This window comes from the organism of the source record quoted next, unplaced genomic scaffold (genome assembly GCF_019419815.1).
Source record: "Pyrus x bretschneideri cultivar Hongxiangsu unplaced genomic scaffold, Pyrus_bretschneideri_v1 Contig55, whole genome shotgun sequence".
NCBI classification, from domain to species: Eukaryota; Viridiplantae; Streptophyta; class Magnoliopsida; order Rosales; family Rosaceae; genus Pyrus; species Pyrus x bretschneideri.
Genome location: NW_025999793.1, coordinates 2,112,167 through 2,183,137, shown reverse-complemented (window position 1 = coordinate 2,183,137; position 70,971 = coordinate 2,112,167). Strand labels below are relative to the sequence as shown.

Below are 70,971 nucleotides of genomic sequence, written 5' to 3'. Positions count from 1 at the left end.
AATCATGACATTTTCGCATGGTCACCCTCTGACATGCCCAACATTGATCCAATGATAATTTGCCACAAGCTGCATGTCGACCCTGTTGCTAAACCTGTAATCCAGAAAAAGTGACACTTCGTACCCTAACGAGTAGCAATTATTGAGGTGGAGATCAACAAGCTACTAAAGGCCTGATTCATTGAGGAAGTGGCACAATTAGCATAGCTGGCTAACGTCGTCCTAGTGATAAAAAAGAAAAAGAAAAGGGCAAATGGAAAGTATGCATGGATTACACATACCTCAACAAGGTATGCCTTAAAGACAACTATCCAATTTCACGAATTGACCTGTTCGTTGACTTAACATCCGAGAACCAACTGCTTGACTTCTTAAACGCATACTCAAGCTAATCAGATTGTTATGCATGAGTCTAACAAGGACAAAATAACATTCGTGATCGAGTGAGGCACATACTGTTACGAGGTTATGCCCTTTGTCCTCAAGAATGCAGAAGCTACCTACCAACGACTCGTCATTATGATGTTTAAGAAGCACATCAGAGTAACCATGGAGGTTTACATCAACGATATCATGGTGAAGAGCAAGCAATGGTCTACCACATTGGAAACTTGGCAGAGAATTTTGGCATCATCCGAGAATACAAAATGAAGCTCAACCCAGCCAAAGACACATTCAGAATCTCCTCATATTAGTTCTTAGGGTACCTTGTAACCCAGCGAGGAATCAAAGCTCATCCAAGGTAAATCAGAGCAATCCTATACATGAAGTTTCCCAAGAAACTACACTTAATCGTTTCCTTTCTCAATCTACCGACTGATGCTAACCTTTCTTCAAGGCAATCAAGAGGGTGCAGAAAGATAAATGGAACGACGAGTGCGAGAAAGCATTTCAGGACCTAAAGTAGTACCTGACATCACCTTCATTACTATCCAAGCCGGAAGCAGCAAAGAACCTATACATATATCTGGCGGTATCGGAGGTAGCAATGAGATTTACCCTCATATAAGAAGAGCTAGAGGCCCAACTGTCTATATTCTACACATCCAAAGCTTTCATCGATGCGAAAACTAGATACCCGATGATTAAAAAGATAATTTTGGAGCTAGTTGTTAAAACTTGGAAGCTCAAACCTTACTTTCAGGGATATCTGGTCATCGTCATGGCACAATACCCACTACGGTCAGTTTTGAATAGTCCATACGCTTCTCAATGAGTGATGAAGTAGGCGTTGGAACTTGGCTAACACGGCTTAGCATATTAACCTTGCACGGCAATAAAGGCCCATGCATTAGCGGACTTCATAGCAGAATTCACCCCAAGCCTAAATGACGCTGCAACTTAACACAAAAATGCCCAGAGGCAATCAAGCACACCGTAGCCGCACCAATCTTATCTGCAGGAGATTTCTAGCGCTTACACATCGACATATCATCTAACTACAAAGGATAAGGAGCAAGCCTAGTTCTCACTACTCTAGACGGTTCGATGCTCGAGCAAGCAATCACTCTAAGCTTCAAAGTGTCAAATAACGAAGCAGAGAATGAAGCCCTAATAGCAGGTCTCCGATTAGCGAAAGACCTGACAATGAAGAAGCTTGCGATATATTTTGATTCCTAGCCGATCACTAACCAAACCTCAAGGGAGTATGCTGCGAAACATTTAAGGATAGCTCGATACCTCGAGAAGGTATGAGAGCAGCTAGTGACTTTTTAAGCGTACATACTCACTCAGGTTTCATGAGCAAAAAATGCCCACATAGACGCACTAGCAAGCTTAAGCTCTGCCCTAAACCATCAGCTCAAAAACTTCATCCCAATCGAGTACTTAGAGAAGCCGAGCGTAGATGCAGAACCAGCAGTGGAGGTGGGGCAGATCAACACAACTCCGAGTTGGCAAGATCTCATCATCGACTACATGGTCAATGAAACACTCCTCGCAGGTAGACTGGGTTTAGGAAGCTCCAAATGAAGGCAACACGTTATTACATGTAGAATGACATACTCGTTCATAGATTCTTTTCAAGACCACATCTCCATTGTTTATCACCTGCCGACGATATGAAGATTCTTAGCTCAATCCACGAAGGCGTTTATGGAAATCACTGTGGGGCTGCTTCCTAGCGCAAAAAGCTCTTAACGTATACTACTGCTGACCAACCATAGATCCAAATGCCAAGTAGTATGTACAAAGGTGCAATAGTTGCCAGCGCTTTAAGCTCGTGCTTGCACTACCTGCAAGTGAACTCCACTCGTATACGAGCCTATTCATGCAGTAGGCGATTGACTTGGTGGGATCTATGATGCCTACCACTCGGGGTAGAGGCATAATGATTGTAGCGACCGACTACTTCATAAAATGGGTGGAAGCTGAACCCAAGACCACAACTACCCAGATCAACATAAAGTGTTTCATATGGAAAAACATCATCCGCCACTTCGGCATCACTCATTCCATTGTCACAAACAATGGCTCACAGTTCGTGGGCAAAACCTTGGTGAAGTTCTTCAAGAAATATGGCATTAAGCACCACATGTCCACGCCCTGATATTCGCAGGGCAATGGGCAGGCCGAAGCATCTAACAAGACCATTCTCGACTGCCTCAAGAAGTCCTTTACAGATAAGAATGGCAAGTGGCCAAACGTGCTCCCCAAAGTTCTGTGGGTGTATCATACCACCAAAAGATGACCAACTGAACTTTATTCTCCTTGGTGTTTTTTTATGAGAATATCAGTTATCCCAACATCATGATGCCCAACATCATCACTATACTGCTAATTTTGATCAAAATGAAAAGGAGATGGCCATCAACTTAGACTTGGCAGAGGAAGAGTGCAAAAAGGTTATCACCCGCATTGCAGCCTATCAGCAGTAGCTCATCTTCAGCTACAACAAGAGGGCAAAGATTCAGCAGTTCCAACCATAAGACATAGTCCTCAGAAAAGTATTCATAACATCCTGCTAGAAAGGCTCCAAAAAGATGGCTCCTATCTGGAAAGGTTCATACAAAATCAGCCAAGTATGTGGGAATGGCAGCTACACACTCACCACTATAAGCGACAAAGAGATCGAAAAGCAGTGGAATGTCTACAACCTAAGAAAGTACTATGTGTGACCTACCACCATTCCTTAGACCTTGTTAAAGACAAATAAAGTTCGAAGATTCAAGTAGCTCGACAAACAAGACCTCGCATGCTGAGGATTATCAGTTGTTATGTTATTTCTACCTACAAGCAAAGTTAATACATTTCTCTATTTTAAATGAAGATAGAAGGAATTATTCGCAAGCTTGGGCCGAATGCATAAACATCCCAACTAACCACCCCTGCCAAAGCAGAAAATGCCCCTACCCTAACAGACATGGTGTGTGCTCTCCCATCATGAGAGGGTAAGCTGATCTAGGATATCCAGACGTGGATGAGTTGTTAGACTGCTTAGTTTTCCTGAATGATTCGACTACTTAGGCCGAGAAGCTTCCAAAATTGGCCATAATAAATATTGTTTTTTCTAAAAAGACTTAGCCGACTGAAGGATTCAATTTTGCAAGGGTCCGGGTCTTTAACAGGAAGAGACAATAAGTGTAGGATCCCTGCCCATGAAAAATTCTCTTAACTAGATGGTCCACCCACAACGGGCAATATTCATGAATGCAACTCAGCGCTAAAATGTTGCAATACTAGTCGAGTGACCTATAGAATCAATTACAATTGCTGCCCAAGATATTCGTATCGAGCTGCGTGTAGCTTAGAAGATCAAGGGACCAGTAGCTCGGAAGGATATGGCCATTTAGGCACGATTTTGCATACAACTTAAGCCTAAAATGCCTCTGTAAGCCAGGGCTAACACCTAAAGTGGTCACGTGGGTTGTTTACTTCTATAAGTAAGACGCCCGACTGACGACCCAATGATGAGCAGACCTAGGCAATCTATAAGCCGAGACTTACACCTATTACAACTATGCAGACCCGTCTGCTTGTTCAAAAGCAGCGCTTTCGACCAATGGTCTATGGTTTAAGTTTTGCAAGAGCTTAAGCCGAAATGTACAACTATAATGGCTACGCAGACTTCTCTGCTTTCTACGAGAAACACGTGTCTGGCCGCCAGCTCTATGAGTTAAAATTTTCGCAACATACCTGGAGAGGGCAAGGGCTCATGCAGCCGTTAAAGCCAAAGTTTACAACTATAGCAGCTACATATATTCCTCGGTTTTCTACAAGAAGCATATATCCAGTCGCTGGCTCTATAAGTTAGAAATCTCGTAACATGCTTGGGAGGGCCAAGGCTCATGAAGCCATTAAAGTCGAGATTCATGATTGTAATAGCTACATGAACTCGCTTGCTTCCTACGGAAGCCATGAGTTTGGCACTGGCTTTATAAGTTAGAAATTTTACATTTTTCCTCATGTAGGTAAAGATCCTTCAGCAACAAAGCTTTGCAAGTCGCCCATCCTATGGCAAAGTTTAAAGTGATGACATGGGATCGACTGCTTCATTGAAGTAACCAACCCAGCCACCCATCCTATGGCAAAGTTTTGCAAGTCGCCTCGAGCAGGCAAGGTTCTCGAAGCCAAAACTAAAACCTATGTGATGACTTGGGATTGACTACTTCATCGAAGCAACTCACCCAAATGCTCGTTCTATAGTAAAGTTTTGCAAAAGACATGGCAAAATAGCAAGGATGAAGCAAAGCATGGAAAGTTGTTTGTTAAATTTCTAGCAAATTGATAAACCGGCTCGAAGGCCAACAAAGTTCAAATAAAGTAGAATGAAAAGGAAAATAAGAAAATTCCTAAGTTTAAGAAAAAATACTATTCATCGGTAGCCTGCACAACCACTGGTTCCTTGACTACCACGCCTTCAACAGCCACACCACTATTAGCAGCCAAAGCTTCCATTAGCTCATCCTTAGCCGCCCCTACCTTGACAGACTGACCCTCAGCTGCTTCACCAAAGGCAGCCTCAAACGAGAAGTCAAGCAGATCAATTAGAGAAATAGAGTAAGTCTCATAGTTCTTGGGGATGAGCCAAAATTCAAGCAGGCCAGGAATGAGCCTGTTCATTTACCATTGATAAACATAATTAAAACACGCAACTCAGGAAATGAGTCAAACTCTCCACTCTCCACTCTCCACTTACCTCCAAGGTATCTCTTGCCCACTCATGATCACCTTTGTAGGAGGTATCAAACAACCTATGATGAGACCTCAGCTGCCCTACACCTTGCTTGTGGCCAATTTCAAAGAAGTACCGAAACTCATTGATGGTCAAGCTAAGATTAAAGAACCTACTCAAGTTCAAAAGCCCCACCATCGCATGAACTACATTCGAGAAGCACTAAGCAGACGCATATTTCATGGAGCAAATCACCTTCTGGAAAAGACACGACACAGAAAAAGTAAATCCCAACATGAAGGAAAAGTAAATCCCAACACGAAGTAATACTAATAGAATTTGATAGCTCTCTTCTTAGTAATGACACCTATGCCGCACGGTTCATGGCTGTTATCATCCTTCACCCGCTTGACGCGAACCTTTGACAGAATCGCACGCTTGTAAGTCTCGAGAAAATCCCGAAACAACTAATTGGAAATAATCTTGACATGTGCATCCTTGAAGTAGCCTACCTTGCCAGAAGAACCACCTTAATGGTACAAAGGTGGAGGATACTTGTCACTTTTGCAATCGGAGGAAAACATCTCAAAATTCCTACAAAAAGCACAAAGAAATATATTTAGAAGGCAACTTGAGAGAAGAAAAATATATATATATATGCTAGGCCCCACGGCCGAGCTCACTTACAAGGTCGGGCCACAAGAGGACCATTTCCTTACACTCTATCTCCTCTAAAATAGGCCTAAGCCATATGAGCCTAGCAGCCATGCCAAACCCTACAACCTGGACCCTCATTTCTCTCTTGTGCAGTATGGCCTAAAGGCCCACGGTCCCTCCAGCATGCGGCCCACGCCGGTCTCACCCTCTCTTATCTAGCCTACAAGGGCTCGTGCGTAGTAGCCTTGTTGCGGCACGGAGAAGAAGAACAACAACGAGAGACGAGTCTTTGCAAAGGCAAGAGAAGTAGAAAGTTAGGGGAAGGGGAACAAATTTCCTCTGGCTTTTCTCTTCCTTGTTGGAATGATGATTGTTCTCAGATTTATTTAATTCTCTACTTAAGGTAGAATTAAATAGGCATTGGGAGCAATTGGTTTCCTTTTCCTAAAAGAAGTCTATCTCCAAATCAAGGGAAGATATTTGGTTCAAATTGTGAAACAACTCTACATGCCTGTGCCGCTTGGGATTTCTACACCTACTGCCCTTTTCATATGTCCAGCACAGTAGGTGTGGGGGCATTTGTGGAGCCAAAAATAATCACAAAAATTCTAGAGGCAACATGTGGACTTTTGCTCAAGAAAAACAAGATTGCCCTCATTAAATGGGCAGACTCCTCAGATACTCAAACGCGGAGCTCATACCCCTGAAGGTCCCTGCAGCTAAATACGACTGCCCACAGTTCACTTGCCCTTGACAAGGAAAAGTCAAAGCATTAAAGATTAGGATTAATTACCCAAATCCTATCTTTAATACATTCCCAATTGAATATTACCTCCATTCAAGTAAGTAATTCCTATTTAAATCAATTAGGGATAATTACTCCATTATCTCAACATATTATTTCCTATTTAATATCTTGAGAGTATTTCTCCATAAACCTTGGCCATTAGGACGCCGCCATGTGTAGGGCAAAACTCTATCACACTATCGCCGGCCTCTCCCCTATATATCCCCAATTCTACCAAATTTTGGTAAGCTTTGGCTACCCCTAAAAGCCCTAAATACTTACTCTTTTTCAGAGAAACTAACTTAGGCATCGGAGATCCATTGGCTTAACCACCCCCCCCCCAACCTCGCGGGCGCGTGAGACAATGAAAATTTGCAGGTGCATTTTCGTCAAAGCCAAAGACGATGAAAATTTGCATCCACACCAGTGTTCTAAAAGTTCCATCTAGGTTCTAGGCATCTGGTCGCCGGCATGATTAATCTCTAGACATTTAAAAAATAAGAAAGAGCACCTAAGACGGGTCGAAACTCTCACTTAGATAGAAAATAGATAATTTCTATTTTGCATTTTATATTTTCAATATATTGTAAGAGATGAACACTCGTTATATGCTTGTTCCCCATATTTTCAATATGTTCTAGTATTTTATAATTTATATGTCTAACTATTTTGCAATTTATGTATTCCAATACAGTTATATATTTTTTTAAGTATTAGTAGACAATTATTTATATGTTATATAATAAATTTAATTAAAGTTAGAGAAAACCAATTATGGCCCCCGCCTAGACTCCTAAGCTCTGAGCCCCTGCTCGCGGCCCGGCTATCGCCTAGCTCATTTTAAACCTTGATTTGTACTGACAAAATGGTCCATAGAGAGAGAAGGAAAACAAATGAATAGGACAAAGGAGGGGTAAGATACAATGATTTGAGTAAAAAAAGAAATAAAAAATAAAAATTGATAATTAGTTGTCCTAGATATGTAGCATAGTTTTATTGATTGGTGAGCCTACACATCTTGGCATATATACAGCTTTAAAGACACATAAGCAAATTTAACAAATGTGTAACTAATTTAATAGAAACAAGCAATGTGGTGCGAATATTGAGTTTTAATAATAATGTGGTAGCTTTTGATTTTCAGGAGATAAAGTGAGATAAATATGAAATTTCAAAGAGTGGAACTGAAAAAAACTTTTTAAACCTTAACTTTTGAAGGGTAGTTACACGTGATCACAAGGCCGATGGCTTGGGCTAACTGGCTGTCGATGACCACTAGTTGGATCCGATAACAGTTCAATTTTGTGACATGGTTTGATGGCCACACATACGCACGGTCCTTGTAAAACTTTGATTATATGTCTTACGATATACTGATCAGGACAACTGAAAGGGTCACCTTGTCTGATGGTCACGAGGTTCCAACTAATGTTCTATGTCAATCTGACCACGTCTCTACAGACTAGTTATTTCATAGCTCAAGATTTTGTTCGATACTTTTCAACAATAAAACAGGGGCGACCGCCCGGCAAACTTCGATGACCAAATCAAAAGTTGCATTGTTTTGAATGTTTTTAAACTAAATCATAAAGGGACACTTGAACCACTATATTTAGTGAGCAAACTCTTGAAGTAAAGAGGACTAACTACCCCTTCAAAATCCTATAAAGGTACCCGAAGAAACATCGTTCTACAGTATCAACATTTTCATTGAAAAACCAAAGCATTAAGAACAAGTTTCCGCATATTTTGTTTTCTGTCTAAACTAGAGTATTACTTGTTATCTCGTGTGTTTGGAGTTTTTTTTAGTAGCGTACAAAACTTTAACAGACAATAGGCGTAAGCCCATGCTTCATTGTAACCACATATGACTTATTTGCATGTCTCTTTTGCACACTAAGGTCATCTCCAACCGAAGGCTGGCCAGATGGTTCGTTTTAGCCCTCTGACCCTCCAAGATATAAATATTTTAATGAACAGTACAGGGTCATATTTTGCCTCCATCTCTAACCGAAGGCTAAAGGGCCATAAGACTCGTTTTAGTCCTGTCACAAAAAACTGTCTCCAACCGATGGCCAAAGGGCCAAACATAATTTAATTTAATGTTGTATAATGGCTTAGGAAGTTATAGGAAAAAAATAGAATTTAAAAAAAATATAAAACAAATTTTGTAAAATAGAAGTCATATGAAACAAAATAGAATTTAAAAAAAAATGAAACAAATTTTGTAAAATAAAAGTTATAAGAAGTTATAGAAAAAAATAGAATTTAAAAATAGAAGTTATAGAAATAAAATAAAACTGTAAAAAAAATAAAAATAAAAATAAAGGCTAGCTGACGTCAGCTTGCCATTGCATTTGAAAATTTGGCCTAGCATTCCTATCAGATATAACCGACAGAAATATAATATATTGTTGTCGGTTATATCCGACATGAATACTCAAATTTCTGGCCCAGCCCAGGGCTGGCTAGCATGCTGGATTGGGCCAACCGGTTGGCCCTTTGGCCCTTTCAGATTCCGTGGAGTCCATGAGCCCTCTGGCCTAACCCTCGGTTGGAGACAGTTTTCAAGTTATTTTCGACCTTCTGGACCCTTTGGTTAGAGATGATCTAATTGTATGGGCTAATAAAATTTGAAAGATATCATATTTATACTTGGCTTGAAGCAAGTTTTCATCATCTACATATTCGTACCCACGTGCTTTAGAAATTTTCCCCTAACAAATTTCTCAATATATTTTTTGTACGAAAGTTGGAAACAAAGAAAAACTTTTGGCAAATCGCACTAGCAGCGAGAATACATGATGATCACCATGTTGCCACAATCACTTCTGACGATCCTTTTGAACGTTAATTTTGCAGCAACGTCCAATGAAATCACTTCTTATCTATATCGCATCTACTTTGTAACACGCATAAATTAATAATATTTTATGGTTTACTTTAGCTCACAAAGTCTCTTTCTCTCTCTCTAATGTCCAATGAAACCACTTCTGATCTAAGTCTCATCTATAACACACATAAATTAATAAATTTTTTTGGTTATACTTAGGCTCACAAAATCTCTCTCTCTCTCATGATCGCAAAGGTTTCACCTATTATTCTACTAGTAACTTCAACACATGCTTAGAATGAAGTATTAGTTTGTCTTAAGAAATATTACGGTTAGATCAATGACTCGAAGATTAGTATAATTAAGCAAATAATGGTTTATCTAAGTCACCTCGTGTTATTGAAGTTTTATGGAAACCACCTTCTCTACATTGGGTCAAAGTGAATACCGATGGTGCAGCTTGTGAATCACTAGGATTGGCTGGTACTGGCGGTATCTTTCGTGATCATTTTGGTTCATGCTGTAATTCATGCGGTAAACCTAGCTTGGGAGAAGGGTTGGCGTTCCCTTTGGATTGAGTGTGATTCATCCTTGGCTGTTCTTTTCACTTCTGCTTCTCATAATCGTGTTCCTTGGCATTTGAGGGTTCGTTGGTTGAATTGTAGAGCATTGCTCTCTTCTATGTGCATATGAGTTACACATATTTTCGCGAAGGGAATCAGGTGGCTAATTGTTTAGCAAATTTTGGAGTGGACCATCCTGGTGTTTATTGGTGGGACTCTTGTCCTCCTTGTGCTATTGCTGTATATCATCATAGTCTTTCTCTTCACCCCAATTATTGATTTTGTTCAGATGGGTTTTACCATGTTTTTTTTTATTTTTTATTTTTTATTTTTTTATTTTTTTTTGTAATTAGGTTTTCGTGTCTCAAGCAGTTTTCTACTTCTTGTTAGGATTTGGCTTCAAAAGTTGTTTTTAGCGGGTATTGACCTAGTTCCCCCGCTTGTATTACTTTTCCTTTTTTCTTCTTAATAAAATCTAGTAGAGAAGGGACGGGCGGGGGGGTTTCTAGGTGCAACGGTCCTTTCTCCTTTGGGAGAGGGTTGGTGCTTCGCACACGACTATTAACGAATAGCTAATCTCGCCTGATCCGTCTCTACAAATTATTAAAAAAAAATGATGTGGAAGCTAAAAGTTAATCAGTTTAGCATGAGAGAGAAACGGGTCGAGGGGATCCGGCTTTGTTGCTGGGTTCCTCTTTTCTCTTCTTATAATTGGTAGGGGTGGGCACTTAGAACCGAAAACCGAAACCGAAACACGAACCAAATCGAACCGCACCGAACGGTTTGGTTTTGCGGTTTTGAAACGGTTTCGGTTTTGAAACCGAACCGCAACATAGAAAACGATTTGGTTTTGGTTTTGGCTTTTGAAAACCGCACTGCAAATATTAATAAATATTTAATTAAATGTTCATATTAGATTTCTTGTTTTAATTGGTTGTTTGTTAGAATCTATACACTTAGTGTGGACTTAACCACACTAGAATATCATCATTCATCACTTTCTTTCCTTCTTTAACTTGAAGGACCTTTGTTATTTTATACCATCACATACACATATATGTACAAGGGTGGACTAATCTTGCTATCAAGGGTCGAACAATGATCTAATGAAATCCACTCATTCGAAGCATGATATCACATATTCTAGTATGAAAGTTTCGCTCGCGTTTAATGAATTCAAATTTATTCAACTTGTTTTATGATAAACATTGTAAAGGACACCCTTTTATTGCACAAACATGTTTTAACATCACAACTACATGCAACATGCTAATTGTTTACATAACAAATGTCTTTTTCCTATTGCTATTGGGAAATGCTTATTAATATGTTAAATTGCAAATTGTACATTTTTTCTTAAAAACCAAACCGAAACCGTTTGAAACCGCACCAAACCGAACCAAACGATTTGGTTTCATTTTGGTTTTGGCTTCAAAACTGCACCAAACCGAACCGCAAAAAATTTCGGTTTCACTCAAAACCATGCCCACTCCTACTAATTGGGCAGCTGCTCACTTTCTCCACTCCTAATTGGTCCCCTCCCCTACTTTAATGGAAACTTTTATATATATTAAAACCATATTTTACTATTTAAACAAACTTCTAACATTCGTAACTTCTTCATTGTCACTATGATTCGTGAACGGTTTTCACCTATGTGCTCGGGGAATCAAAATCTATTCAGAAACATTAATTGTGATCTTGAAAGGTGTACGGTTTTTAAGTGATTATTTTTTACTCGAACTTTGTAACTAAATACACAAATTATAAAATTTAACCAAATTAAATTAAATTAAATCAAATTCATGAAAATAATATAAAATCTCACAAATACGAAATACGTAAATTAAAATTGTGAAATACAGGAACGAGATTTCACACTCTTCCCTCTATAAAAATTTCACCCTCGAAATTTTCAGTAATCAATTACATATTGGCATATACACAGCTTTAAAGACAAATAAGTAAATTTAACGGAACTCTCTTCACTACAGTACTACTCTTTGCTTGCCCTTAACTTTTAGAGCACTTCCACCGCGTGCTCCTGCCCGAGGGACAGGCGCAGGAACATGGCCAAAGAGCCCGAGTAATGAAGTCCAGCATGTGCTGGCGAGCGAGCCCGAGCAAGCCCGAGCGAGAGGCCAGGCAGGAATCGACAGCCCAAGAGCCTGAGGGCTGTGTGACGTGTGGCTGATGTGCAGCATCGGTGCATGCACCGACCTTGACATCTCCCCGTCCTCCTTCCCCTCATTTGACCTGGATCTACACACCCAAACCGTCCATTTGAACGAAAAACATCAACTATGCATAATCAATTTCAAAAAATTAAATTAAACTAAATTTTCCAATAAAACTGCGGTTCTAAAACCATCGCATATAGGATCAAATTCGATCGGCAGCAAATAAATCAAACAAGAAATTTAAAAAAAAAAAAAAAAAAAAAAGAATCATCGGATTGAACTCACTATTCGGGATTCATGGTTGGGACTTAGAACGAGCCGCGAAAAATTAGGGAGAAATTCTAGTCCTGACAAGCAATTGCCGCTATGTGTAGAGAGAAGGGAAGTGAAAGAGAAAGGGAAGGGAATGAAAGCAGAGAAGAGGAGAGGAAGATGAAGATTGGGGAAGAAGGAGAAACCGAGGAGGGAAGGAATCAAAGCAGAGAAGATGAGAGATGATGATAGTGGAATGAGAGAAAAAGGTAAAAAGGAGGAAAAAGGGAAAGAGAGATAAAAAGAAGAGAGAGAGAGAGAGAGAAGGAGGGAAAGAGAGGAAGAAAAACTGGTTAAAAAAAAAAAGGGAAAGGGTGATGGGGATGAGGATGTTTGATGGACTGAGTGAGAAAAAAAAAAAAAAATTTATTGCTCATTGTCAGAGCTATTTAAGTGCAACAGTGGAAATACAAAAGGTAATTACTATTTATTAACAGCAGTTACTGTTTACTGGATGTATTAAATAGAGTGTTGCCTGGGAAGGTTCACGCCTTATAGACCTCGCTAAAGCCTTCCCCATCTCTCTCCCAAAACCAAACCATAGTTCTGCAATCTTAGCCACCAGCCTCTTGCTTCGGCTTGAGGTCGGCGGTGACCACTCCTCACCGTCCTCCTAGTCTCTCTTTCCTTTCTTTAGCCTCTGCCAACCTTTCGGCATTTGTTCTTTTCCCGTTCCGCTCCCTCCCTCTCCCTCTGCCGCCCCCTACCCCACGCCTCTTTCCACCATCCATTAGCTTTGTTAGAATATAATATTGTAAACCTTAGTTAGTTAGTTAGTTAGAGACATTGCTCTCTCTATATATACATCATTGTAATAACTTCTTGAGTAAGAAATCAATACAACAGATTCTGCAATTCATCTCTCTAAAACCCCTTCTCTCTCTCCCCCTCTCTAGTTCTTGAAACCTTAATCATTTCTCAATCTCTCTACATTAACATGGTATCAGAGCCATTAAAGCTTGATCAGCTTCTTTGATCCTTTCTTTTGCTTCCGCTACATGAAATTCTTTCTTCTTCTGTCTTGTGGGTGTATCAAGATTACCCAGTTCTTCATTCTTCGCTCTAAAAGGTTGTGCACACCAAGTGTTTGAGTCTTTTCCTCAGACAGATTTCTCTACAATTTTTCCGAAATGGTAACTGCGAATCAACTTCAAATCTTGCAATCACCAATCACTGGATTGATTTCATCTGTTTCCATGTCTGTTACTATGAAACTGGATGAGACCAACTATCTACAATGGCATTTTCAGATGCAGTTGATGCTTGAAGTCCATGGAATTATCGGGTTCGTTGACGGATCAAATCTCTGTCCTGCTCAGTTTTCTTCTAGTTCTTCAAGAGATTCAGAGGTAACATCTGGTACTTCATCTTCAAGAACTGAAATTGATGAGTACAAAGTCTAGAAAATGCATGATCATTCCTTGATGTTGTTACTTACTGCAACACTTTCTTCATCCGCTATTTCCAGTGTGATTGGTAGCAAGAGTTCTCAAAAGATGTGGGTTCATCTTCAAAACCAGTTTTTCTTACCAAGTACAAAAACTAGTATAATCAAATTACAAACTGATCTTTACACCATTAAGAAGGGATCAAATTCAATTTCCCAGTATCTTCAAAGAATTAAAGAAGCAAGGGATGGACTTTCTATTCTTGGTGTCATTTTTGTTGATGAAGACTTTGTGATCATTGCATTGAATGGACTCCCTCCAAAATACAACACATTTAAATGTGTACTCAGAGGGCGTGAGAGTATCATTTCACTAAAGGATTTTCGTGCACAATTGCTCGTTGAGGAAGCCATTGTGGATTGTGCTCTTGTTGAATGTGAGACAAAAGGAGCTTCTAGCAGTGCTCCAAAGCACAACGATTGTGATAAAACAATTATAATGAAAACCGAGGAGCAGCCAGCTAGTTCTGTTGGTGCAGAAAGTTCACAAACTAGCGGATCAGCTAAATTACCAACATCTTGTGAATCAACCCAGTTACTAGAAGTGCAAGGACTATCTATACTGCATTTTTCGACTAGGCTCCATCTGTTACATCAGTTTGCTCAGGTTCTTGCAGACCTGTCACAGGGAAAGTACAATGCAAAACTATTTTTAGACTCGTTTTTGGTTCAACTTGTTGTTTTGGCCATATGGGAGAAATCTATTCAAATTACTGCACATGAGTTCAGAGGATCTTATGTATTTCGCTTATGCAATGTTGGAGGTATATTTGATATTCAAGTAGGATACCATATGGGCATTTGTGATAAGGGTGGTGGCACCAGGTCTATGTTGATTTGGCTATTATGGTACACATGATATAGCATCAACCTCACTCTCCAATTGTAAGGAATACTGCACTAATGTTCTTTGACAATCTGACTGCTTCAACCTCATGATTGGGTGCCCCAATCTTGAGTTTGAGGGGGGATGTTAGAATATAATATTGTAAAACTTAGTTAGTTAGTTAGTTAGAGACATTGCTCTCTCTATATATACATCATTGTAATAACTTCTTGAGTAAGAAATCAATACAACAGATTCTGCAATTCATCTCTCTAAAACCTCTTCTCTCTCTCCCCCTCTCTAGTTCTTGAAACCTTAATCATTTCTCAATCTCTCTCTACATTAACAAGCTTCCCCCACCCCTTTTTCTTCTTCCCCACCTTTTTATGCACGGCTGTTTCCATGATCTCAGGTCTCCTTTCCAGATCCGGGTCATACCATCTCAAGGTCTTCTCTTTGTTTGGGTTCGATTTGGGGTTTAGGTTTGGATTGGGGCTGCTTGGTGGGTCGGAGCCACTTCCGGTGTCTTTTCCCGGTGTTGTGAAACCCCCATCTCTGTGGATGCGCTGCCTTTGCGCCGTCTAGGCTGCCTTCTATCATGCTCGATGTAGTTGCACTGCCTTGGATGGTTAATCTGGCGTTGCCCTGTCTGGGCCGCCTGTTTTGGTTGTCCCGCCGCTTGCGGCTTTCCAGATCTGTAATCTCCATCGCTGTGGCTCAACGTGCAGCTCTGCTACCTTGCTTTTGACTTGCTGATAGGACTGTCCATGTGCAGTGGTTTTCTCTAAATTGTCCAATCCTTCCATCGGAATGTGCTAATTTGTGGTTCCTTTCTCGGAGTTATTTTGCTTAGTTTGGTTTAGTTTATTTTTAAGTTAGTTTAGATTAATTTAGTCATATTGTTCTCACCTAGCGAGTGTTGTGGTCAGGCTGGTTACACATATTCGCAAAGCCGGTGGCCTGGGCAACTGGTTGTTGATGACCATTAATTGGGTCCGATAACAGTTCAATTTTGTGACATGTTTTGATGGCTACACAAACGCGTGGTCCTTGTAAAACTTTGATTATGCCGTACGTTATGCTGATCAGGTAACACACAATTGGACTTTTAGAGGACAAAGGACAACTGAACTTATTGAGGGTCATCTTATCTGATTATCACGTGGTTCCAACTAGTGTTCTATGTCAATCTGACCACGTCTCTGCAGACTAGTCATTCAACAATAAAACAGGTGCGACCGGCCGGAAAACTCCGATGACCTGTCAGATAGAGCAACATTAGTCGGTGAGTTTCAAGAACTGAGTAACATTTGGTCCAGGAAGAGGAGAAGAAGAAGCAATTGTTGACACATGGTGTATTATCCTGTATTTTGATCACATTGAAAAATCTCTTCTTTATAACCTAACAGAACAAATTGAACGTTTTGGTAGACTCATGTCACCCGCCATTCCCTAAGTTAGTACTGGCTTTTAAAATAACCGAAAGCGCTTTTGGTGAAAATGTTTTTAGAACTAATCCTTAGTAAAAATGCAATTAAATTCTAGAAAAGCACTTAAGTGCTTCCTAGAAGAAGCACATAGCTGGTGCTTCTTGTATAAAACACTTTAAGTGCTTTTGGAACCTAAAAATTTTTTCTTTAAAAATGCTTTCAAGTATTTTAAAAATACATCCAAACTAGCTCTGAATTAGAAAGAGGCTCTCTCTCTCTCTCATGATCACGAAGGTTCCACCTAATCTTGTATGTAAGTCCATCTAAATGTGTTAAACACTACAGAGAAAGTAGATTGCATCGTGTATATATGATTAAACTAGCGGCAAGTAAAGCGTCGTCACCATGTTGCCACAAGCACTTCTTCTGGTGGTTCTTTTGAACACCAATGTTGCTTCAACGTCAAATATCATCACCGCCCTACCCGGCTTTCCCGGTAACCTCCCCTTCAAACTTGAAACTGGGTAGGTACTTCTTGTATCTTTTCAAAACTAGTTTAATACGGAAGATGACTATGAAATTACATGAATTTGAATTTATTATACAAAAGGTACGTGGGAGTAGGCGACATGGATGATGTGCAGCTATTTTATTACTTCATTGAGTCTGAAGGGAGTCCAGAATATGACCCTCTTGTGCTTTGGCTCACCGGAGGTCCTGGTTGTTCTGCGTTTTCTGCACTCGTATATGAAATAGGTACTTATGTAGTCCACTCTGTGCTTCTTTACGGAGGATTTTGGTACTTGCTTATTTATTCACTGTCTGCATCATTTCTGAGGATATAATTCACTATTAGAGGAAATGAGAGAAATGGTTCCTGAACTATGATCGAATTGTAGTTTTGGTCTCTAAACTAAAAATTCATTATTTGGTCCTTGAACTTGATAAAATATGGAGGGTTAGTCCATCGTTACCAATTCCGTTAAATTTTAGTTAAACGTGGTTACATGTTAGTGAAAAGTGTTAAACAAAAATTGCAGGCCTACCTCATCCAACCAACTCTCGCGCAGCCCACCCTTCAACTTTAATCTTTGATACACTCCCCGCTAACTTCCCACTTCCAACCCCCAATCGCTAATCCCCACTCCGTCTATAAGTACGATTTTATAATTCAAAAGTTTTTACGAGGTGTATAGTGAACATATATTACTCCCAAATTTCCAATTGGAACAATTTTGAACAATTTATGAACATTAGTAGTCTGCGGCAAGTAATTTAATTCAAAACTTAATTATTGTAACCATCTTTATTATATAACCCTTACTTTGTTGTAGGTCCACTATCCTTTGACTATGCAGATTCCATTGGCAACAAGCCAAAGTTAAAGTTGAATCCATACTCATGGACAAAGGTGCGTGACACTAATTCAATTGCCTTCGAAGTGTTTGTGTTTTCGTATGTGAGATCAATTGCTGCAGCTTTGAGTTATTCTGGATTTCATACAAATATTGTCAATAACCCAAGAATTTCAGGTTGCCAACATAATATTTGTAGATGCGCCTGTCGGCACCGGATTTTCATACGCAAAAACTTGGAGAGGATACGCTAATATGAGTGACACTTTATCAGCAGCACAAACATATGAATTTCTAAGAAAGGTGAGGATATATTTAGCTACCAACATGGTAAATGTATTCATTAATCTGTCTGAGCACATACAAGGTTTTTAGCTACATTCGGTGTATTGGTGCAGTGGCTTATGGACCACCCTAAGTTCTTCAACAATCCACTCTATATTGGTGGCGATTCTTACTCAGGGATAGTTATTCCTCTTATCGTTCAAGAAATATCCGATGGTAAGCTATTTTCATCACCCCATTGGGCATAGTTCTTCCTCTTACATTCAACCTTTATTTAATTCAGTGTCGCGTGTATATATTAACATTTCATTCATAAAGTCTTCGTGCTCAATATGTGGCAGATGAACACATTGGGTATTGATCCGCAGTTGTTTTGTTTGTTTCTTATATGTAGGTAATCATGATGACAATATGCCGCCAATGAATATCAAAGTACGTCTTCTTCAATTAGAATATGAATGATTGCTGTTATGTTTTAGTTAATTAATCCCTGACCATATGTTGGATGCAGGGATATGTGCTTGGCAATCCACTGACAGATCCGAAAAAAGATGAAAATTCCAGAATTTTATTTGCTTACCTAAAAGCACTTATATCAGATGAACTGTACCAGGTGAAATAGCCTCCTGTTGTTTTCAAGTTGAGATTGGACTGTGGCTACTCAGATTAATCTGAACTATATTTTAATCAAAACTGTTGGATCTTAGCTCTTAAGTTATATGTATAGTTCTCAATAAAACAACAACGTCTCTCAAGTTACAAATTTTCACATTTTTGCTAGTCACTTCAAACAAATTGCAACGGAGATTATATCAATGTGGATCCGTACAACGCATTATGTGTGGTTGATCTTGAAATTTACAACGAGGTGAGTGGAAACACAATAAGGTCCTTGGTTTCTGCAAGTACTTCTCATTTTCATGTAATCTGGAATCATTATACTGACTTTACATTTGAATTCACAGTGCACGGAAGACATATACCTTGGACAGATACTGGAACCTACGTGTACTACAGTAACTTTGCTAAAATCAAGAGGATCAATATGGAATCCGAACCATCTCAGTGATAAGGACTCTCTAAATATCCTCTTAACTTCTTCTAAACTTCTGAGGCCATGGTGTCGGGTATATATCTCTCCGTACGCACACACAAACAAGCACAAGTGAACTCTAATCGTATTTTCCTTGTTTTAATGTAGGACTACAATTATATCTTCTCTGAAATTTGGGCAAATGACAGAACTGTTCAAGATGCTCTTCATGTTCAGGAGGTAATCAAAGGTTAAATTTTAAAAAATCCATTTCAGGTTCTCATGACATTTCAGGGGACTTTAATTTTCCGATTTTAAATGACAATTAGGGAAGCATTGAAGAATGGGTGAGATGCAATAAAAGCTTAGAAGATTCAAATATAAATGATGTTTCCTCTAGTCTTGTATATCATGAGAACCTTATAAAACGAGGCTATAGAGTTCTTGTTTACAGGTAATATATCTGTCCAATTTTCTTTCGTTAGGGAAGTTTTCTAACAGAATCTGACACAATGTGTTTCCGTATATATCGCATGATCGTTGCTTCCGCACTCAAAATTTCTGTTAACAGTGGTGATCATGATATGGTAGTTCCATATGTGGGTACTCTTGCTTGGATAGAGTCGCTTAACTTGACTGTTGACAGTCGTTGGAGGCCATGGTTCGTCAGTGGGCAGATTGCAGGGTTGGTGCTACATTTTCGCTTAAGACATAATCTTTGTTCCCCCGTTCATACTGAGTTTAATTATAAATTTAGATTACAATTATCACATGCTTACCACATATAATGTTTTCACTTTTAGATACAGTGTGCAGTACTCACACATAACTAATTACAAGTTGACATTTACGACTATAAAGGCAAGAAGCCAAGAACCTTTATGAACTTAATTTTTCATAGATACTAGAGTTTGCTAGAGCAAAAGCCGACTAAAATTTTCTCTTCATGCAGGGAGCCGGTCACACAGCTCCAGAGTACAAACCTGAAGAGTGTCTTGCTATGATTAGTAGGTGGTTTGCATATTACCCTTTGTAGTCAGTAATTCTGATGAAGTACCCGTCGATTTATAGATCCTCATTTATTTGGAGTAGATTTATAACAATGTGTGGAATAAACAATATGTTGTAAGCTTAGTCATGAAGTGTTTAATTTGCTTTTGCACATTACCAAAGACATCTTTGCTTCACCGTTTCACATTGAATTTAAATCTTTCAGCGTACGCTCTAAACATATCATTTGGGTGTCTAGAGATATTACATTGCCAATTGTCTATAACAAATTGATTGAATTCAGAGTGATTAAGCCACATTACCTCAAACTTTAAAGAGTTCTTCCTTTTATGGCCAATATTATTACATTGAAATATGGTAGGACTAAGGTCCGAGCCAAATATTGGCAAGTTGTGTACATGAACATGTTCAAACATATTTAGCCACTCGAAATTAGCAAACGCACGGTATAACCTTTCAAAGACTATCGATTTATCTTTATGTCCATTTGTCCAACTGAAATGAACTCCGGAAGCAGGTATAGAGACCAGATTACCACCATTGTAAAATTATTGAAATCAATCATGCGCTTAGTTATTGTTCTATTCCCTCCCAAATTTTCTTCGGCGTTTAGGATATTGTTAAAATCTCCCAAGAGTAACAAAGGATTGTTATTTGGGTTCAGTGTAAGAATTTTACTCCATAACTCATATTGTAATTCTTTTTTAGGGTAAGCATACACTAAAGTAATTAGATAACTTGTATCACAAACAAGATCATGCACAATAGCCTGTATAAAACGATCAAAAGAGTAGATTATATTGATATTCAAGGCATTCGATTTCCAGAAAAAACGAAGGCCACCAACCTTTCCAACACCTACACCGTTAAAACTACAATAAATAAAAAAAAGCATTATAACAAGTAGAAGAGACAAATTTCTCAACATATTTTTTGTACGAAAGTTGGAAACAACGAAAAACTTTTGGCAAATCGCACTAGCAGATAGAATACATGATGATCACCATGTTGCCACAATCACTTCTTCTGACGATCCTTTTGAACGTTAATTTTGCAGCAACGTCCAATGAAGGGTTGGTTTGGTATTGCTGTACTTTGAAAAAAAACTGCTTCTGCTGTGCTGTGAGAATAAGCAGCTGTGAAATAAAACAGCAGAGTGTTTGGTAAACTTTTTTGTAAAAGTGCTTTTGAAAAAAAAAAAAACAGTATTAGAGTGTTTGGTAAACTTTTATGTAAAACAGATGTGAAAAAAAGCCGGTTTTTCAAAGCTGGGTTTTGCAGCTTCTTGTTTTTGGCTTTTTTTCATCCAAAACTGTGAAAAAAAGCTGAAGCTGAGTGTTTACCAAACACAAAAACAGCTCCCAGCTTTTTTTTATAGTAGCTTTTTTCAGAATCACTTCAGTAACAAACCAGGTCGAAATCACTTCTTATCTATATCGCATCTACTTTGTAACACGCAGAAATTAATAATATTTTATGGTTTACTTTAATGTCGACAAAACCACGTCGAGAAATACCACCATATTTTCCGGCGAGACCAGATTAGGATTCGGATTCAATGACGTCGACATCCTTCCAATCTTCTCTCACTCCCACGCTGACAAAACCACGCTGAGAAACACCACCATATTTTCCGACGAGATCAGATTAGGATTTGGATTTGGATTCGGTTTTTGCCCCCAAATTCGAAGCTTCGGCCATTTGGATCCTCATAAAATGCTATGCTTCTTCATATTTTCGCAGATTAGGAGAGCCCAGGTGACTAATCTGATCCTTGTCCTCTTATTCTTGTTGAACTAGTCTTCCAGAATCCCAACCTTTCAAATTGCAGGTTCGCTTCTTTCTCTCCCCCTCTCAGAAAGAAGAGAGGTTAGACGGAGAAAACGAGACAGAAAAACCCAGTGAGGAAGAAGATAGGTTAGACGGAGAAAACAAGGGGGACGAAAAGGAAAGAAAGATGCTGATCAATTTCTCTAGAAATTATAGAAGGATTATAAATATAAAAGTTATATATAAAAGTTTATATAATAAAAGTTATAATAAAATTTACTAGCATATGACCACACACAAAATGCGTAAGAAATTTTTTTATTTTTGTTTTTGAAATAGAAGGAGAGAGGAAGAGAGTGATAGAGAATGTGGAAGTGGCAAATTTTATTTTTTTATTTATTTTCTTTTTATTTTTATAATTAGAGATATGTTAGGATCACATGTAGGTGAAATTTTGAAAAGAAAAAAAGCAAAATTTGGTTGTGTAAAATTGCATTTATGCCTCATATTTCTCATTCATGTTTTGTTTTAATTAGAGAATTAAACTAGTAATTTCATAGGATTTTGATTAACAAAGAGTGTTTTTTTAATTAGTAGAGATAAAGAAAAATGTTACAAATAAAAGATTATATTAGATTATCCGCCTTTTAAGGAAAACAAAAAGATTATATTGGATTATTCTACATTTTTACTTGTTTAACACTGTTTTTTTTTGTTGAAAACACTTCTACAAAAAAAATTTCAACAAAAATATATTTACCAAACACTCACTTGTTTTATTTTACACCAGTTTATTCACAGCAAAACAAAATCAAATTTTTTAAAAAACACAACAATCCCAAACTAAACCTTATTATGTGCAACGGCACACAGATAATGACATCCTATATATGTATGATGAAATGAGACTAGCAGCAAATAAAACATCATCATCATCACCTAATATTATAAAACTAGCAATAATTGAGAGCTCGTTTCGATGCATTATTAAAATAATCGAAAGCCCTTTTGATGAAAATGTTTTTAGAACTAATCCTTAGTGAAAATGCAATTAAATTCTAGAAAAGCACTTAAAGTGCTTTCTGCAAGAAGCACCATTTATGTGCTTCTTTCAGGAAGCACTTTAAGTGATTTTGAAACCTAAAAACATTTTCTTTAAAAACGCTTTCAATTATTTTAAAAAATGTTCAAACTAACCCGAATCAAAGAGGCTCTCTCTTTCTCTCATTATCACAAAGGTTCCACCTAATCTTGTATGTAAGTCCATCTAAATGTGTTAAACAATACAGAGAAAGTGCATGCCATCGTGTATATATGATTAAACTAGCGGCAAGTAAAGCGTCGTCACCATGTTGCCACAAGCACTTCTTCTGGTGGTTCTTTTGAGCACCAATGTTGCTTCAACGTCAAATATCATCACCGCCCTACCCGGCTTTCCCGGTAACCTCCCCTTCAAACTTGAAACTGGGTAGGTACTTCTTGTATCTTTTCAAAACTAGTTTAATACGGAAGATGACTATGAAATTACATGAATTTGAATTTATTATACAAAAGGTACGTGGGAGTAGGCGACATGGATGATGTGCAGCTATTTTATTACTTCATTGAGTCTGAAGGGAGTCCAGAATATGACCCTCTTGTGCTTTGGCTCACCGGAGGTCCTGGTTGTTCTGCGTTTTCTGCACTCGTATATGAAATAGGTACTTATGTAGTCCACTCTGTGCTTCTTTACAGAGGATTTTGGTACTTGCTTATTTATTCACTGTCTGCATCATTTCTGAGGATATAATTCACTATTAGAGGAAATGAGAGAAATGGTTCCTGAACTATGATCGAATTGTAGCTTTGGTCCCTAAACTAAAAATTCATTATTTGGTCCTTGAACTTAATAAAAGTCCTTCGTTACCAATTCCGTTAAATTTTAGTTAAACGTGGTTACATGTTAGTGAAAAGTGTTAAACAAAAATTGCAGGCCTACCTCACCCAACCAACTCTCGCAGCCCACCCTTCAACATTAATCTTTGATACACTCCCCCCCAACTTCCCACTTCCAACCCCCAATCGCTAATCCCCACTCCCCAGCCGACCCCAACCTGTAGCCCACGGACCACCGCCTTCACCCGAACCCGCATCCCACAAATTCTTGAATCTTACCTGTCTAGACAGCGTGGATGGATGTCATTGTGAATTCGTTTGCAAAGGGAGATGTGTTCCAAATTTGGATTAGAAACTTTCTTTTGTTTTGGTTGTTGGGAGAGTGCTACAATGGTGTGGATGGGGTTTGGGGTAGGTGAGGCGGAAGGGAAGATGGGAGAGAGAGAGAGAGAGAGAGTTAACAGAAAATATGAAGCCCACAAAGACCACGTCATCAAATTAACAGAAAATCTCATGGTGTTAGTATGAAGGGACCAATGCTCCACGTTTTGTTAAGTTCAAGGACTAATCTAATGAACTTTTTAAGGACCAAAGCTACAGTTTGATCATAACTCAAGGACCATTTCTCCAATTTTTTCTCACTATTATTTATATTATAATACATTGGTGAAATGAAACTAAAGTTGTATGTGACGTTAATTTTTTTCTGCTTACATTTTGGTAATGGATCCCACAATCACGAAGAAACATGAACATGCGTGTTAATTTTAATCCAAGAGTGAATTATAGTTTCAGGAGGGGTTGAGGGGGCATTAAATGCAATACATCTCAATTGCAAGCAATGGTGGAGAAAGAAAATCAAACATGAGATCTCTAGTGTAAGGTTCAATGTTGTTGTTGTTGTTCTTTTTTTTTTTTTTTTGAACAAACGATATTATCTACACTAAAGAAGTGAGTTATGTCTTACAATTCGTTAGTAATAATGTGGTTTAAATTCGCATTTGGTGAGAATCGAAGCTAAGACCTCTCACTTATAAAAGAAGAGAAATACCACTAGACCGTAGTACTGAGTTATATTTACAAGCCTCTTATGAGCCCCATATAGTTTGGGAAAATTAACATGAATGAGAATTTTACAAATTCTAAATGTCAAACTGATCAAAATCAAATAAAAATGGCATGCTGATCAAACATTGATGAAATTATGGATCAAATATCAACAACTTACCAACAAAAATTCTAAAAACAGACCATCTCAACAATTGAAATGTGTAATTTCATTATTTAATCCAATTCTTTAGAGTTTGATGGATGAATTTTATTTTCTTGTACTGTGTAGTAGACGTCTATAAGTACGAGTTTATAATTCAAAAGTTTTTACGAGGTGTCTAGTGAACATATATTACTCCCAAATTTCCAATTGAAGCAATTTCGAACAATTTATGAACATTAGTAGTCTGCTGCAAGTCATTTTATTCAAAACTTAATTATTGTAACCATCTTTATTATATAACCCTTACTTTGTTGTAGGTCCACTATCCTTTGACTATGCAGATTCCATTGGCAACAAGCCAAAGTTAAAGTTGAATCCATACTCATGGACAAAGGTGCGTGACACTAATTCAATTGCCTTCGAAGTGTTTGTGTTTTCGTATGTGAGATCAATTGCTGCAGCTTTGAGTTATTCTGGATTTCATACAAATATTGTCAATAACCCAAGAATTTCAGGTTGCCAACATAATATTTGTAGATGCGCCGGTCGGCACCGGATTCTCATACGCAAAAACTTGGAGAGGATACGCTAATATGAGTGACACTTTATCAGCAGCACAAACATATGAATTTCTAAGAAAGGTGAGGATATATTTAGCTACCAACATGGTAAATGTATTCATTAATCTGTCTGAGCACATACAAGGTTTTTAGCTACATTCGGTGTATTGGTGCAGTGGCTTATGGACCACCCTAAGTTCTTCAACAATCCACTCTATATTGGTGGCGATTCTTACTCGGGGATAGTTATTCCTCTTATCGTTCAAGAAATATCCGATGGTAAGCTATTTTCATCACCCCATTGGGCATAGTTCTTCCTCTTACATTCAACCTTTATTTAATTCAGTGTCGCGTGTATATATTAACATTTCATTCATAAAGTCTTCGTGCTCAATATGTGGCAGATGAACACATTGGGTATTGATCCGCAGTTGTTTTGTTTGTTTCTTATATGTAGGTAATCATGATGACAATATGCCGCCAATGAATATCAAAGTACGTCTTCTTCAATTAGAATATGAATGATTGCTGTTATGTTTTAGTTAATTAATCCCTGACCATATGTTGGATGCAGGGATATGTGCTTGGCAATCCACTGACAGATCCGAAAAAAGATGAAAATTCCAGAATTTTATTTGCTTACCTAAAAGCACTTATATCAGATGAACTATACCAGGTGAAATAGCCTCCTGTTGTTTTCAAGTTGAGATTGGACTGTGGCTACTCAGATTAATCTGAACTATATTTTAATCAAAACTGTTGGATCTTAGCTCTTAAGTTATATGTATAGTTCTCAATAAAACAACAACGTCTCTCAAGTTACAAATTTTCACATTTTTGCTAGTCACTTCAAACAAATTGCAACGGAGATTATATCAATGTGGATCCGTACAACGCATTATGTGTGGTTGATCTTGAAATTTACAACGAGGTGAGTGGAAACACAATAAGGTCCTTGGTTTCTGCAAGTACTTCTCATTTTCATGTAATCTGGAATCATTATACTGACTTTACATTTGAATTCACAGTGCACGGAAGACATATACCTTGGACAGATACTGGAACCTACGTGTACTACAGTAACTTTGCTAAAATCAAGAGGATCAATATGGAATCCGAACCATCTCAGTGATAAGGACTCTCTAAATATCCTCTTAACTTCTTCTAAACTTCTGAGGCCATGGTGTCGGGTATATATCTCTCCGTACGCACACACAAACAAGCACAAGTGAACTCTAATCGTATCTTCCTTGTTTTAATGTAGGACTACAATTATATCTTCTCTGAAATTTGGGCAAATGACAGAACTGTTCAAGATGCTCTTCATGTTCAGGAGGTAATCAAAGGTTAAATTTTAAAAAATCCATTTCAGGTTCTCATGACATTTCAGGGGACTTTAATTTTCCGATTTTAAATGACAATTAGGGAAGCATTGAAGAATGGGTGAGATGCAATAAAAGCTTAGAAGATTCAAATATAAATGATGTTTCCTCTAGTCTTGTATATCATGAGAACCTCATAAAACGAGGCTATAGAGTTCTTGTTTACAGGTAATATATCTGTCCAATTTTCTTTCGTTAGGGAAGTTTTCTAACAGAATCTGACACAATGTGTTTCCGCATATATCGCATGATCGTTGCTTCCGCACTCAAAATTTCTGTTAACAGTGGTGATCATGATATGGTAGTTCCATATGTGGGTACTCTTGCTTGGATAGAGTCGCTTAACTTGACTGTTGACAGTCGTTGGAGGCCATGGTTCGTCAGTGGGCAGATTGCAGGGTTGGTGCTACATTTTCGCTTAAGACATAATCTTTGTTCCCCCGTTCATACTGAGTTTAATTATAAATTTAGATTACAATTATCACATGCTTACCACATATAATGTTTTCACTTTTAGATACAGTGTGCAGTACTCACACATAACTAATTACAAGTTGACATTTACGACTATAAAGGCAAGAAGCCAAGAACCTTTATGAACTTAATTTTTCATAGATACTAGAGTTCGCTAGAGCAAAAGCCGAATAAAATTTTCTCTTCATGCAGGGAGCCGGTCACACAGCTCCAGAGTACAAACCTGAAGAGTGTCTTGCTATGATTAGTAGGTGGTTTGCATATTACCCTTTGTAGTCAGTAATTCTGATGCAGTACCCTTCGATTTATAGATCCTCATTTATTTGGAGTAGATTTATAACAATGTGTGGAATAAACAATATGTTGTAAGCTTAGTCATGAAGTGTTTAATTTGCTTTTGCACATTACCAAAGACATCTTTGCTTCACCGTTTCACATTGAATTTAAATCCTTCAGAGTACGCTCTAAACATATCATTTGGGTGTCTAGAGATATTACATTGCCAATTGTCTATAACAAATTGATTGAATTCAGAGTGATTAAGCCACATTACCTCAAACTTTAAAGAGTTCTTCCTTTTATGGCCAATATTATTACATTGAAATATGGTAGGACTAAGGTCCGAGCCAAATGTTGGCAAGTTGTGTACATGAACATGTTCAAACATATTTAGCCACTCGAAATTAGCAAACGCATGGTATAACCTTTCAAAGACTATCGATTTATCTTTATGTCCATTTGTCCAACTGAAATGAACTCCGGAAGCAGGTATAGAGACCAGATTACCACCATTGTAAAATTATTGAAATCAATCATGCGCTTAGTTATTGTTCTATTCCCTCCCAAATTTTCTTCGGCGTTTAGGATATTGTTAAAATCTCCCAAGAGTAACAAAGGATTGTTATTTGGGTTCAGTGTAAGAATTTTACTCCATAACTCATATTGTAATTCTTTTTTAGGGTAAGCATACACTAAAGTAATTAGATAACTTGTATCACAAACAAGATCATGCACAATAGCCTGTATAAAACGATCAAAAGAGTAGATTATATTGATATTCAAGGCATTCGATTTCCAGAAAAAACGAAGGCCACCAGCCTTTCCAACACCTACACCGTTAACACTACAATAAATAAATAAAAAAAGCATTATAACAAGTAGAAGAGACCTTATCAAGAGTAGTCTGCGCTTCAACAATACAAAAAAGGTTTAGTTTGTTAATCCTACGCGAAAATCTAAATTATGACACGAAATCAAGTCTAGATAGACCCATGCAATTCCATAACATGCTTCTTATCAGTTAATGTCTTCAAGACAAAGACTACCTGCTTCTGCAACAAACTCCTACCTGGTCGTCTTCGTGAAGAAAGTCTATTCCTTCAGCGTCCTGCTCAGTGAAACCAATGATCGGTCCAGGTACAGCATCTATGGCTTGAACTTGGATGACGGATCTCACCTGCTGGATCTTCCTCTTCTTGAAATTGTTGGTGGCCCCCAGATATTTAGATTCAACGAAGATGCTGTTGATTTAGATTGTCTTGGTCAGGAGTTCGGTATCAATATTTATGCCTCTCCTTGGCTGTATTGCTAGCTTGTTGACATACTTATCACATCTACCTTCCTTCACCAACCTCTCAAGATACCTTTTCCAAGTGAGGCAGTCCTTGGTTGTGCGTCCCGGACCCCCCATGAAATGCGTAATACTTCAACTGGTCCAGCTTAGAAGTATCTCCCTTCATAGGTTGTGGCATCTTGAACCATGGCTCGCCCTTGAGTTCATAGAGGGTCTAGTTGATCGGGATTGAGAACTTGATGAACACCTTAGGTGTTGAGCTTATTTTCGTCAAGGATCGGTCCCTACGATTGCCTTTTGGCTTGCTTTTGTCATTGAGCTACTTCTCGCTCATCTTTTTCTAGAACTGGCTTTGAGTCTTTTCGTGGCTGTTCAGGTGGCTTCTGGGCGCGCTTGGCCTCATCCTAGAGTTCTTTTCTGCTAAAGCATAAAAGTTTGCCAAAGTAAAGTCCTCACCCATGATTAGCTCTCCAAAAAAGGGGTAATCTGATGGGAGCCCCTTCCTAAAAGCTAAGCTTGCATGGTATTGTCACATCTGACGATCTTTGCCTTCTCCGCCTTAAACTTCTTGACATACGTGCAAATTGACTCTTTCGGAACCTTCTTCATGTTGAATAGGTGGTGAGACTTCTTCTTGATTGGGCGATAGAAAAATATTCTCTAGTGAAAACCAACAAAAGTTTGTGGAAGTTCCGGATTAAGCACGACAGTAGGGTATGAAACCATTCTTGTGCCTCGCCCTGCAACTTTGTGGTGAAAATCTTGCACATGAGAGCGTCATCGTTGCCGTAAAGTATCATGGTATTGCGTTAATGCTTCAAGTGCCTATATGAATCTTCATCTCATTTGAAAAGGGTGAAATGTGGTAGGCCAAACTTCTGTGGTGGCTCTGTATGCTCAATCTCATCTGTGAATGGTGACCTGCTCTTCGAATCGCATCGTCAATGGTTTCAAAACACTGGAATCTGTGCAGCTGCTATACTATGAGCCTTTGTAATTCCTCTTGGATTTGCCTTTGCTGACCTACTAGCTTGTGCTACTTTTTTGCTTGTTCTGTTCATCTGTGCCACGGTCGCAATGCATGTGGTTCGTCTCTAGCTGGTGAAGAGCTGCTCGATGTTACACTTGGCGTAGGTTGCTAGTTGAACTCGAGCTGAACTACTTTCGTGTTTCTTTCTGTCTTTTGTGCTACTACTTACTCTGGTGTTTCATAGGATGATCCCCTTAAAGGCCTAGTTGTGAGTGGACGCTTCACTTAAAATGTCTGGAATGCTTGTCAAAATGTGGACTCAACCCCGAATGTACACTGACTCATAGGGCAAACAGGGAATGAACGCTTCTCTATACACTAAGGTAGAATAAGACGCTTTCCCAAGGGCTATGCTGAGATAGTACACTACCCGAACACTCGGTTCGTGGCGGGTTGAACGACTGCTTGCTAGGACGCTGATGGAAAAAGTAAGGACCTTTCGGCCTTGTCCTGTTTCTAGACACCTCGTGTGGGGTGCGTTGCATCTCGATACGCTCAATGAGCTGATTTATCAAGGTCGTCTATTGCACGGATGCGCTGGTTAAGTCAGCAACCTGTCGGGATAAGTGTTGTTAGCCATTTGGGATGGAATAGCTCAGATGATGGTCTGGTCGTTAGAATCCAAATCGTTTGAAATGGTCTTCGACCGGTTTAGGTCGCGAGGTAAATCGTTGGAGTGGATCACGAGGCAGGCCAACTTGCTTAGCTGGCTAGGCCGTGAGCTGGGACTTGCTGGGCATACGCATGAACCGCTGCCCATTGACATGTGCTACATGTTCAGCTGTCGCATGCCCTTTTTAGGCTTGGGCTGCTTTTGCAGCAAATGGGATGGGCTTCCTACCCTGGGCCTATTAAGGCATTTGCTCTAGTTTGGGCCTCTTGCCCTTGATGCTCCGCTGCTGCACCATGCGCATAAGCCTTGACTTGAGCTGCTGCTGCTACTGCAATCGTCATTGTCATGGGATGCTCGGTAGTGGCTGTGGGACTATGATTTTCCAGGGTCGTAATAAGGTTATCCAAATACAATTAATTTAGAAATCTGATCATGGACTCATTAGCTTCGGGCAGAGCTATATCAGACAAAATAGCGGTGCCATCATCACTTAACTCAAGGGTACTAGGCGAAGTCCTAGCGACTTGGCTGGATAACCATGCTTGTTTTGCAAGGCACGGGATCTTATCCAGATATAGACACAATCAAATTATATAAGTCTTGGAGTTCCTACAATCTAGGAATTGGCATGCGCCGCAAGTAATCACAACTCCTAACAGGATGCAATATTTACTTCTAGATATCTTCTAGGATTCTCCCGACTTAGAACGAGGACTCTGTCCTGAAAGATTTCTCTCCCTACAATATAAATACACCCATTTAGGGTTCATCTATGGTAACACATTAAAATTCTCTTACACACTGCTTAAGTCTAAAATCATTCACTAACTTGACCGTCGGAGAGCCTTTGCCAGCACATACCCCCTCCCTCATGGCCCTAGGCTTGCTAACGGTAGTTTTACTATTTTGCAGGCTGGTCAGATTGGTACTCGATTGCCCTCACAGAGGAGCGCAAAATTGGTTCTATTAGTGGCCACAACAATGATGGTGTTCTGGAGCGGTTAGGCTTCTTATGTCATCGTGTTGAGCCTCGATGACTGTCGTCGTGGGGCCACATCCTCATCTCCATACTTTGGTCCAAATCCTTGAACTTATGGGGTTCTGCTCATCATGGTTTCGGAATTTTCAACCATTGTATCTTTTCTCTAGGGACTGATCAAGAAAATTTTCTAAGAAAAATTAAATGATGTTGCATATGAGAAATTCAACGTAGAAATTTCGAAAAACCAATTGAGAGATTCTTTTTCAAGTATTTCAATCAAGCTCTCAATAGAAATACCAATTTGTGGTAGCAAATTCCGCCGTCTTCGATCTTGACGAAACTGTACCTACAAAATAATCAACACATTTGATAAAAAAAAAATCTAAGCCTCATGCGTCCACAAGATGGGGAGGTTAGGCCAATGAATCTCTGATGCCTAAGTTAGTTTCTTTTAAAAGAGTGAGTGTAAAGCTTACTGAAATTTGGTAGAGATAGAGGTATTTATAGATAAGAAGGGGCCGGCCATAGTGTTAGGGCTTTGCCCTACACATGGCGGCATCCTATTGGCCAAAGCGTATGGAAAGAATATTCCCAAGATATTAATTAAGAAATAATATCTTAGGATAATGATGGAAGTCTCCCTAATTGATTGAGATAGCGATTACTTACTTGATGGAGTCAATTTTCAATTGGGAATGCATTAAATATGAGATTTGGTGATTAATCTCTATCTTTAATGTTTTTGACTTTTCATTGCCATGAACAGGGGAGCTATGGGTAGTTGCAATCAGTTGCTTAGACTTCCAGGGATACTGAGCTGCACGTGGGAATATTTAAGAGCCCTACCCATTTAATAAAAGCAGTCTTGTCTTTCTTAAATAAAAGTTCACGCGTTGCCTCTAGGAAGCATTTTTGTTTAAATTAATATACTCAAAGCAAATATAGGCACTCATCTAAATTTAATTCCCACGTGCAATTTTGCTGGGAGAGGGACAAATAGCAGACAACAGACTTCAGTTCTACACAATGTTTTGATATGATCAGTACGTGGTTACATTATTCTCCTGACAACTAGTTATTTCCTCCCTACAAATACTGACAGCAGAGTTCGCTCTCATTTCCTTGTTTCTATTAATTCCGTCCAACACTGACTAACATGGATTAAGGGGTTTTTGAATATCAGTCCTTGCAAAAGATTAGAATTTAAAAAAATAAATAAATAAATAAACCTAACTTTAGATTATATATTCGATTTAATCCCTTAAAGTGTACTTTTATGAAAATTTATCATATGCACATGATTAGTGCTTTCAATAATAAATGACCATAAATAAGAAAATATTAAAAGAAATTAGTGACACATAAATATGTAAATACATAACTGTACAAAAATGGTTGTACCAAAATGTTTGCACCAACATATATTATAATGAATCTAAATGTATGTACCAAAATGTCAATACCGAAATGTATGTACTAAAATATAAGTACCGAAATGTTTGTACTAAAATGTATTGTATTGAATTAATGTACCTACATATTTGTATCAATGGATATACTGAAATGCATCAAATGAATTAATGTACCTAAATGAACATTATACTAATGGTATATTCCTATTTTATATATATATATATATATATATATATATATAAATTAGTTTACCTAATTGTAGACATCAAAATATATTCTGATAAATGAAATGTAATTAATACATTAAAAAGAGGAAAAAAAAAAAAGAAAGAAATGAAGCATCAATATATAATTACACAACTTTATAATCCAAAACTCATCTTTTTTTAGGATTAAAATGAAGTTTTCGAATTAAAAAGTGCATCTATGGCATCCACATCACCCTTGTTTTCTCCTTTCGCATGCTCTCTTATCCCATTAGACTACCCTAAATCCGTTGGCATGGAAATCCTTGTCAGCGAATAGAAAATCTCATAAAGCGACTCCGAGCTCATTGATTCAATCAAGTTCTCCACCAAGCTTAAAAATCCGAATATGAGATTTATTAAACATTACCTCGACTAAAATCGATTGTACTTTCTGTTATGTGGTTGAACAGGAAGCACTACTAATTTTTATTTTTATTTTAGCCAAAAGAAACAATAATTAATTCGTTCCCTACTTCAACTCATCTTTCTCCTTCCCTTCTCTACAAATGTTATTTTAATTTCTGATTAATATTGAGGGTGTTTGAAAAAAAAATTATGAGTTCTTGTTTGTAGGGCTTTATCTTCAAAGAGACTTTGTTGAGTTTGAATTTATACCAATCTTCTAAAAGTCTCCGCCTAAGCTAGGCAGCTGATCATCACCTCAATTAATCTCTAGACATTTAAAAAAAATAAGAAAGGACACCTAGACATTCCCAGGCACCACCTTGCCCGCCTAGACCTGCCTAGCACTCGTCGATTGCCTAAGGCGTGACTCTCACTTAGACATAAAATAGATTTATACTTCCTTTTTTCATTTTATATTTTCAATAAGTTTTAAGAGACTTATTGGATACTTGGATGAACATCTCCTTAGGATGAAGGGGGGGTTGCACAAACTTCAAATCCTTATCCTTAACCTGGTGGTGGGGATTACAACTCTAAAATGGGCTTGGTCTGGGAGGAACATGAGGCTGCAGAATCACCCCAAAAAAGGTGAAAATGGGAGAGAGTAGCTCTAAGGGCAAGAAGAAGGCAGTGACAAGACTCCGGAATATGACCTTGAGGGAGAGGTGCCTGGAGGCTAAAAGGACAATATATGCTAAGGAAAAGATGCATGAAGTTCCTATTGCCTATCAGGAGTTCTGGGACTACATGGAAGAGATCTCTAAGGCGGAGAAAAAAGCAATGATTGTGAAAACAGAGGAAGGTTCCTAGTGCGGTGGTGGATAACATTCAACAGCTGCAATGTCACCATGATACACCTACTGCGGCACTGCCGTGGTCTTGGTTTGGTCACAGTAATTAGGGCCTTACATGGGCCAATTCAAAAGTATAGACCATCTATGATATTTCTCACTGAAACAAAAATGAACGATCATAGAATTAAAGATGTTAGATGACGTATGGTTTACTCGAGGGATTTCATGTTTCCCTAATCGAGAGAGCTGGTGGTTTAAGCATGTGGTGGGATGACTCTCTAGAGGTGGAAGTTGGTTTCTCCTCAAAACACATCATTGACGCATGAATTAGAATTGTGGGCTTGCAAAATTGTGTGTGGGTCACCTGGGTATATGGCACTTCTTATTGGGCTGATTAGAGAATGATTGTATTGTATTGTAGTTGTAACTAAATAGGTTCTCCAACCACTTCTACTTAGCTTGGGTAGCCATGACATATTGCTAGGTGTCACTCATGGTTTGTGGAAGCCCTGAAGATTAACAATCACTAATCTTCATCATAGGGAGCACTGAAAGTAAGTTTCAATTCACAATCAATTAGTAAGAGTACGATCACCTACTGCCTTGCTAATTGGAACCTAATAGATCATACACCGTGTAAGGATAAGTGTGAAGAAATATCAATGAGATGGATAAGCAATTAAATAGTTTAATTGATAACAGTCGAATATTAATTAATTATACAAAAGGTTCATATTGGGCTTTGAGTTAGTTTCAGGGTTCGAGGCGCAAAAAAATTTTGATCCATATAGCCTATTAAGCTTAAGATTGTGTAACAACTTAAACTAAATGGGGCAAACAGCCCATTGACTTTAGATGGCCCGGCAAACAAGGGAAAAGTTTTTAATTTCCATCATGCCACTCAAATTTGAGTGGGTATAAAAGGGTAGTTATAACTCAAACCTTATTAGGGTTGTAAGAAAGGAATTTTAGAGGAACAACAATCACCCCTTCCTCTCCTTATAGCCGGCCATGTTAGAGAGATTTCACTAGCATCAAATCTCTCCTAGGTCATTCATCTCACCTTCACATCTCCATCATTGGTGTGGTGAGTAAGAGGTCAATGCCCATGATGGATCCGTGGAGCATCTTTTCCTCTTATGCTCGTGGGTGGAGACCATTTGGTTTGGTGGTCTTCTAAATTACAAAATTAATCGGGCTGGTATCTTCACCTTGGCAAATTGGTTGTCCTTCCTCATAAGCTCTAATATTGGCTCGAATGTGGAAATTAGAAGGATATTATCACATGCTACTTTACATGTTGGCATATCTGAAAGGCCAGATGTAATTACATCTTCAATCAGAAGGTCATAACACTTCAACAAGTTCTTATATCTATCTCTTCTACGGCTAGAGCATTTTTGGAGGCCTCTTGTGGACATAGTGTGAACCCTCGAATGGAACAAATAGTGCACTCTACGTTGGTACGTTGGTCACCTCCTTGCTCCTCTATTACAAAATTAAACATGGATACAAGTTGGACTACTACCACTAGTATTGGGCATGCTCGCAAGAAACAATGATGGCCTATTCGTTACGGCAAGAAAGCTGAAGATTAAGGAGCCGAGTGTTGTAACGGCAGAGGTATTAGCAATTTTATATGGCTTGAGCTTGCTATTTCTCTAGGCATGGATATGATTATTGTTGAGTTCGACTTGAAGGAAAATATTTCTTGCTTGCTGGACTCTTCAATGATAGGCAGTTGGGAGACCTTTCCTACCTTGGTGAAAATCATGCTGCTTGGGAAGTTTTTTCATGCTTGTCACTGGTCTTGGGTTTTAAGATCGGCCAACATAGCGGCGGACCGTTTGGTGTCGAAAAGAAATTCAGAGATGTGCAACTTCAATGGGGTTAATCGATCCCCATCTTCATTCGTTCATGTTCTGAACAATGATGGTTTACCTTGCCCTCCTTAATTCCTTGAAATCGGTAGTGAAGGAGGCAACGTTATAGCATTTGTTGCGGCATCTTATCCCTTTGTACCCCCCTTCATTACCTTATTTATGTTCTTAGTTTATTTGTTGCTTACTTTCTTTGTGGGTTTCAATTGTACTCTTGGCTTTTGTCCTGGTTATGAAAATAAATAAAAAAGTTTATCCTAATATTCTATTACTAACTTCTACACATGCTTAAAAGGATTCACCAACTACTAGACCTAGGCTCTGATACCACTTGAAGAAATAATTTGTGAAAAAACAAGTTCATTTGAGCAACATCTATGCATGCAATTAACAATTAAAAGTGGAATCATGCTTGTAGGCACTCAAAAATAAAACTTTACCCATGAAATTCAAGGCCTAGTAGTTGTGGTGAACCAAGACTCAACTCAAAAACAAAATGAGTAAAGAAATATTATACCTTTGTTGAATCCTCTTTGCATAAGCAAAGGCTAATCACCTAAGAGAGAGGGCCTTCATTCTTTCCTTCTTAGCTCTATAGATTTCTTGGAGGATGATGGTTGAATGGATTCTTCAAGTTCCCAAGAAGGGAAACCTTTAAGTTTCCACACCAAGGAGGGACTTGAAGAAGAGATGAGTGACCTTGGAGGATGATTTGACACACGCCGACCGAAATGTCCACTGGGACTTCGAGTCGACCTGTGCCGGCTGACACCTGGAAGGTGATGAAACTATAAAGTATAATGATGTGGAAAATGTGAATAAATTTGAACCTAAAAGTACGTAAAGACTAGAGTGCACTGTGAGCAGGAATGAACCCATTTCACACGCGACGTCAGAGCTAAGTAAAGTACAGTAGTGTGGGTAAGGATCATACCCTCAGAGGTAGCCACCCATACTAAGATTCGCCAAGAATCCTTGTCGATATGAACTTTCAGTAGCTAAAACCTGGAGGGGCAAAAAAAAAAATGTGAGTGGGCAAAAACAAAGCTTTTTAGAACCATTTTTCTTTCCAAAAATAATAACCCCTCACCGTAAAACCTGTATAATTTCCCAGAAAATAATAATACATACATACGTACATAAAAATCAGGCTTGAGACCAATGAAAACCAAAGTGAGTGCCATGTCAAGTATCTCAGTAATAAATATGTAAGCCAAGTGATGCAAATCAATATAAAAGATATATCAGCCGAAGTCACCTAACATGACCTGTACGGCTGAATCTATAGCTCATAAACAATTCCTGCACACGAGTCGGAACCACATAATGTGATCTGTATGACAGGCTATGTGTAAATAAATACGCTCAAGTGCTACGATCACATGAAGGCTGTGCAAAGTATCGCAAGTCACCTGTGAGTCAGAACCACCTAATGTGGTTTATACGACAGGCTGGCACCTGCCTTGGATCCAAGGTGAGCGTGTGGTGCGAGAGGTGAACGATCACATGAAGGCTAAGCCCTGACCTCGGGCAAAGCACTAACACCAGGGTGCAGGATAATGAGTACCAAATGCATCCAGACATAACCATATACATCACAATCACTAACATCATAATGTACTGATCTGTAACTTACCTGGGCTTCGTAGCATCATGCAACATTATGCATGACAACACTAATGCATATACTAAAATGTAACGCAAGTATGACATGGCATTTCAATCACACTTCATTTAAAACAATTTTTGGGAAAAACGTTACATACGTATATATAGAAAACCAAAAGCCCACTCACCTGGAGTCCGCGCTACAACTCCCTAACATAAATATCGAGATGTCTCGAACGACAGTCGCCTAAAACAAATATCAAATCACATCTCAGAATCCTTATTGATAGAACATGTAATTTACATAAAACACATCCCCCAAGGACGATCTAGAATGATTTAAGACCTATTGACCAAAAATCAACCATGGGTCAAAGATCGATGGTAAGGTCCACAACCCTACGTAACTCAATCTGGAAGATCCGCTCCTTAGATTTCCGATCAATAACTTTCAAAGATCCACATTATGTTTCTAAAACATCATCCTAAAATTTCATTACGATCTAACAGTTAGATCTCTGCCAATTGCAAATTTAAGTGGCGGTTAACGTTTTATTTTACAAATTTACAAATCCAATTCGGGAAGATCCATGCATCGGATTCTCGATCCATAAGTTCCTACAATCCTCAAATATTACGTACTAAAACATATTGAATTTTGGTGACAATCCAACAGTCAGATCGTCGATTCATATTTTTACCAAGCAACATACCTTAATCAAACTAGATTCACATAAACAAATCACATCATATGGATATAAAATCTAAGATCAATGTATCGATTTAACATAAAATAGCATCGGTGATCCACTGGCCATGCGCCGCTGTCGGTGGCGGTCGGCCGCCCCGACTAGTCAAAAAGTTCAACTATTTCTAAAAATTCTCAAATTTTACATGTATAAAGATCTCAATGAGTGGAGTAACTTTCATACCTGTCACTAAGGCCAATTTGACCGGGAAAAGCTCCAATTTAGCTCGAACCATGCAGAACCCTAAACTTGGGTGTGTTCGATTCAACCACCAAATTCACTCCAACGCCTCAAACATTGCTTGGGCTTTGTTCCTGAGGTTGAGGGGAGCCTAGTGGTGATGGTAATTTGCTGGGTTAACTTCACGATCGTCGGATTTCGCCAAGGCACCCATGGGTTTCATTCTACTTGAATTCAAGCTCAAACCCAATAAAATTTAGTTGGAAATGGAAGATGCGAAGATAAGGATTAGTTTTTGAGTGGTAGTGAGAGTTAGATCGCGGGAAAACCAACGGAAAAATGTCAAGAAGGCGGTGGTGTGGGTGGTGCTCAACGGGTTACACGGGCCAACCCGTGTCTCCCCTTCTTTTCTTCTCTCATTTCCCCTCCTTGCTCCTGTTTCTGATTGGTCACCTTCCTCCCTCATTTCCTCCTTTCTCTTCTCTCCTTCTCATCCCGGCAGTCGATTTCTTTCCTTCCTTCCATCCCAGCCACACACATGGCCTCACAGATCTTTGCTCTAGAAATCTGGAGCCTTCCAAGTTAAATAAAATTACCAAAATATCCCTAACTTTAAACATTAATAACTCTTCCGTTATAACTCCAAATCACGCCCTATTTGCACTCCGTGCGTCTGTAGCAATGCGTACTACAAGAATATGCCAAGAAAACGAACCTTAAGTAACATGACACGACAGTCAACAAAAGTCAACACTTTGCCTCGAAGGGCATTTTTGTAACTTCACTTATTAAAATTATAAAAATCATAATTTTTAGGAACAGGCTGTTCGAAACAAAATCATGAGGGCATGGTCGAGGCCCAAAAAACAATATCGTGCTATGGTGGAGTGGAGCCCGGGATGTGGTGGGGCCCGGGCCAGGATGTGACATGATTGATATATAGTCACTTCAATTTCCTTAAGATAACCCTTATGAAATTTGGCTATATAGTCACTTCACTTAAGTGACAAAAAGAACCAAAAAACCTTTCATTCATGATATAGCCAACCTTCTAAAGGATTTAGGTTGTTTGGGCCCTTTTGAGTCTTTATTCATTAAGTTGTCATACAACTTAAGTTAATGGGCTTGACGATTCTAAGCCCATTGGGCCTTAAGGTCCAATAATTACTCAAAAGCTAAAACGAACTTATTCATTTGATTAATTAACATATTAATTAATCCTAGCCATAAATAATTAAACAATTTAATTATCCTTACTCATCTCCATTATTTCTTCAATCTCTACCTTACACGGTGTATGATCCATTAGGTTCTTTTTAGCAAGGCAGTGGACGATTAGAACTCTTCAAATCGAATGTGAATTGAAACTTATTTTTCAATTCTCCCTTTAGTGATTATACACTTTTAGGGCTTTCACAAACCATAAGTGACACCTAGCAGTATGTCATGGCTACCCAAGTTAATCATAAGAGGTGGAGAACCTATTCAATTTGGGATTACAATGCAATACGATCTTTCTCTAATACAATACTTTTGACCACATTGTTTGGTTTTATAGTTTATTTATGTCTACTATCCAATTTGATTCTCTTACTTATATGATTACCTTGAATGTGATTTGGAATGACTTCCTAAATCTCATTCATACTCTGGCCAGATATTCTTAAGCATATCATAGAGAATTCTCCCTCAAACGGTTTGAAGGTTAGAGATCCATTGTTGCACATTAACTTGCCTCCATGAGTAAGTGGCTTAACCCTAACTATGTCGTGGACACCTTCTGATAGAGTGACTTTGAGATAATCTAAGATCAAGGACCTAACCATAAGACAATTATGATGCCTCAGATTAAATGACTACTTTGCATTATCCCAACCATGAGTTCTCATGTGACATGAGTATAAGAACTCCTTGTTGATCGCGTTCAGTGGACTCATTCTCTATTGAGCACCTACATGCTTGTTTTGGTGTCAGTCACACTAATGACTCGAGGCCAGTCACTCTCTCTAAGAGAAGACATAGTACGTATTGATCTTAAAGGACTGTCAATGCCCAATTGACAATCCTATGATCAGGAACGTTTAGGATATGTATACGAAAGAGAATGGTCTTATGAATCTAACTTCTTTAGATCACATTCTCCCCAATTACATATTCCTTGGACTTATCTCTTAAGCATATAACATTTATATGAGACAGTTTTAAACAATAATCTTTGCCCTTTATATTAAACTAGATTAGTTTAACATGTGAAATGTCCGTAAAGTATCATCATATGATTGGCATTAGGGCATATTTCCAACATCAGCTTTATTAGTAGAACTTGTATTTTGGCAATTATGGCCTGAACATATGATTATGCATGTATTAGAGAGTCGTAGACCCATGAAGTGTGGTCCTTCGGGGATGAGTTGAAATAAATGTGATTCCTACCAGGGATTTTAATTTGGATTTATCCGTATTTTAGGGGAAGTTTTGCCAAATTTTCAGTAGATTTTAATAGTTGATAGGTTTAGTTATGACTTCGTCACCCATCCGGGTGATGGCTAGCATGCCTCGACTTCGGTGCTACTAGATTTTCGATTCGGGGTGTCATGATTGGGGTTATGGATTCATTTAGGGTTTTGGTTGTTTTGGGATTTGTTAGCTCATAAGTGGGTTATGCTACATTTTGGTGTTATGGTTTTTTTAGTTGTTAGTTTAGTCATTTGGATTTGTCGCGTTTATAGTTATGTAATCTTGAATTTCGTATCTTGTACACGTGTTTGATATATTGTTAAAATTGTTTAATAAATATCATTATTTCTTAGAAAGAAATAAAGTAAGCTCCCAGTTTTTTTATTTTTTTTATTTTTTGCCAAGAAATGGAAAATATATAAAAATATTAGACAATTTTGGAGATTAGTTCCTAAATTTGGCCCAATTGAAGTTTTAGTCCTTGAAATAAAAAATTCATGAGTGTTGATCTGTGAACTTTACATAAATTGTCACACATTATAGTAAATTCATAGGTCAATACTCACAGATTTATTTAGAGAACTATTATTAGCACTTCAAAAATTTCATCTACATTCCTCACAAATGTATTTTTATTTTTAGTATAAAAAGTTAGGAGTGCAAAATGAAAATTTTGAAATACCAATAACAATTCTCTTTATTTAATTACAATAATTCAATGAAATTAATAAAATCCTGTTAATTAAATTGAAAAACCAACCCTGCAATTAAGTCGGATATTAATCTTGTTTACCATTTATATACCCAAAATCATCAAATCTTGTGCACCAGGGCATGCAATCAACTAGGAAAGTGACACATGATAAAAACGGTGTCTCATCTTTATGAGAAAGAGCAAAACAGAGAGATAGGAGAGAGAGGAGGGATCGGCCCGCAAATCCCAATCCCTAACAGCCATGAGAGTCCTTCATCCCACAAACCATCCATCAAAGTCGGGCACAGCCCCAGCTGAGGACGACCCTGACGCAACCCGACCCACTATGCTCGGCCTGGGCATGTCGGTGGCCGGCGGTCTACGGAAGAAGGGGCTTGGCGTGCGGCCATGGTTGCTTCTGGACTCGAGCGGGCAAGCCCAGGTGGTAGAGGTCGGCAAGCACGCCATCATGCGGCGTACAGGTCTACCCGCTCGGGACCTTCGGATCCTGGACCCGCTTCTTTCATACCCGTCTACGGTTCTGGGTCGAGAGCGAGCTATCGTGATCAACTTGGAGCACATCAAGGCCATCATCACCGCCCAGGAGGTCCTGCTGCTCAATTCCCGAGACCCTTCTGTGACTCCATTTATTGAGGAGCTTCAGCGGCGGCTTTTGCGCCACCACCAAGCCACCACCAAACCCGCAAAAACCCAGGTTCCAAAAAGTTTCAATTTTTCGTCTAATTACCATTCTTTACGATTATAATTGTGATTTTTTGTATTGGGTTGTGTTGTGTTGTTAATTGTGATTTTGGTTTTGTGTTGTTAATTTTGGGTGTGTGAAGGAGGGCAATGGCGAAGAATCGAATTGGTATGGCATGGAAGAAGCAGAGGCAGATGCACAGGTGAGAGGAGCGGCTGGTGGAAATGGGGAAGGGGAGGCAACTGGGAAGCAAGGTCTGGAGGATAATCGTGATGGTTTGAAGGTCCTGCCTTTTGAGTTTGTTGCATTGGAGGCATGCCTTGAGGCTGCTTGCAGTGTCTTAGAGAATGAAGTAAGTGAATATCATTTTCCAGACTGCCTCATTCAATAATCCGTTCCATCCTTTCTAAACTTGTTTTCCTTGTTTTTGTGGATTTGATAATAGGCACGGACATTGGAACAAGAAGCTCATCCAGCTTTAGATAAGCTCACTTCAAAGATTAGTACTCTCAATTTAGAACGCGTCCGCCAAATCAAGAGTCGCTTGGTTGCAATTACCGGCCGTGTTCAGAAGGTTAGCATAGCATTTGATAATCCAGACCCTTTCCTTTCATGGCAAAAAATAGGTGTCGGGCTTTTGCCGTGGATTAACCAATGCATGAACTAGATCACTTGCTTGGTGCTAAACTTGTTATGTATTATGTTGGCCTCTAGGTGAGGGATGAACTAGAACACTTGCTTGATGATGACGAAGATATGGCGGAAATGTATCTAACTGACAAGTTGGTTCAGCAACATCTTGAAAATTCGTCCACTTCCTCCTTGGGTGAGAGAGATGACATGGATCCTGAAGCTCCACGATCAGACATGGATGACAGGCAAGGCAACTCATAATCTCATTCTCATTTTAATTTATAGGAATGCCAGTTCTTCACTTCTTTAATTTTCCTATTGTATTGTATCAGGGATCCAACTGAAATTTCAACGGAAGCTGGTGGGGATCCCTTGAATTTTGATGGTGATCCTCAAAACAGTGATAACCACCGGCATCAAGATCTTAGAAGGGACAGCCATGTGACCACAACTAGCTCCTCACATAGTGCTATGGGAAAGGTCCTTGATGTAGAAGAGCTGGAAATGCTTTTGGAGGCATATTTTGTGCAGATTGATGGTACACTAAACAAGCTATCCACGGTACGCAAGTACATTTTACCTCTCAATTTTGTTCAGTTCAAATATCTGTAAGTGAACATAATTTAAAATAGAGAGTGGTGACATAGAGGATGGTGATGCCAGCAGCCAGCCTAACACTTGCAATGGAGGTCAGTTCAGCGATTGCCATCTTCACAACGCCAGCCATTGCTGGTATCTGGGGGCTGCTCCCATGAGCAGTGCCCGTGGCAGTGGATGGGCGCTTTCTCATTAAGGCTAGTAAAATTAAAAAGAAATAAAAAAGATATGGTTAAACATATTTTAGTAATATTGGAGCTGGATAGTAGGTGGGTTAGTAAGGGTTTTCCTAAGTTGAGGTTCATCTGTTGTAATCAGTTTCTTCTGAGGAGCATAAATATACATCTGTTTGTCTTATGGTCAGTGTTGTTGCATATGAGAATTGCAACCATGATCAGTGTTAGGCTTTCCCTTGGTTTAGGGAAATTCTTCACAGTTAGCTATGAAATCGCTGTTTTTCTGCAACAGTTTTAACTCCGTTGATAGTATCTCTCGATAGAGACTATGATTGAGATGCAGATAATGTGAACTCTTTTTCTAGCCTGTTTGATCACAATTTTTCCTAATGAAAGATATAGATCATGTCTTGTGAAGTTTAAGGATTAATATTTTTTTATGTAATTCATCGTTATTCATGGAATCTCTTCCTCTTATCATCAACAAATCTCTTCATGCATTATGTTCGTTTTAATATTTGTAGTGTTTTATTTTTTGTATATGTTTTTTTCTATTTTACATTGTTGTCTTTTTGCAGTTGAGGGAGTATGTTGACGACACGGAGGATTACATCAACATAATGTTGGATGACAAACAGAACCATCTCCTGCAAATGGGGGTCATGTTGACAACAGCAACCCTCGTTGTGAGTGCCTTTGTTGTTGTAGCTGGTGTCTTCGGCATGAATATCCAAATTGATCTATTTGATAAAGATAAAGCAGGGATGCGAGAGTTCCTCTGGACTATCGGTGGCAGCACTGGCGGGACCATATTCTTATATGTGATAGCTATTGGATGGTGCAAGCATAAGCGCTTGCTGGAGTAGTGAGGACAGGCTGTTTATTATCAAGAACGTACCTAAAACGGAAGTGTATGCTGTGTTTTGGTAGACGTCCTTTGGCGACACCAGCACTACTCTATGCAGCTTCTTCGTTTACCGTACGTAATGCCAATATGCATGCAATAAATATGCACATTCGCATTGTACTTTGTTTTCGTAAGAGAATAATGTTTCAGGATGTGGAGGAGGATCTATATGGTTCGATCCCTCCTCCTACCTTGTGCTTCCTGACCATTAACTGGAATACTAGTCGAGGAACTGATGAAGAAAGTGTCGAAGTTTGAGGAATCTTAGGCGGCCTGAATTGGCAGAACTTAACTCACAATGTATCCTGTTTGACATTTTGAGTTTTACATGTAACAAACTTGAATTTGAGTTTGCTCGTGTGTGACCGGAGTCCTGTCCTGCGGTGTCGGTAAATGTTCCTTTGAAGTGGCAGTTTGAGATTTGCAACGGAGACTTGTTAAAAGCACAATAAGTAAAACTGCAACATGTATCAAGTAAAGCTACTACAAATTAGTTCCAACGCTACTTATCTTTCCAATAGTGACGGATGTCTCAGGTCCGAATCTCCGCATCGCGCGTATAAGTAAAATATATTTTGATGTTTTGGAGCTTGTGGGTGATACGTGATTGAATGTAGATGTCTTAGTTGCATCAATCTTTTTTATTTGGTTGAATGTTTTTAACAGCAGTACACATATGTTGTGTCTTCACAAGTCATCTATCTTTGTTTCCGTCCATATCGATTATTTCCGGACGAATGTATATGATTTCTTCCTTGAGTTGCACTCCAAATTTCTGATCAACCTTTTCCTTCACTAGAGCAAGGAGGTGAAGCATGTCTTGAGAGGTTGAGCCACCGCAGTTTATGAAGAAATTTGCATGCACTTTGGATACCATTGCCCCTCCCACTCTAAAACCTTTCAACCCGGCTTTCTCAATCAACTCAGCTGCTGCAACTCCCATATCCAATGGATTGCGGAAGACCGAGCCAGCGGTTTGTTCCCCAACCGGTTGAGACATTCTTCTCCTGCAAATTTAGCCACACTACACCCATAAGCGTCTGCAAATCACCTCCTTTTCCTATAAGAATTTTAAACTTGCAAGGAAAGTGATATCTCACACCCTTGATTATTTCTGGCATTTGGATTCAATAAATCAAAGGAGAATTAGGGGACATAAATAAAAAGGAGTGTGCGGAAATCATTCCCCGTTGGAAAAACTTCTCTCTCTCTCTCTAGATGAACTAGACTACCTTTCCATGTATTCATGCTGCCTTCTCTTTGCTGATCCTGAATGCTGCAGTTCAAATGTAACAGCAATGATGGCTGCCAATTCTTCCATAACTTGAAATGGAGATGACCTATACCTGAAAACGAGATCAGTCCTGCTAAACCTAAGAAACTTCCCATCCATTGTTACAAATTCAACACTACGTATAGCATTAGCAGTCTCCTGCCCGTTTGCTCCAGCATTCATATAAGTAGCTCCTCCCACAGTACCAGGAATTCCTCCAGCAAACTCGAGTCCTGTGAATCCTTCATTGGAGCATTGCACCCCTAACCGGTTAAATCGAAAGCCACTTCCAACTCTGTATATACCAGGTTCCTTCTTCTCCAAGAACTCGATCCGGTTCAATATTACACAACCATCAAAACCCACATCATCAAACAAACAGTTAGAGCCTTTACCAATGACAACGAACCTGATTGAGTGCTCACGGCAGAATCTGCATAGTTTTCAACCAAGCAAACCATTTTACTGAATTTGGTTCCAGTTTGTAATAAATTAGTTTACCTCGTTAACTCGGAAAAAATTGTCTGCAAAATTTTTTGTCTTCATGAAAAGCAAAATAGAAGATCGGATGGAATGCTAAACAGACAATGGGCCTGGTAGAAGCAAAAACCGCTTTCTGCCAACTAACAGTGCTTCTCACTACGTTTGATTGAATTTTTTTTAAGCACTTCTAGTTTGTAGAAGCGCTTTTTGGAGAAGCACTTCAAAGTGTAGCACTTGTATTTTTAGTAAAAATTCAACCTTCTTCAAATAAAATGACTACTAGGTTAAAGCGCTTATGAACAAAAGTGCTTTCTACAAAAACAATCTCAAACAGGCCCATTTCAGACAGATTAAAATGCATAAATGTATTTGCAACCCAGAATTAAAAAAAATAAAAAATAAAAAAAACCCCAGAAATCAGCTTTCAGAATTTGAGACCACAATCAAATTCAGAGGATGTATTGCATTATATAATTAGAAAAGAAATGCAGAACAACACCTGATAGCAGAAACAAGTTGGGTCTGATCGAATACTTGGATAAAATAATTGCAAGGGCCTCCAATGCCCCAAGTGCTGAGATCCTTCAACTGCTTCTTCCCCCGAATAAATTTCAACCCTTTGCAGTTGTGGGTTTGTCTTTGGTCTTTGCTGAAGCTGCTGCTTTGACTGCACAGAAAGGGAAAAGGGCCTCTGGTTCTTGGTGCATGCAGCAAGATCCCAGGAGACCTGTAGCAGGGAGGGATTGACAGGGAAGGAGAAGGGCTCATTGTTAACAGTTTTACATGCGTTCTTGGAACAACTGTTCGTTTTTTTTTTTTACTTTGCACTACTCATTAGTTGAAAACTATTCACACTATTGGGCTTTTCCAAAATAAAAGTCAATCTCAACTAGAGCCCACAACCAAAACATTGTTCTAAATTGAGCCCAACCCTAAAGAAAATTGTAACAATAGTCCTTCAAATTTAACTTCATTAGAGCAAATGGTCCCTCAACTAAAAATCCATGACCATTGGTCCCTTAACTCATCAAAATGTGTAGTTATGATCTTTTTCGCCAACTCTGCCAAAATGAGTCATGTTGGAATGATCATTGCTACAATTGGGTTAAAGTTGAGGGATCATTGCTCCAATTGGGTTGAAGTTATGAGACCATTTCTCCAATTGGCTAAAGTTGATAGATCATTGCTACAATTTTACTCATTTTTTTTTCCATATTTGCCACTAGATTCAACCTCACGTGTGTGGCACGTGACTTATCTTGATGGAAGTTCTAACAGAGTTGACGAAAATGACCATAGCTGCACATTTTGTAGAGTTAAGTGATCAATAATCATGAATTTTTAGTTAAGGGACCAGTGCTCCAATTAGATTAAAGTTGAGGAATTATTACTATAATTTGCTCTCCAACGATATTTAGCCCAAACTATCTGCTATTCATTTTCTATTTCATATCATTCCTATATTTAGTAAAATTCCAAATATTGACTTTTACAAGATTTTCTTTCTTTCAAGATTAGGTCTTTTTACATATGCCTCTTGTAACTTTGTAAGAATTAAGTTGTGACAAGATGTAGCCCTTTCATTTATGTAATTGTCTTGACAATTTGAGACTTATTCTTTCTTTTGTGTCAATAGGATGAAAATATGAGTTTAGAATTAGTTTTTCTTCTTTTCCCGTAGTTTGATCTGTTAACATATTTCCATTATTGATGGTAAACGCACAAAAAATGTCCCGGTGGTAACTGCAATCTTCTTTCATACTTTTTATAAGCTCAACTCTTATTTTTGGTGTGGAGTAAGATACTAAGATTGTACATATTAGGTTTTTATTTTTTATTTTTTTATAGTAAGGAATAAAAATTCGAATTTGAATATTTTTAGGCTTTTTAATCAAAATGGTTTCTGAGATTTGTATAGCTCCTCACTCGGGTTCCTGAGATTTGAAATTGATAAAATTGGTCCCTGAATTTATCCATAATCAATCATTTTGGTCATTCCTTAAAAAATCTCCATAAAATAAGGATAAAATGACAAAAATATCATCAATTTTTGTCAAATCATTTGGGCCTATTGTTTATTATATTGAGGGTAATTTTGTCATTTTGATCTTTATTTAACATAATTTTTCACCGAATGATCAAAATATTGATGATGCACAATCTTAGGGACTATTTCTATTGATTTCAAATCTCAAAGACTAAATTGAAGAGTTAGGCAAATCTCATGGACCATTTTAACTAAAAAACTACAAAAATAGGTATTGGGCAAGTACACAGTAAAGTTTACATTGGCCGAACCCCGAACATATTTGCAGTAAATCTACCACATTTGTTTCTCAACCCCTATAATTGGGTGTAATAATTAAGAACTTTTGCTAGGATGAAAAGCTTTCACTTTCTATCTGATGGACATCGATCAAGATCTCTAATTCTAAGAAGGTAGATCTTTGCATTGCTCCTATAGCTGCAGGTGCAGGTACCTTCTGACTAATTCATAATTTTTCATGCAGGACATGCAGGTCCATGGAAGAGACGATAAGAGCTGCTGAGACTCTGTCTTACTAATTGGGAACACTTGAAATTAAATGGCACTGGAGGCAGCTGGGACTCAATGTTACAACACAATAAGAAACAACAAAACCCTTCCCTTACTTCCTTTCCCCCTTTATTCTAATATGTTTGCAGAAATTGGAGGTTTTGTCTTGTAGGTGGTTGGAAGGGCAAATGGTGTTTTCCCCCATACCTTTTTTTTATTCTTATCCAGTTATCTATGCTTTTCTGCAATATGATGGAATGCAGTGAGGCAAAACATGACTAGCCATCACTATATATATCTTTGACTTTAAATTGCTTTAAATTGCTGGATATTCTTTTAGAATAATAATTGAACTCGATTCTTCTTATAGATAAATTACAATTTGACAAAATGCATAACTTTTTATTTTGTTGTTTTATAATCACTTATGTATGTGTCAGTTTGTAATTTATAATGAAGTGAGAATAGCTCATTAACCATAAGCAGTCAATCTGCATTCTTCGTTTTATTATATGTTTCTTTCCTTTTTTTTTTATGGGTTTTGATTGACTGCATGGAAGATTCCCATTACTGAAACCCCAAATTTAAAAAATCCAAAACAACATGTGGGTAGGACTTGGAATTTTGACAACTTTGACAACTTTGACATCCTAAATTCCCAACTTCCATTTTATCTTTATCCTCTTTCAAATTTTTTAATAGAAACAAAGTTTTTATTCCAATAGGAATTGGATTTTAGGGAACAAAGAATGCCAAGGAATGACACATAATTGTCATGACATAAAGTCCAATGACAGCTTCACAGCAGACAAGCTTGGAGTGTGCAAAATTACATCAACAAATAGTATTTAAAATAGTAAATAACAAATAAAAAAATGGGATCCTTCCAAATGAGATAAAGAAGCACAGATTAAACAAGATGGGGGCATGTTCCATTGGGTCAGGGAGATCTCAGGCAGGATCTCCTGGCCTTTAGAGAAAAAAATCATGGAAAAAATGCATATCAATATTCCAACATTTTAGTTTGGCCTTTCCCTCCCTCGTTTTTCTATACTCTGATCAGACTGCCCATCACCCATTACACTTTACATCATCCTGTCTGGATTTTCATATGCATTTTAAGCCCTAAATTTTTTAAGAGAGAACAAGTATATGATTATTCAGCATGCATGGATGGAGCATTTGTCTGGACACTAGGGACATCAAGGGTCTTGTCCTTATTAATGCCTAAAGTTTTTATTTTTATATTTTTCCAAGATTTTGTTTTACGATCTGGACAGATTGATTGAAAGCTTTATCTAAAATGCAGATTTGATGAGGAAATCCCACCTAATCAAATGTGATGATGATTCAGCCATTTTTATCACGTAATTTGTGTACTAGCCAAAAGAATTAGGTGGATTCTTCATTTTTGTCCTCACTATTTTATTTAGCTGGTTTAATTAATTATTGGAAACAGCTATCTTCTTTGTTATGCTGAAAAAGTACATGAATTAGGTGGGGAATAATGGCCGTTGACAAATTTGGAAAAGAAACTCAAAATCAAATAGTAGTAAAAAAAACTCACGATATTAAACCTCAAATTTTCTCATTTAATTGTTATGAAAACAACCATTTTTTGACTTTTGGTTTTCCTTAAGTTATGGAATTAGAAAACTTGGAGACATTTTAGGCACTGCAATGGCATGGTAAAAATAGCATGAGGATACACAAAAAAGTAGAACAACGATTTTCACTCTTTGTATTTTCATGTACACTTTAATTTATTTATATATTCGAGTCGAATAATGCAAATAAGAATCAATGAACAAAAAATAACATAAATGTACATAAAAAGAAAATGAGTGTGCATAGCTTATTTCGAAAAAATTAAGTGCTGCATTGGATACACATAGACTGCCTAAATGAAAAGGCTTAGCCCTTTTCTAAATTGTTGGAAAGGTGGTAGGGGAGGTATAGTAAGTTAAAGAGGTCACCTCATTTGCACCACCTTTCCCACCGCATTGACAAGTAAAAGAAAAATAGAAAAGAAATGAAAAATAAAAAAATAAAAAAATAAAAATGAACATGCAAGATCCCTTTCGAGATCCAATTCCATCTAACTTTTGCAGCCTTTGTAGATCCCACCATTCCCTACTACTAGAGCTAGCAACTATTGCAGCAGCTGCCATACAATCATGTGGCTAGTAGAAATACAAAGAGCAGCAGCTGATGAAGATTCCCTTTTCCCTTAACCTTTCCCTTATATCTCATTCCCATTCCCTAGCTACCCTGGAAACCACCTACATGTCAAGAAAGAAGCTCGTTCAGTTTAAAGAACACAAAGGAAATTAAAGAATGCAATGTATTTGTAAGCTAATGCATAAATTGTAATAATTTTTTTCAAGGAAGAAGAAAACAAATGAGGACTCACTGGTTATTTCCAGATAGATTACTAGATTGTAAGAAACCAAAGTGCAGCTCTTGGTATGCAGATCTCCCCTGCAAGAAATTAATATTTTTATTAATCTTTTTAAACTATAAACCCAAAAAACACAAATCTTACAATAACTAAGCAAAAAACGAAAACAAGTACCTGAAAATGTGTAGATGAGAAACCTTGTGAATAATCCAGAACACTGCTTCCAGAAGCTTGATTATTTGACACAATGAGGTTATTCTGCAAAAATTTCAAGACCCCATCAAATATGATAAAAACCCATTCACATTAATGGATACATCAGTGCATGTTGATAAAATTTAACATAATTTTGGCCACAATACTTACATTATTTAATACATCACCATTTTGACGGTTAGATGGTGATTGTGTAAAATACATATTATCACTTCAATTATATCTAACCGTTAGATGATGATTGTATTAAATGCATGGAAGTATTATAGTTAGTCTCTTAGTTAAATACTAATTACCTTGGAGTAGTTGAAGACAGGAGAGCTAGCAGTGTCATCTAAAAAAGATTGTTGTTGTTGTTGATCACCACACGAGCGCCTACCTTTTCCCTTGATATTATTTCTTTGCTTCCTTTTTCCTCCAGTCTTCAAATTTTCTGCATCCTTGGATATTTGAGGAGGATAAGAACACCCATTATTATTATTGTTGTTGTTTTCATCAAGGTAGACTTCATTTTCATTGAAATGTGGAGGCCCAGAAGATGCATCAGAAACCATTGATTGATCTTCTTCTTCATCATCCGGCTCCTCATCAACTTGTATATCACAAAAATCAGACTTTCTCTTTCCATTCATATCTCTGCTGCGTGAAGCACTTGGAATATGAGAAAGATAATTAGAGTGCTCCAAGTATACAGTCCAACCAGACTCACAACCGCTACTGCATTCTGAGGCAAACACATTCATTTTTCTACTCTCCCTTTCACAAACTATAATCTCAAATGGTTTCGATTCCTTTTAATATAACACGAAGAGAGAGATATATAGGTAAATAATATAGATGAATATCAACACCTCTCTCTCTCTCTAACCTCTCTTTAGTTAATTAAGTAGATATGATATATGGTATATCTCAATGGAGGACTGGTGGAATGTGTTTCTCTATATTTGGACTTCACACACCAAAAGTTATGTACATATAGGAGAGTGTGGAGTGAATTTAAAAAGAAAGGAAAAAGATGAATAATTTGACTTGTTTTGTCCCGACTCTGACTCACCTATCTTCCCCATTCAGCTCTTTGTGAGAATGAATCAAAAATGCCAGTTGGGAGGAGGATTATAGTGGGTGCGTGAGAGAGAGAGAGAGAGAGAGAGAGAGATTAAAATTAAAAGAGAGAAATAGCTAGAAAGAAAGAACGAAAAATATGAAATAAGAGAGGCACAATATCCCTTCACATGCTAAGACAGCTAGGCACTGTGTACCCTCTTAACATAACTGGGCACACCTTCATTTCCCCTTCCTCGACCAGTATATGGACACCTATCCCTTCATATCAGTACTAGCCATTGCCTCTCTCTCTCTCTCTCTCTCTCTCATCGTTGTTGGTGATGACATTAGCTTGATTGGATCGGGCATGGGAGTTTTTTAAGTATGAGATTTTTCGAGCAATCTTGTGGTCCTTGTAAAGATGTTTTAGTAGATATATAAAGCAACGCAATTATATGATCCGCATGTTATTTGAACTAATAATTTCACATACTCTTCAAGTTCAAAATACTTTCCTCCTTTCTGATATTATTAGTTAGCATATGTCTAGGGTTTACTGTGTTTAGGCAATTTGGCTTGGAATCTACAGCGCCTTAATTTCCGCTTGAAATTACCTTATGTAAGCCAACTTTTTCTACCTCTATGTGATTGACTACATACAAAAGAGTTAGTAAGAGTTGGTAAGAGTTAGAAAGGGTGTTATGAAAGTAATTCTACTAAGGTTTATCAAAAGATTTCTCAACATTGGTACTATTGCAAAGATGAATAATGCTAAAAACAGTCGTTCATGTACTCATGAATAACAATATATCATATATTTATGTGAATTTTATTGCACATGTATGTGACTCATACTAATTGATGAATGACAATCACCCACGTGTCCATAATTTTTACGATATATTCACGTGTGCGTAGTTTGACTATTACTTCACTTGTAATTAGAATACATAAGATTTAGACTAGATCTAGACATAACCAAATACACAATGCAAAAGAATGCAGGACAAAAAGTAGGTGTATTTGGAAGTTATTGTTTACTCTCAAGAATCAAGCCACAATAATTAAAAAGGTTAAGCACAAATTAAAAGTTTAATAGGGCATGGCTGCATGAGTGGAAACTGTAGAAATTTCTTGGGGCAAAGCTCAGTTGAGTGGGTGTTTTTGAATCCACATGCAACCACATTCACACCTCTCTCTCTCTCTCTTTGCCCAAATTCTGCAGAGAGATTTACTCTTTACCTCTAAAAGGACTGACACACGCATGTGAGCACGTGTGCATATGCATATGCAGAATTCCCCGCATATATACACACGTCTACACGTTCACGCGCACTCCAACCTAAACTGCTCTTTCAAAGCTGCATTTTAAAATTGGTCACTCGTGATGACATATATTTATCTTTGGTGCTACTTCCAAAGTTCCAATTAACGTTAACTTCCTTCATTCTTCACATCTTCCCTTTCAAATTTTTTGTTTTCCTTCCTCCCATTTTTAAACAATGTGCTCTAATTGGTAATACTATTATTATTTATTTCTCAAAAAAAAATATTAAAGACAAAGCAAAGTATATTACACATGTGGTGGTCAAATAGAGGGGCACAAGAATAAGTGCTAAACTTATCCTCAGCTGCATAAACTTTCATCAACACGTATCGATAATAATTGACGCATATAAGTTTGTATATAATTATCAACTCTATATAAACGAGCTAAATGTACGAAAAGGAATGAAATGTTCGATCACTCTCTCTCTCTCTCTCTTTCTTGCGCATTTAACGTGATCTTGAATGTTAACACATCCTAATATATATATATATATGCATTGATAAATGATCAGAACTAATTTACGTGCGTGTTCATACACACTTAGCACTGCTCATGCATGTGAAGGATGAAAAACCTAGTGCTACAATATAGTACATGAACCAGTAGGGCCACCGCACCTATGTATACATGTATGGTACGAAGGTTAAACTTTAAAAAGCCATGTGCATTCCCCATTGGATCACTCAGTATTAACAGCCCATCCAAATGATTCATTATTAGGGACCTCGAAGTGTTACTATCAAACCCATCCAATTTGGCAGTGTACTAGATTGTACCTTCAAAGATTAAATTTGATCTCTCTCTCTCTCTCTCTCTCTCTCTCTCTCTCTCTCTCTCGATTGATTAAAGAAAAAAAATAGGTACCCATGTCCCATCCAGCTCATATGGACCATACTTTGACAAATGCTGATTGCAGGGCATAAACAAACATTGGACCATAGACTAATCTATCATTTTGACCTCATCTTCCCTCAATGAACTGCTCAATTGTTTGTTATTTGAGTAAAGTGCGGTTTCACATTTGAACTATTGTTTTAGTTAAAATTAGTTTAACTTTTTAAATTATTTGAAATTAGCTAATTAATCCCTCACTATTAGATTCGATAAAATTTCATAATTTTGTCATCAAATACAGAAACGTGACCAATTCGTGATTCACTTTTGAAGGTAAAGTTGTGCCAATATTTGATGGCAAAGTGAATGAAACTTTATTGAATCCAACAATTAAGGGTTAATTGGATGATTTTGAATAGTTCAAGAGGTTAATTTATCAAAAAATAATTTAGAGGGTAATTTTTAACTGGAATAGTAGTTCGATGTTAAACAACAATTTATCCTATTATTTTTTGTCTGATGATATGATGAGCAGTAAACCTACTTAATTAGCACATAAACACGCTTAGATGAGCAATTAATCTAATTGGATGAGCATTTAGTCCTCAAATGTAATGCTTGCCATCTTCATGGAGTAAACATGACATTTGTGTCATGTTTTTCATGTTCGTGTCGTTTTCGTGTCATACCCGATATCTTAATGGGTCGTGTTGCGTAACATCCGTTAAAGTAAACAGGTAATATGACTTGACCCAAAATCGACTCGTTAATATTATCAAGTAATATGACCCAACCTGACACATCCCGGCCCGGGGCGGATCACTTCTTGGGCCCGCTCCACCACTGTAGCACGATATGTCCGTTTTCGGCTTACCATTCCCTCAGAGCAACTCCAGCGTTGGAGCCCTCCCCCTGGCAATACACTATTCAATCCACCTAATGAACAGTAATTGCCCTTAATAAACAGTAAGTAGCCCTGGCAATAGATTTTGCATCTCCACCGTTACACTTCTATAGCCCTGGCAATAGGCAATAAAATATTAGTATTTTTTTTATTTATAAAATTAATACAAAATAATTTAAAATGTAATATCGGATAAGATTTTTAATCGTTCTCGTTGCGCCACGTGTCATTATCCGAAGTATTATTAAATAATACAAAATAATACAATTATTGGTGATGGATTTCTGATAAGATTATTAACCAATCACGTCGCGCCACGTGTCATAATCGGTTCACAATCTTTGAGGATAGATTTCCATCAGATTTTAAACGAATGACGGCATGCCACGTGTCATAATCTGTTAACAATCTTTGATGATAGATTTCCATCAGATTTTTAACGAATGACGGCATGCCATGTGGCATTATGCAGAACCTAATCCTTTCTGAATCCTCTATATAATCCACCTTCCATCTTGACAAATCTCACACCAAAATTCTCAAACTTTGAGACAAAGAAAGGAATGTGATTGAAAGTAGTTGAGAAAATATGAAATTGTTGTGTAAGGTAGATGATAATGAGAAGGTATTTATAGAAAAGTAAAAACAATTTTTTTTACAATTTTTTTCAGATTTTTCAGATATTTTTTTGAATTTTTTACAATTTTTTTTAAATTTTTATTCAATTAATTAATCTCTGCCGTTGGATATAAAAAAATTTGAATTCCAACACTCCAGATTGTGCCACGTGTCACAACGGTAACTTTTCAGATTTTTAAAACTATTTTTTCATTTATTTTTTAATTTATAAAGCATTTTAATATCCACCGTTGATCTCAGATCGAACGGTGGATATTAAATCTGACACTTTTTTTTTTTTTACCGTTGAGATCTAACGGTCCACATTAAGTGACCGTTAAGATCTAACGCACCGTGGGAAGCCACGTGGCTTCCCAACGGTAACTGACACTTTATTTTTTAAATTTTTTTTGTGTCGGCGACGCGCCCCCACACGAGGGTGGGGTGCACGCGCCTGACACAAAAAAAATAAAATAATGCGTTGACGCCACCCTGGCGTCAGCATTGCGTCACCCCCACCTCGGGCTCAAGGCCTGGCAATCCCTCACGGGCCTGGCCCTCTGGCCTCCCCCTTCCATCCGGCTCCCCCACGCTGGAGCCAACCCACCGGCCCTCGGGCCATTGTTTTGGAGCCCGTCCCCCGAGCTAAACCCCACGCTGGGGATGCTCTCACGGTTTTGTTTTTGGGAACTCACGAGCAACTTCCTAGTAGGCCACCCATCATGGGGTTGCTCTAGCCCCCTTCTCGCTTAACTTCGAAGTTCCTACGGAACCCGAAGCCAGTGAGCTCCCAAAAGGCCTCCCGCTAGGTAGGGATAGGAATATACATTTAAGGATCACTCCCCTGGACGATGTGGGATGTCACACAACCTGTTAAAGAAAATATATTTTAAATCAATAAATAATGAAAATAAACAACTTAATTTGACCCAAAAAAAAAATGGAAAACATAATACTAAATTAGTATATGCATATAATATTATCACATAAATATTACTGCAAAACATAAAAATATAAAAAATATAAAAAATACATTTGTCATTTAAGTATTACAATTACATACTCCAAAATAAGAGTCTAATGAAAAACATTAGTACATTACTATAAAATACCAAATGTTTAAGGATATGCCATGTTAAGGGAGTTGCATTTCAAAGTTGAGAAACCTTGCATGTTTATATATACTTTCACATTTTTTAGACTTGTACATTAATGATTATGTATTTTATTTATTTTGAACTCCCTTAAAAATACTATTCATGAGGGTTTGTATAGTTTTAAAAATTCAAACGACAATGTACCCATATGCATAGTATAGAGGATGCGATCACTAGCTTTTGGATATCTTTTCACATTTTTCACACTTGTAAATCAATTAGTATAATTTTTTTAATGTGTTTGGTATTTTTGAATTACTTGATACTTTTATTTTTAATGTGTGTTATAATCTTTTAATCTTATTCTTTGCCTATAGTATAGTATAAAAATAAATAAATAAATAAAACTTACATTTTTTAAATTTATATAGAATAATACATATTTAATATACAACATATACATATACGCTAAGACTATTGTATTTTATAGTAAGTTTTTTAGTAGTTTAAAAAATTAAAATCATCAAAATAACTTTTTTTTCTTAACATGTCGAAACAGGTTACCCGTGTGTCACCTTCGTATAAACCTATTAAGGACCCGTTATTAACGAGTTCTTATCGTGTGACCCGATTAGTTATTGTGTTAACCCAAAACCCAATATTTTCTTATCGTTTACGAGTCGTGTTAACAAGTCGTGTAAGAAATTACCAAGTCTAGCTTGGAGGAATGACTTCGAAACTAGTTATTGTCATACATCTGTTAATCAATATGTTAATTTGACCGTTAAATGATGATAAGTCAACTGTAGGTACCAAATGTTTTTTCCACCTTTCTATTTTCTCTGGTCTCAATATCAAGACAAAATAAGAGATGACATTCAAGAAATCTAGCATAGAAAATCTATTCCAAAGGGTGGGTGTGGAGAGAGATCTATTCCGATGTTCCACTACTATTTGAGATACTTACCAAATTTAAGATCAACACAAAAACCTAAGACAAAAATTTCAAAAACTTTCACTAACTTATGGGTGATTAGCCTCATATTTGTGATAATGATTGATGATGGGTGCTTATTTTAGGATAAGACATACAATGATATAGACAAAAGGAAGCGAGAAAGCTTTTGGTATAAGAGAGAAGATTTTAGGAGGAGAGAGAGAGAGAGAGAGAGAGAGAGAGAGAGAGAGAGAAGATGGTTGCTCATTTGCAGGTTATTGAAATATTTTTATGGCTTATTCAAAAGGAAATGGATTGATGGTGGGTGTGGCAGGCGAGTGGTGCAACGGCGTCAGCAGTTCGATGCAGGTCTAGGATGGAAATGACAATGATATTTTGGGTTTCAATCAGTGGTGGATCCATGAAAAATTATTTGGAGGGTTACATGTAAAAGTTCACGTACATTTTTTACATATATAATGCCCTTAAAAATTAAACCATACTTCCATAATAACCTTAAAAATTAAACCATAATTTCATCATTCATAATTTATAGAACAAATAACAATACAAGTTACAACTGTCCAAAATGCATTTTTATACTTTGAAAATGTTGCATTATAACTTCATTACCAATAGAAGAAAAAACGTTGCTCTTAATATAAACCAAAATGGGTCACCAAGTTACTTGGTTTTGACTATGAAATAACAGTACAAGAAAGGATGTGATAACCAAGTTGCTGATACATTATCTAGAATGCTTCCTAATGTTGGTAATTCTAATAATTCAGGTGCACAATCTAAGTCTGATGATGCTCCTATTGGCATTTTGAGGTTCAGTATTGATAATAGTTTCTTAAAGTACAAAAACAAAATTATTTTGAGTCCATTAAGTTCTTTGAGGGATAAGGTTTTTTGCTGAGTTTCACGCAAGTCCTGAGCTACTCATGAAGGTTTGTTAAAGACCTACAAGAGGATTTCCAGGTCATTTTACTAGGAAGGTATGAAGAAAGACATCAATAATAGATGGACTAGTTGTGCTATATGTCAGCAAAATAAATATGAGACTTTGTCTCCACCTAGACTCTTGCAGCCACTACCAATTCTAGCTAAAGTATGGCATGATATTTCAATGGACTTTACCATTAGTCTTCCACCATGCAGAGGCAAAACTATGACTTGGGTAGTTGTGGATATGCACATTTCACTGCATTAAATCATCCCTATACAGCTTCTTTAGTTGCTCAACTTTTTGTTGACAACATATTCAAATTACATGGTATGCCACAATCTATAATGAGTGACAGAGATTCGGTGTTCATGAGTAAATTCTGGAAAGAGTTTTTTCAATTGCAAGGTTTGAGCTTTGTTTTATCATCCTCAAATAGGTTTCTGGAAAGAGTTGGAAACTTACTGCATATAGTAGTTTGTAACAAAAGATAAACAATCCATGAAATTGTATTTGGTATTCTGTTTCTACTTTCTCTCTATACAATCTCTGAAGACGTAGCTAGGTCTTAACATAAATTATTACCTAATCATTTGAAGTATCACCTTCTGTTCAAAGATCAAATACATGAAAATTTTAAAGAGCATTTTTTGGAGGATATACCACTCCATGCTGCAAACCTTGATGAAGTTTGATTAAAGGTATCGTCTAGCTGGAAGATGTTAAAGTAAGCGCTTCTTGGCAGGTAACCCATGTGTTCAAAGACGAAGACAACATAATTTTTTGACTTTTATAACCAGATTTGCTTTCTTTTACCCTTTTCTTTTATTGTGTTTACTTTCCATGGTTATCTTATTTTATGAGTCTTGTTTGCTAGTATGTCTTTTATTGGTTTTTTGTTTGACTTTAATTTTTGAAACATTGAAGACAATGTTTGGTATAACTTGGAAGAAGGGGTAAAACAGATTGCTTTGCTTGAATTTTTTTGTTCTCAATTTCCATCACCTATCACTAATAATGCTGTTGTTCAAATATTTTAAATTGTGTTTCATTCTTTTCATATTAAAATAAAAATAAAGAAAATTGAAAAAAATAAAATTGGAAAAAGTTTGAAAAACAAAAAGTGTTGATTTTGTTGTTTGTTTGTGTCTTAGGTACTTCCAACACAATGATGAGGATTTGGTTTCTAATTGCATGATTGTTAAAGAATGTTACAAACATGGTGAAGGTTTAATATTCTCTTTGGTTAATCTTAGTTGTAGTTGCCATTTGCGAATTCACATGTAATCAAAAGGAAAAAGAAAAAAAATCAGTTTTTGTAACATGCTTGAAAGAAAACACTCAAAACAAAGTTACAACCCTGTGAGACTTGGGCTTATGCTTTGTTTGGAGAGTGTTAGGGGGCTTTTCTGTCAAAGGCTCTGATGGGCTTGTGTAGTAAAGAGACGTGTCAAAACCTTCATGTTCCCTGTTCTGAGTTAGCGAAGACTAGGCCCAAAGTATCTCGAAGGAAAAGCAAGTCCTAGGGAATGTTTTGTTCTTTTTCCAGCAGCTCTTGGATGCTTGGTCTAGTGTTATGTTGAGTACTTCCACCGATGAAGTGCTTCTAGTGCTGATGAGATGTTTCCCTTGGTGCTGATGAAGTATTTCCTTAGACGCTAATGATGCATGATGTGGAAGCTGAAAGCCCACTAGTTTGGCATGAGAGAGAAGTTGTTCTTGGCTGTATGGTATCGAAATAGCTAATCTAGGGTTTTTAATGGTTTTGGTGGTTTTGCAGGAGTTTAGGAAGATTATTGGAAGGCTCAAGATGAAAGCAATGCTTCTTTCTAAAGAACTACGATTTCTTGCACTTCGAGGAAACTTGTTCTGCGTGGTGCATTCTTGTCGTAGTCGTTCTTCTTCCCTTGCGTAGGTCTCCCTTCTTTACAACGTACAGATGCTTTGTACTTATAAAAGCAAGGATCCTTCTAGGCCCTAGCTGGAGAATCTCTTGGTTACTTCTCTAAGCTTCAAATGGATCTCATTTTATGGCTTAGTCTTCCCCTTCCTTTCTACCTAACTCTCATACTATTTCCCTTTTGGTGTAAGGTAATTGCATTGTTGAAACTTGCATTCTGCTTTTTCTCGAGGAGTGGCTTTCCTAGGTATACTCATTGGTCGCGATATTAGAGAAGCTCCACGACATGATGTTCGACCTCCACCTCAAAAAGGATAAAGGCATCTTAGGGCAATTTGCCAAAGTAAGAGAGATAGAGCGTGCCTTCAAGCTCAAGCATAAGGAGTTGGAGCCTGAGAGGTCCAAGTTGAAGAAAATGTGCCATAAGAGTTCAAAGGAGATGGCGAATTGTCTTCAACTTGCGGTAGATCAAATGTAGGTTGATGCTTCTAATGTTCATTTGGAAAGGTAACCAGCTGTGGTTAGTCTTTTGTTTTTCCTAACAATGCATGTCACTTAGCTATTTGCTTGTTTGACCTTCACTTTCTTTTCTTGGCGGAGCATGATCTTTTATTGCATCTTTCTTTCTGAAGGCCTAGTTATTCCCTTAGACAATGGGTATAGGGCTTTCTATGCTTTGTCTCACTTTTATTTCTCTGTTTGCTTCAACTTTGAATTCTGATGTTGAACTTGGCATGATGCTTGGTATATTTTGTCTTGCAATGACATTGGTATTCACTTTGCATGTGTGGGGATTTGTTGAGTAAAATTTTGTCAGGCTTTGAGATATATGCTTGAGCTTCTGCTTGTTTCCAATGGCTGATTATGGCACTTTGCATTCTGCCAATGAGTTTCCCTGGGGAAGGTGAGTATGCTTAGGCCAATTTCCGAACCTTTTTTTAAGGCTACTAATGGAAAAGACAGTGGCGATGTAGAGGACATGTTCGTCAATGATGTGGGTATGCATGCTACGTTCTACATTCCTCGGTTGCAGTAAGAAATGAAGGTGCTGGTGTTTCCTCCGGTGAGCTGGAAGTTGCCCTTGAAAATTTAGGCAGCAGTCATATAGAGGTAATTGTCTTCCATTGTGATTTTCTTCTCCTCTGCCTTCCTTCAGTTTGCATGATTAACGATTTTCCTTTGCAAGTGTTTCCGACATCGCGAGTGTCAATGTCCTTCCAAGTTCAGACAAGTCGTTAGCTACGCATCAGGATTTTAAATTGGCAATGATGTAAGGCATTAGATATCCAACCCCCAAGTGCATGTTATCAAGAATGGTTCAAGTCGTTGCTAGCTTCTAGACCTGGCATTCGTGTCGTGTTTCTCATGTTCGTGTCGTTTTCATGCCATACCCGATAACTTAACGGGTCGTGTCGTGTAATACCTACTAAAGTAAACGGGTAACATAACCCGACCCAAAATCAACCCATTAATATTATTAGGCAATATGATCCGACCTGTTACCCGTTAAGAAAAATATATTTTAAATCAATTAAAATGAAAATGAAAAACATAATTTGACCCAAAAAAATGTAAAACATAATACTAAATTAGTATATACATACTAAATTTTGGAGTTGATCCCTTCATGAAAGTTGTAAAATTTTTCATTACAAGTAATTACATTTTTCACACTTCTACAATAATTATTATTAAATTTGCACCCAAATAAAAAACACTATTCATGAGATTTAGAGGGTTTTAAAAATCTAAATGATCATGTAACCATCGTCTAAGCGTTAAGGATGCAATTATGAACGTTTATTATGCTTTCACATCTTTCAGACTAGACATTACTAATTACGAATTTTATTTATTTTGAACTCCTTTAAAAATACTATTCATGAGATAATGGGATGATGAGTCAATTGAATTAAGATAATGGGATGATTTCCTAATATATGCATTGAGTAGTAGGTAGATTCAATTGAAGTAACTAGTGTTTTTCGAGAGGATAACCAATATGCTTGTGTAGTGTTCCATAACAAGTTAACAAAATATAAGCAAACATAAACGTAACAATTTAAGATAGCATGATAAGGCATTTAATTAATCTCAGATGTGATGAGAGAAAATCGTATCTTACTCATCCAACTTGGATGGTAGAAAGTAGTAGGCAGAGACTTTAGTAGCACTGACCTGGACTTTAGCGATGATGTGCAGAGCGTCGAGCATGGGCAATGGCATGATGGTGTCTATGTCTCAAAAAGAAACTCGAAGCATGTGAACGAAAATGATAGGGGAAATAAGGATGATGTTGTCCTCGAATTTTGTTGTGGAAAAGTGAACTGAGCATGATAAATCCCTTTTTTTTCTTTATAGTCATGGAGCCCCCGAGTGGCTGGATATGCAACCGAATCTGGGAACTTACTTTAGAGTTTTCTGGCACCTAAGTTCCATGATTTCTGAGCCACTAAAAGGACTTGTCACAAAACTTGTTTTGCTTAAGGTTTTCAATTCACTTTTGTAGCTTCTGCATCAAAGCCTGTGAAGGCAAGGAGCCCCCAAGTTACTGGATCTCGCAGTTTATCATTGGCAAGGTGATTTCCACCACTACAATAATCCATATTTGTCATTCCTAAGCCCATGTAGGCTCTTATGTAAAACTTTATTTGCTTGATAATGAGCTTTTACTAGACGCAAAAAAACAATAATAAGCAATCCTTGTGTATTGTTATTTTGACAAAGAAGTGACCAAAATGAAACTGAGAAGAGGAAGTTCTTATCTTTAGTTTCCTTCGTAGCTTGTGTATCCGAATTTTATGGTAGGGAGCCATTGCAAGAGTAATGACCTAATCCCTAGTGAAGTCACCATTTATGTTGCCGGCTTTTGTGTCAAAGGTTGTGATGGGCTTGTGTTGTAAAGAGACGAGTCAAAACCTTCATGTCCCTCGTTTCTGAGTTAGCGAGGACTAGGCCCAAAGCACCCCAAAGGAAAAGCAAGTCCTAGGGAATACTTTGTTCTTCATCAAGCAATTCTTGGATGCTTGGTCTGGTGTTATGTTGAGTGTTTCTAGCGCTGAAGTGCTTCTAGTGCTGATGAGATGCTTCCCTTGGTGCTGATAGAATGTTTCCCTTGGCACTGATGAGGTGTTTCCCTGGGCGCTAACAAAGTACTTCCTTAGGTGCTAATGGAGTGTTTCCCTGGACGTTGATCAGTGCTTCGTGCCCTGATCCTGGTGGCTTTGAAGAGTATTTGTTAAACTAACAAATACTGAGAACGATTAAGTAATCATAATAAATTATGACTGGATGAATGATGCATGGTGTAGAAGCTGAAAGCCCACTAGTTTGGCATGAAACAAAGGTTGTTCTTGGCTGTATGGTATCAAAATAGCTAATCTAGGGTTTCTAATGATTTTGGTGGTTTTGCAGGAGTTTAGGAAGATTATTGGAAGGCTCAGGATGAAAGTAAGGCTTTTCTCTAAAGAACTACGGTTTCCTGCACTTAGAGAAAGCTTACTCTGCGTGGTGCATTCTTGCCATTGTCGTTCTTCTTCCCTCACATGGTTCTCCTCCCTTTATAGCATACTAATGCTTTGTATTTATAGAAGCAAGGATCCTTCTAGGCTCCAGCTGGAGAATCTCCTGGTTTCTTCTCTAGGCTTCAAATGGATCTCCTTTTGTGGCTTTGTATTTCCTTTCTTTCCTCCCTAGCTTTCCTATTATTTCCATTTTGGTATAAGGTAGATGAACTGTTGAAACCTGCATTCTGCTTCTTCCTGAGACGCAGCTTTCCCGGGCCAGCCTTCCGCAGATAGCGCGCTTCATGGCGTTCATATATTGGTTGTCTGTGCAAGTTAGAAAAGGGAAAGTCAGCATTAAATGCCCGACTTGTTAGGCTTAGAGTGCATTTAATGTTGGAATCTTGTTTTGTCCTAACTAAGGGGATTGGCTTGCTAGGGAAAGAGGCAAAAGGTATGAGTTGGGATCCTTGGGCCTTCAAGCAACCCAAAGTCTTCTATAACCCTGATTCCACGTAACCTCAATGAACTTCCATAATCATCAACACCACGAATCAGTCGACAAGCCTCATTAAGTGGCTTAGGCTCATTTACGCATTGCATATGCATGACGTGACTTGTATCATAATATTATTGTATTAATAATATAAGCTTGGCATGATAAATATGAGTAATTTGCATGGGCTTGGCATTCAATAAACTATTATTTTATTGGTGTGGCATGATTGTAAATTTGCATGCTCTTCATTTCTTACTTTATGCATGAGTTTAAGCTTGCCTTGTGACACTTCCACAATGATTGGGCTTTGAGACATGATTGGGCTTGTAGGTGACATTTTTTGGCCCCAACAGAGAGTTATAATCTGTGAACTTTCTTGTTTTCTAAAGTCGTTTCATGATCTCATTATTTCTTTGTTTGGTTGCTACTTAGAATGCTTTTTCATCTTTTTAGTTCCAAATACTAGAACTCATGCCTGTTCCGTTCAAAAGAATTTAATTGATCACATAACAAATATAAACAAGATGAAGACGTCTAGTTATCACTAGAGCCAAATAACCTTATCCCTTGCATATGTATTGTAGGTTTAACCCTTCGATCCTTATTTAGCCGATTTTGCTTTGTTAACTAGCATTATCCGTACCTAGCATAGTATAGGAATATCCATATGCTTGTTCTTAAAAAATAGTAACGCATTACTTATTGAGAATTCATTGATCTACGATTTGCAGAAGCATAAGTGTGGGGAGGGGTTTATTTTGTTCTCTTGTATCTTGTGAATTTATGTTTCTGTTCTATTCAAAAGAGAAAAATAAATTGAGAAAAAAAAAAAAAAAAGAACAACAAAAGAATTCATAAATTGTTCAAGCTTTAGTTGTTTTTACTTAGTATTTGAATTGTAAGTTGTTGTTGGTTGAAGGAGGGTTCATAATCTAAAATCTTTCTCTATACTTTGTATGAATCTCTTCTTTATGTTTATAGTTGGGTACTGTGATTAAGCGCAAATGCTATGTTGTTGATTTCAGTACTTTGCTCACTATCTTTTTAGGAACTTTTATTTATTCTTAATATTTTTTGTGAGCACCTTAGCCTTATTACAACCCTTAGACCTTTATCTTGATTGTTATGTGTTTCAATATGTGGAGTCTAAAATTGGAATGAGCATATGAGGTCCTGGGTTCTTGTTTCTAAGTAGTGGCATTCATTTGTCCAATTTAATGAGCTTAGAAAAATCTTATAGTTAATTAGTGTTGTTCACATTTAATTTAGGTCATTGTCATTCACGGTTTATAGAAGAAATAATTAGAGACCAATTTGTATGCATATGTTACAGGAGAAGAATCTTTTAGCTAGCCTTTCACCCATTATTACTCACAACTTAATTTGCTTGCTGTTGTTTCTTTTGTTCAACTGATAATTTTAATTTTAGTTTAGTTCAGTTCAATTCATTCAAAGAAACGATGCTAGATACCTAGCTATACCTATTAGAAGTGGTACAAATGTATTAAAAGGGATGATGGTGATTACAATATGTAATGAGGATATGAGAATTATAATCATCTTCTTATATACTTGGTAAAATTATCTTGAAGTATATATATGGAGTAGCTAGATCTAGTAAACGAGCAAGGCCTCTGCACAATTCCCTTTTGTATGTGTTCGACACCATTTATTCAATCAAGTGGTGGATAGAGATTAATTTACTGGGTATTTTGGTGAAGATGGTAGGGATGATATTGTAGCACCAGGAACTTGGCCTGCTTATACTAGGTTTTTGGTCACTTCCATGTGGGAAGTCTGCATCAACAAAGGGGCCATAAGAATATGAACAACTAAGAACTTGTACCTGAGCACGACATAAACTGTGTAGAATAATACCGAAAGCTAGTGATTCCCACAAGCTCCAAACTGTGTAACTTTTTACAGTAGTAGAAGCGTGATTATAAAGTAGCTTATCTTGAATGCATCCAATTTTTGGACGAATTATCATCTTTCCTTTGCCTAAAAAAAATCATTATCTTTGTATATGTACTTCTTTTGAATTTCAGTTAATCAAATCTCTGAAAGAGTGACTTGGAAGAACCCTATTGTTAATTAGCACTAGTTCGTACTTCGCAGACCGCCTTTGCGTGACAAGTTGACTAAATTGGACGGGAGTTTTAATGGTGTTTGGTGGGCCTAGATGCATTTTATATTGGGATAAGTATAGACTCAGAAGTGGATCGCGGTGAATGTGACTTGATATCAAACCGCACCCATGCTAGCCACGTTAAATACTCAAAAAGTACGGTAGTAGTTCTGTCCAGGTTTTCCGGCCGAGAAATGTTAGTATGTTGACCTATATATAAGGCCTCTTTCCAGTTTTAACAAGTCCAATATACTTGTAATGCAGTACAAGTTAGCCTCTAGGTCTTCGGCCTGGCCCTATGTACCCAATCAAAGCTTCATTTTCGCACGGCCCATGCAATCAGTCAATCTCCATTAGCACTGAACAAGTTGATGAAAGATGTTGGCCAATTTTTTCACTAGTTGCTTATAAGGTAAGCATGCAAACCAATTACGCAATCCCTTTTAAGGCCTGAAGTTTCCTTCAATCATTAAGCACATTTGTACATCCATGTTAGAAGAAATAGGAAGTGCTTAGTTAAGCTAGCTTGAGAGAAACTTATATGGAGGAGCTGAGTGAAAATTGTTTCCATGAAGCCAGCTACCTAGACCAAGAAGGTCAATTAAGAATATAGGGTGCCCGTGGACCGTGGTTCAAGAACTTGCTTGGCGAGGATGCAAACATTTGCCTGAGAGATTCAAAAGGGTGCATCCTGAACACGATTAAGCCATCTCCAACTGATCCGGCTAAAGGGTCATAGGGCCGAAAATAACCCTAAATGACAGAAAAACCGTCTCCAACTGAAGGCTAGGCCAAAGGGCTCATGGGTCCCACCGGTTGGCCCAAACTAACTAGCCAGCCAGCCAGCCCCGGCTAGTCCAAAGGTTTGAATCCCAATGGCTAGTTGCTAACGTCAGCTAGCCGTTATATTTGAATTTTTTTTTTCAAAAATTTTTTATAAAAAAAAATTAAAAATTCAATTTTTTTTCCTATAATTACCTAAGCCATTAAACAACATTAAATAACATTAAGTAACATTAAACAGCATAAAACTTATACAACATTTATAAAAAAAAAACATTTAACAACATGAAACTTAAACAACATTAAAAAAACATTTAACAACATAAAACTTGAACGCCTACTCTATGCTTTTTTTGGCCCAAAGATGTGCAACAAGATCCTGTTGTAGGTACTTGTTTGTGGCACGAGAATGTATAATCCTATGCCGCCTCTTGTACTCATTTAAACAGATATTACCAGTTCTTGGATTCAAAGGCAAATTAGGCCCATCATTATTTTTGCACGAGCCCTTCTTGACCTATTTGTATCCTTTTGGTCATCATCAGAATTTCCATCAATATACCCACCTCGCTCATCCTTCACAATCATGTTGTGTAATATGATGCAAGGCATCATGATGGAGTTCAAATTTTCTCGACTCCACCCTCTTGCCGGTTCCTTAATGATCTTCCACCATGCTTGTAGAATACCGAAAGCTCTGTCAACATCTTTCCGGTATGCCACTTGGTGTAAAGTGAACCACCTTTCGGCCTCATCCGCAAGGTTTACAATCGCTTGGACAAGTGTGGCCCACTTTGGGTAGATGCCATATGCCAAGTAATATCCCATGTTGTATTGGCGTCCGTTGACGTAGTAGTCAAGTTGAGGTGATTTACCCACCGTCAAGTTATTGAAGAGGGGTGAACGTCCAAGAACTGTAATATCATTTTGGGATCCTGGGACTCCAAAGAAAGCATGCCAGATCCATATGTCAAATGACGCAACCTCCTCTAACACAATTGTTGGCTTTCTCGATCTTCCGCTAAAGACTCATTTCCATCCGGTGGGACAATACGTCCATTGCCAATGCATGCAATCTAATGACCCTATCATGCCCGAAAAGCCACGGTCTTCAGCTTTGCGAAGAAGTTGCTCTAAGTCTGCTTGATTTGGTTGACAAAAGTACTCCTCTTTGTAAAGCTAAACAACTTTTTGATAGAATTCAACAAGATTATTAAGGCATGTAGACTCAGACATACAATATGTATCATCCGTCACATCAGCTAGGGAGGCATAGGCCAGCATTCAGAGTGCAATAGTAACATTCTGATGAAGTGAGAAACCAAGGTGACTTGCTCTATCCAGTTTCTGTCAAAAATATGGATTGACATGTTAGACATCATGAAGTAAAAGCTCGAAGATATAACGCCTCATCCAGAAGCAATGTCTGAAATCCTCTCCGTTGTACACTGAGTTGGGGTTGAAGTAGTTGTTCATCAGATTCTCATGCGCCATCTCTCTATTTTGTGGCTTGTAACCATGACCAGCAATAGAGCCACCCCATTGAGGTTGTTCTTCAGTTGCCTCATAAGTTATGAACCTAGCCATAGCTGCCATATATGATGTATTGCACCATGCTTCATCTTCTTCATTGGACTCCTCATCTTCTCGTCTCATCTGCGCCCAATTATCTTCCAATTCGAAATTGGATGAGGACCCCCAGTTGGAATCCGAAGAGGATCCAAAGTTGAAATTCATTGCAAACTTGAATTGAAGAAGATTGAATTGAAAGAGATATTGGAAAGGGCAAAGCTGAAGGTGTGAATTATAGGCCAATATCCACCTTATTTATGGACATTGGAAGCTAAAGATAAGAATGTAGCATTCCTCTTCCTTTGCAGGAAAGACAAGATGATATTTCGTGTTCATCTACTAATGGTGAATTCACTGTAAAGTCTACAGCTTGGTTGCAATTTAAGCACCAAAGAGTACACCCTTTAGTTGTGTGGTTGAACAAAATGTGGAAAGTGTTAATACCACAAAAGATAAAAATGTTTTGTTGGCTTCTCTTACATGGGAGGCTCCAAACATGCGTGAGATTGGATAAATTCGTTCCTAGTACTAAACCTATTTGTCCTTTTTGTAATACTGATGAAGAAGATCAATGACATCTTTTTGTTAGATGCAGATATGCTCAAGAAGTTTGGCAAATATCCTCTGGTGCTAATCCTGTTGGTGCCGGGTTGAATTTAGTTGATTGGTTATCTGAATTGAAAGCTAATGATGAGTCAGAGTTGTTTAATCTTAGTAAGGATCTCCTTATTTGTTGGCAACTATGGAATGATAGAAAAAATTTGATTTTTCGTAATTGTAAGGTCCACCTTACCAAAGTTCCAAAGGTGGTCGCTACAGTTGGTATTGAGTACTAAAACACTAATAGAAGCTCAAGATCAATTCGTAATTATGATGTTGTTCATAGATGTTCTTGGATTATTAAATGGAAAGCCCCTCGTGCTCCATGGCTCAAAATTAACTTTGATGGTTCGATGGTGGGATTTCAAGCGGCTACAGATTTTGCCATAAAAGCTCATAATGGGTCTCCTATTGTTGCTAGGACTCGCAGTCTTGGAGAGAATACTATATCTGCTGCTAAAGCTCTTGCTTTACATGATGCGCTAAAGTTTGCAAAAGTCAAAGGTTTCAAGGATGTCTGTGTTTAAGATGATTTCAAGCTCGTTATTGATTCTATTTTGAACAAGTGCAGAACGCCTTGGCGATTGAAGACTATTATAGAGGACATCAAATAACT

General features: G+C 37.8%; 5 protein-coding genes across 9 annotated transcripts; 3 read left to right on the top strand and 2 right to left on the bottom strand.

Moving 5' to 3' along the window:
- The first annotated feature begins 15,873 nt into the window (after positions 1-15,873).
- LOC103935151 (serine carboxypeptidase-like 1) lies at positions 15,874-20,008 on the top strand. Of its 3 annotated transcripts, XM_048570733.1 has the most exons (15): positions 15,874-16,003; positions 16,494-16,672; positions 16,759-16,904; positions 17,483-17,559; positions 17,681-17,806; positions 17,902-18,004; positions 18,183-18,220; positions 18,300-18,401; positions 18,570-18,656; positions 18,754-18,915; positions 18,990-19,061; positions 19,151-19,275; positions 19,393-19,506; positions 19,625-19,682; positions 19,774-20,008. In XM_048570733.1, exons 2-15 carry the CDS (start codon positions 16,554-16,556, stop codon positions 19,855-19,857), a joined length of 1,413 nt encoding a protein of 470 aa, XP_048426690.1. In that variant the 5' UTR covers positions 15,874-16,003; positions 16,494-16,553; the 3' UTR covers positions 19,858-20,008. The 3 variants fall into 3 exon arrangements, with proteins under 3 accessions (XP_048426690.1, XP_048426691.1, XP_048426692.1); XM_048570734.1 differs by having other exon boundaries at positions 15,920-16,672; positions 17,507-17,559; XM_048570735.1 differs by lacking the exon at positions 19,625-19,682 and having other exon boundaries at positions 15,920-16,672.
- A 2,792-nt stretch (positions 20,009-22,800) lies between these two features.
- Positions 22,801-27,480, top strand: LOC103935152 (serine carboxypeptidase-like 1). Of its 3 annotated transcripts, none has more exons than XM_048570741.1 (14): positions 22,801-23,070; positions 23,157-23,302; positions 25,032-25,084; positions 25,206-25,331; positions 25,427-25,529; positions 25,708-25,745; positions 25,825-25,926; positions 26,095-26,181; positions 26,279-26,440; positions 26,515-26,586; positions 26,676-26,800; positions 26,918-27,031; positions 27,150-27,207; positions 27,299-27,480. In XM_048570741.1, the coding sequence occupies exons 1-14, from the start codon at positions 22,952-22,954 to the stop codon at positions 27,380-27,382; spliced, it is 1,389 nt and encodes a 462-aa protein (XP_048426698.1). In that variant the 5' UTR covers positions 22,801-22,951; the 3' UTR covers positions 27,383-27,480. The 3 variants fall into 3 exon arrangements, with proteins under 3 accessions (XP_048426698.1, XP_048426699.1, XP_018499992.2); XM_018644476.2 differs by having other exon boundaries at positions 22,803-23,070; positions 25,008-25,084; XM_048570742.1 differs by lacking the exon at positions 27,150-27,207 and having other exon boundaries at positions 22,802-23,070; positions 25,008-25,084.
- A 14,434-nt stretch (positions 27,481-41,914) lies between these two features.
- On the top strand, positions 41,915-45,098 carry LOC103935154 (magnesium transporter MRS2-3). Its single transcript, XM_009344910.3, has 6 exons — positions 41,915-42,447; positions 42,578-42,787; positions 42,881-43,009; positions 43,150-43,313; positions 43,401-43,629; positions 44,420-45,098. The coding sequence occupies exons 1-6, from the start codon at positions 41,995-41,997 to the stop codon at positions 44,705-44,707; spliced, it is 1,473 nt and encodes a 490-aa protein (XP_009343185.2). The 5' UTR covers positions 41,915-41,994; the 3' UTR covers positions 44,708-45,098.
- A 250-nt stretch (positions 45,099-45,348) lies between these two features.
- On the bottom strand, positions 45,349-47,323 carry LOC103935153 (UDP-N-acetylenolpyruvoylglucosamine reductase). Its single transcript, XM_009344909.2, has 3 exons — positions 47,004-47,323; positions 45,981-46,454; positions 45,349-45,755 (listed from the first exon to the last, which is right to left on the bottom strand). Exons 1-3 carry the CDS (start codon positions 47,270-47,272, stop codon positions 45,443-45,445), a joined length of 1,056 nt encoding a protein of 351 aa, XP_009343184.2. The 5' UTR covers positions 47,273-47,323; the 3' UTR covers positions 45,349-45,442.
- A 3,304-nt stretch (positions 47,324-50,627) lies between these two features.
- On the bottom strand, positions 50,628-52,895 carry LOC125471020 (protein SOB FIVE-LIKE 5-like). The gene is made up of 4 exons (XM_048570874.1): positions 51,954-52,895; positions 51,616-51,699; positions 51,454-51,521; positions 50,628-51,322 (listed from the first exon to the last, which is right to left on the bottom strand). The coding sequence occupies exons 1-4, from the start codon at positions 52,398-52,400 to the stop codon at positions 51,307-51,309; spliced, it is 615 nt and encodes a 204-aa protein (XP_048426831.1). The 5' UTR covers positions 52,401-52,895; the 3' UTR covers positions 50,628-51,306.
- Positions 52,896-70,971: the final 18,076 nt, after the last annotated feature.

Coding starts and splice junctions, on each gene's coding strand:
- LOC103935154 (XM_009344910.3), top strand. CDS start 41,995: ATGAGAGTCCTTCATCCCACAAACCATCCATCAAAGTCGGGCACAGCC. Junction 42,448..42,577: donor CCAAACCCGCAAAAACCCAG/GTTCCAAAAAGT, acceptor GGGTGTGTGAAG/GAGGGCAATGGCGAAGAATC. Junction 43,010..43,149: donor TTACCGGCCGTGTTCAGAAG/GTTAGCATAGCA, acceptor GTTGGCCTCTAG/GTGAGGGATGAACTAGAACA.
- LOC103935151 (XM_048570733.1), top strand. CDS start 16,554: ATGTTGCCACAAGCACTTCTTCTGGTGGTTCTTTTGAACACCAATGTT. Junction 16,673..16,758: donor CCCTTCAAACTTGAAACTGG/GTAGGTACTTCT, acceptor ATTATACAAAAG/GTACGTGGGAGTAGGCGACA. Junction 16,905..17,482: donor TGCACTCGTATATGAAATAG/GTACTTATGTAG, acceptor ACTTTGTTGTAG/GTCCACTATCCTTTGACTAT.
- LOC103935152 (XM_018644476.2), top strand. CDS start 22,952: ATGTTGCCACAAGCACTTCTTCTGGTGGTTCTTTTGAGCACCAATGTT. Junction 25,085..25,205: donor ATCCATACTCATGGACAAAG/GTGCGTGACACT, acceptor CAAGAATTTCAG/GTTGCCAACATAATATTTGT. Junction 25,746..25,824: donor TGCCGCCAATGAATATCAAA/GTACGTCTTCTT, acceptor TGTTGGATGCAG/GGATATGTGCTTGGCAATCC.
- LOC103935153 (XM_009344909.2), bottom strand. CDS start 47,272: ATGAGCCCTTCTCCTTCCCTGTCAATCCCTCCCTGCTACAGGTCTCCT. Junction 46,455..47,003: donor CAACTTGTTTCTGCTATCAG/GTGTTGTTCTGC, acceptor AAAACTATGCAG/ATTCTGCCGTGAGCACTCAA. Junction 45,756..45,980: donor CAGCATGAATACATGGAAAG/GTAGTCTAGTTC, acceptor CTAAATTTGCAG/GAGAAGAATGTCTCAACCGG.
- LOC125471020 (XM_048570874.1), bottom strand. CDS start 52,400: ATGAATGTGTTTGCCTCAGAATGCAGTAGCGGTTGTGAGTCTGGTTGG. Junction 51,700..51,953: donor CTGTCTTCAACTACTCCAAG/GTAATTAGTATT, acceptor AAATTTTTGCAG/AATAACCTCATTGTGTCAAA. Junction 51,522..51,615: donor TCTCATCTACACATTTTCAG/GTACTTGTTTTC, acceptor AATTTCTTGCAG/GGGAGATCTGCATACCAAGA.